The sequence below is a fragment of the Vulpes vulpes genome, chromosome 1 (genome assembly GCF_048418805.1).
Source record: "Vulpes vulpes isolate BD-2025 chromosome 1, VulVul3, whole genome shotgun sequence".
NCBI classification, from domain to species: Eukaryota; Metazoa; Chordata; class Mammalia; order Carnivora; family Canidae; genus Vulpes; species Vulpes vulpes.
In genome coordinates this window covers 65,318,646-65,389,444 of record NC_132780.1, presented here as the reverse complement: position 1 = coordinate 65,389,444, position 70,799 = coordinate 65,318,646, and the positions used below count along the sequence as shown (strand labels likewise).

General features: G+C 52.8%; 1 protein-coding gene across 1 annotated transcript; it reads right to left on the bottom strand.

Annotated features, from left to right (window-relative positions):
- Positions 1–41,593: 41,593 nt before the first annotated feature.
- On the bottom strand, positions 41,594–70,481 carry THBS2 (thrombospondin 2). Its single transcript, XM_072765881.1, has 22 exons — positions 69,937–70,481; positions 67,297–67,369; positions 65,175–65,728; positions 63,491–63,575; positions 60,046–60,242; positions 58,473–58,613; positions 57,832–57,928; positions 56,114–56,284; positions 55,444–55,620; positions 54,572–54,745; positions 53,903–54,030; positions 53,680–53,832; positions 52,970–53,188; positions 52,030–52,137; positions 51,503–51,662; positions 50,166–50,284; positions 49,422–49,656; positions 47,878–48,105; positions 47,167–47,438; positions 46,502–46,599; positions 45,142–45,281; positions 41,594–43,620 (listed from the first exon to the last, which is right to left on the bottom strand). Exons 2-22 carry the CDS (start codon positions 67,346–67,348, stop codon positions 43,613–43,615), a joined length of 3,516 nt encoding a protein of 1,171 aa, XP_072621982.1. The 5' UTR covers positions 67,349–67,369; positions 69,937–70,481; the 3' UTR covers positions 41,594–43,612.
- Between the last annotated feature and the right edge of the window lie 318 nt (positions 70,482–70,799).

The following is a 70,799-nucleotide window of genomic DNA, read 5'->3' as shown; positions in this document are numbered from 1 at the left end:
GGCCCACAGGAGGTAAAGCCAGAGTATGAGCCGAAGCCCAGGAGTGTGCGCTCTCACGACCACCTGGGACGGAGAGCCTTGCCTCACCCCACAATGGATGGGACACCCTCTGTGTAGTCACCTGACCAGCATTTGCTGTGTGTATGCAATCAGCCATGTGGCGGCTCCACCTCCAACAGGTTTGTGAGCAGACATGGGTTTAACCCTGCCTTCGTGGGGCATCTGCGGCCAAAGACATGCTCCACAGGCGTGAGGAACTGAGATTCCTCATAAACTTGGAAGAAGAGAATGTGGTAAGGGGGGCAGAGTCAACAGAGCATGATGATGCTGAGAAATACACTCTGTGAGGATGGAGAAACCTCGAGGGGCTGGTTATGCGGCCGTCGTTGTGTATGTTAGCTCGGGGACCTATAGGCAGAAGCCAGACAGGGCTGAGCGGGGCATCAGAAGGGGGTCAGGACACAAACATCGTCATTTTGCAGGAAGTGCAACATCCCAAGGGCATCGTCTGCTAAATTATGTGGAGATTTTCTCTCCTGCAACATGTAGTTACCTTTGGGGAATCGTCCATATGCACCTAGTGGGGTCTCTGCAAGCCACGCCCAGGACGGTCTTCCAGGTTGGCTTCGTAAGTCCCCTTGCTCATCTCTCCAATATCACCACTGGGTCTTTGCTTGCCCGTTTTACAGCTACTAACAAAGCTGTACTGAATTTTTACAATATGGCTGTAGATGTATCTATTCCTTCTTTTACATTTGTCCACTTTTTAAAAATATATTTTAAGGTAATTTTATTTGGGTGCATTACTATAATTATATTAGATAGAAATCTAAATTTTACTCAGATGCAGAATAAGTAAATCTTCCATGGATTCTCCACCTCCTTCCTCTGCGGGAACTTCTTTCCTTCTTTTTTTTTTAAGATTTTATTTATTTATTCATGAGAGACACAGAGAGAGACAGGCAGAGACACAGACAGAGGGAGAGGCAGGCTCCATGCAGAGAGCCTGATATGGGACTCGATTCTGGGACTCCTGGATCACACCCTGGGCTGAAGGCAGGCACTAAACCACTAAGCCACCCAGGGATCCTGCTCTGTGGGAACTTCTGCCTTGTTCAGTGTTGCTAGAATTTCCTTGTCTTTCTTTCCTCTATGTCTGTATATTTAAACAAGGTCCTATGTAAAAAACATATAATTAAGTTTTGCCATTTAAACCCAATCTAACATTTTTTTTATCAATTGACACATTAAATTGTCTAATCATGGCATTAAATAACTTTTACACATATACATGTGAAATAAATGAGAGAGAATCCCTACTTGGCTCATTTCCCATCAAATTTTACTACTATATTTAATATCTGATAAAATTTGTGCTATTTCATGTGGGTTCAACAAATTAGGTATTAAAAATAATAGGATTGATAATAATACCAGAAACTTTTTAAAAATATGCAACCACAATGGTGTGAGTTCTTTATAATATTTTTCAATTTACTTTCTTAAAGTAAATTATACTTTTTTAAAGAATATGATAGGCTATCCATAATTTCTATCCAAAAAGCTATTATATATGAATAAAAATTCATTAGAGAACTAATGTAAATTCCCTAGTGAAATTAAAGATCTGACTGTTAAAGATGAGCTTTTCCTTGTATTTTTGATGTGGATAATCATGGTATCGATTCGTGACACTAAGTGTGCTGGTCTGTATTTTTTAGTGATGTGCTCATTTTATTTTAAACCATCAGTGATATCATAACTATTTAAACACATGAGGAAAAATGTACCAACATACTTAAAAATGTGGCATCTTTTTTATCAATGGTCTCACAAAATTCTTCCAGGGGGTTTACAAGCAACGATTAGAAGACTGCTCCCTCAGTCACCCTGCTCCCTTGCCGCTGCCCTGCGAGACCATTCCACTGGTCAATTCTGGGCAATGGCTTGAGGAATTGTTCTTGGAAACCACAGACTTGGACTTGCGGTTTGGTTTGCACCATGGCACCTGCCACCCTCAAGCATGCTGCATATCCATGGGCTTTCTCTTTCTTGGTTTGCTTGTTTGTTTGTTTTATTTAAGCAATGATTTTTCTGGAACACACCCTACAGTAATCTTTTCAGAAAAGATCCATGGACTGGTGCTGTTTTGTTCTGTGTTCACTCAACAGATAGCTAGACTGGATGAAATCCTAAGTTAACATTACTTACCTCCTATTATGAAACTAGTTTTTACCCAAAGAAATCTCAACCATGTCAAAGTCTGGGGGAGAAATGCTTTGACCCTCTCATGGCATCTTTCCTCATTGGCCATTTTTAGGATACTCTCCATTTTCTTGTCACAAAAATTCACAAGGATGTGCCTCGTTCTTCCCATGTCTGTTTGCTCTCATGGCATGGACTGGGTCTCTTCCCTGTAAGCACCTGGGCCTTACCTCGTAAGCAGCTCTTCAGTCTGTGAATGGTCTGCTTTTCTCTACTGTTTGTTTTCTCCCATTACTCAGGCAATAAATCTCCTAAACAAATCCCCTTTAACTCTTCTTTGTCCAAAATTTCTCACTGGTTTTTCAATTTTTTCCTGTATCTTTGAAATCTTTCCTCTACTTTGTCTTCTGTTTCTTGCAGTTAATTTTCCATTTGACAATAATAGCCAAGGACTATTTTATCTTCTTAGAATATTATTTTTTGTCACCTTTAGTCTTTCTGCAAATGGCAACTACATGTACTTAAAATCACTGTTCCTTCAACATTCTGTGTTGTTTTGGTGGGTCATTACTTACCTTTGTTCATCTTGGTCTTTTTCTTTCATCCTATGTGTTTTCTCTTCAAGTCTAATTTTGGAGTGTTTGTATTTACAGATGGGACAGTGAGATGGTTTTTGCAGGTATTAACATGAGCTTCTCTGTTGCTTCAGGGCTGGTGTGTCCCCACACCTGCACAATTCCAAAGCTGGAAGAAACACATAACACCATAGAGATAAAGGGACTCACATAGATATGTGTACATAGCTGCTTCTCAGTGGTTCTGTTTCTCCGATTAAGCCCTGAGCTCTACAGCCTCTACATCACTCCCATTATTATCAAAAGGTACATTAAGAATTTATGCATGGGGCTGAGCAGATAGAAATCCATCCTTTGGCGCCGGACTCCACAGTCCCTAAAATAGGGTGCAAATGCCAGATTGCCTGAACTCTGCATGGAACAGGGGTGGGAAGAAGTGGGGGCACGGGGAGCAAGTGAGGTAGCCTCCTCACACACACCTGCTTCTTGTCCACATTCTACACCCACCTGGTACGAAGCCTGGAACCTCACTTGGATTTTATCCTGTCTTTGTCATTTTCCAAATATCCGAGGCCATTTCATGTGTCAGCAATGACACATTGCTGCCTTCATTCCCTCACCATCTTCTGAGTTTGCTGAAATTTCATTACATAATTCCCCTTCCTTCTCTTGGCTTCTGTGGGCACTCCTTTCACCAGCATGTTTACTCAGTTGGGGAGGGGGACAGATACTGTAGTTAGTGACTCTCCCATCCTGAACTCCATCTCTGTGAGCTCAGGTGGCCCACACCATCTGTTGCCAACAACCAAGGAGTGGGTGGGAGATGAGAACACGCAAGAGAGATCAGATGACCCAGACATTAAGAAAGATTCTTAAAAAAATTTATTGGTTCCCTTTTTAAGATCAAATGATTTTGGTGTTTTTGGTGGACAGGGTAGGGAGAAGCCCACTGCATTGCAGAGGCTATAATCCCACATCCACAGTGGGGGACCTGTGCCACCTCAGGGGTGCCTGGGGCTGAATGTGGTTCCACCGAGCAGGAGCTTATGGGTGTGTCCCGGCTCTTCCTCTGTGGGCATTGGTAACCGTGTCCCACTCGTGAGTCAGTTCTTTACCAGTTCTGCACAGAGATGACCCTTCCAGGGCAAGTTCCTGAGCAGGGAACCAATTTGTTGGTAGGCTTTTCTGATTTGTTCTTTCAACACCTTGAACTATTTCTGTACATTTGATGACATGTTTGATGATGACTCAGATCTGACCCATTCCTTATGGATTAGCATGTAATTACTGGACCCAAGACATCAAATTATGAAAAATTGATCTCCTTTCATTTGAAAATAAATATTATACTGACACCAAGATAGAAGTATAATGTAAGCATGATTTACATTTTGGCCAGAAAACAAGCACATTGTTTGTATTTATAAACATTTAAAGTTACTTTCAGAATGAACTGATGAATAAATGCATGCACTTCAGTAAGTCCAATTGCTACATGAAAACTTACCAGCTGAATGTAGCACTCAACAGTGTTCTTTGCATCTGTTTACAAGTCAAAAATCATAAATGCTCATTACTTCTACATAATGAGAAACATCAAGTGCCCACTGGGATGAGCACTGGGTGTTATTCTATATGTTGGCAAATTGAACACCAATAAAAAATAAATTTATAAAAAAATAAAATAAAATAATGAGAAACATCATGTCATACAATTGATGCAATTATATAAACAAAATATCGAGTGTACTTGAGTATTTAGCCACAGTGATCAGAGGTTACACTCTTCCGAAAACTTCTTGCCTTACTGTGTTTTCCATAGAAGATAGGCCAACTACTCTGCGTAGCGCCCGCCTCTCCCCTGTGGCTACACTGGCATCATCCCGGGAATAACCAGATGGCCTGAAGGTGGAGGCTGGCACCGTGGATGCGGGCACATTCCACTCTGTGGAGGCTGTGGGGTCGTGGTCCACTGGGCTGAGGGTCTGCTGAGGACGCAGGTACAGGCGGGTCGGCTGTGTCACCAGTGGGAGAAACTGGCCGTCAAAGGGGCGGATGCTGGTGAGGTTTCAGTATCCTGCTAGCTTCTCTTGAAAACATGTTTTTACAGAAAACAGTGTTAGCACTGAATGCTTGCAAAGCGAAAGCCACAGTGTTAATCCGTGTGCTCAGCACTCACTCTTCATGTCGATCTGCTCTGCTAGTGAAACATTTGCTCGTCACATTTCCAGACTGATGTCACAGGAAGGTGAGCATCTAGACAATTCAGTGAAATTTTTAAAGCATCTTTGTATGCAAACCTCATGCAAACAGGCTTTTGTTAGTGAAACGAACCCCTGTAGGCTTGTGGCTGTGCCTCCCGGATTACTCGGCTGCCCTCCGCCCAAGCTAATTCACTCACTGAATATTTACTGAGCATCTGCTATGTGCCAGGCTCTAACCCAGGCTCTGGGGAGACAAGTATGAAGCAAGAAAGAAAAACAAACAGGCCTGGGCCCCACGGAGACTCACACCCTCACGGTGGGAGGACAGTGATAGACTGGGGTGAGGACTGGGACGGTTGATCTGTGCAGGGAAGGGAAGAGTAGCAGCAGTGAGGGGGGGCTTCCAGAGGAGGGTGAGGGGCCAGAGAGATGAGTAGGGCAGGTGATAACTTCAAAATCACATCAGGTCTACTGAGAAGTGATCCACGTATGGACTCGGACACTGTCCAGGAGCTCTCGGAAGGAGAGAAGGCCCGAGTCGGGGATCCAGTGCAGCACCCTAGGTCAGGAGTACCTCTGATGTGTTCCAGAATGTTCAGAGCATGTGCAGGAGTGGGTGAGGAGGTCAGGGATGCAGTAGAGACAGGGCCTTGTGAACCTGAGACCAAAAACGGGTATTCACAGGCTCCCGTCAAGCCAGCAAGGCCACCGTCTCGGTGAGGAGCCTATGGACGGCACAGGGCCTGCCCAGAGTCCCACAGGGACCACGGGACCCCCAGGGCCAGGACTGACAGGACTCACTAATGCTGCTCACCTTCTGCCTGCGGGCGAGATGCGCAGGTGCCATCAGAGCCCAAGGACTCACCCCACCACCCACTAGCACTGCCTCCCTCGGGCCTGCTGCTGTCCACCCCCAACCCGACCCAACACCCGCAGTCAGAAGGGCTCCCTGAGCCTCCCCCCGGAGCCCCAGGAAGAGGACAAGGTGGGCAGCCGGGGCAAGGGGGAGCCCCTGACTCTCCTGTCACCCCCTTTCCTGCCAGCAGAAAAGCCAGGGAACTGACGACCCCGATCTGGGGCAGGTGATGGGGAAAAAACAGGCATTTGTGGTGCAAAGCGGAAAGTACTCTGTTCAGTCTGGTTTCTTGTACTTCGATTTCATTTTTATTTTTTTAGGAAGAAAATTAAAATCTCACATACTAAGTTCTTACACTGTAGTTCCTGGAAATCATTCTGGAGTCAAGGATTTTTTTGTCTGTTAGGAAACAAATGCACATTTAGAGACTTCCTGCCGGCCTGGGGCAGCGCCAGCAGACGAGGGTTTCCTGCTGCCAGAAGTTCTGAGCAACGTGGCAGCCGCAGAGGCCAGGCCTGGGAGAGCGGAGTGGCCTCCCCCGCGGGCTCACCGGCCCCCGCGAACGGGAGGACGGCCCGGCCCAGCCCCGGCCGTGAGAGCCTGAATACGCAGGGACCAGGGTGCGCAGTGAGCATCACAGGGAGCCTGCAGCTTGGTCTGCACACTGCAAACGCCACATCAGCCCAGGGTGACATTGGCTCCCTCCCGCTCAGCGGGCACCTGCACATTTCCTTTGTGGCCATTTCAAAGTGACAGGTTGTCCTGTTCGGGTGGAGAGTGTCCAGGGCGAGCCGGGTGGTGCCGGGGATTCTCTGCCGCAAGGGTGCAGGGCTCATGGATGCACACCGAAGTCGCAGGCCCCAGGCTCGTGACAGTGTCTGAGAGCCCGTGGAGGCCAGAGGTGCCTCCATCAGACACGGTTTTCTGTCTCCCCAGGACCATGCCACCCACGCGAGGCTCAGAGACAGAAGGCGGCCAGATGCCAACGATGGCCCCGGAAGTTCAGAGCAAATCTCACGACCAAGGTTGGGAAGTTGTTTAGCAATGGACACTCATGTTTCTCATTGAAAAAAATTCCAGCCATGCTGGTAGGTTTTCCAGAAGCTCATAGAAGTTCCCAGAGTCCTGCGCATGACCCCTAACAGAGCCTGGGCACCCCTCTGGTCCTGACCCTCCAGATTTTCCTATTGTTGCTTCATGCACAGGAGGCACCTTCTGCTTCCCCTTTTGTCACAACAAGAACAACCCCGGGGTGGGGGGCAGTACTGCATCTCCAAGGAGGGGACAGTGTCCTGCGTTGTTGGACACATCCCACTGAGTCACCTTAGAACAAGAGGTCTGGGGGATCCCTGGGTGGCCCAGTGGTTCAGCGCCTGCCTTTGGCCCAGGGCGTGATCCTGGAGACCCAGAATCGAGTCCCACGTCAGGCTTCCTGCATGGAGCCTGCTTCTCCCTCGGCCTGTGTCTCTGCCTTTCTCTCTCTCGTTAATAAATAAAATCTTAAAAAAAAAAAAAAAAAGAAAAGAACAAGAGGCCTGCACGTTCAATAAATACCTGTTAACACGATGAGTAACTGTCCCAGAACAGCTCTCCTTCTTGGTAGTAACGAGACCCTGGTTCTCAGCAGATGTGTCCACCCCTAGAGACCACCCAGAGCCCACCTTGTGGGGAAGCAGGTTGTAGATCGAGTCCTTCTGCACGAGGTCTGAGCAGATGCTGTGTCCCTGTGACCCCCTGAGAAGGAGTGTCCCTGCCCTGTGCCTTGGTGCTCTGCTTCTCTCCTCCTTCTGGGAGGGGATGGGGGTTTTTTTTGCACACGCTGCCAGTGAGCAGCTTGGAGGATCCTGTGCAGAAGGACGCCAGAGCAGCAGGGGACCTGGCTCTGCTGGTGAAGTGGGACCCTCCCCCCCAGGACCAGTGGTCACTCTCAGGAGCATGACGTGACAGAGAACTAATCCATCATTTTCTTTGCTCGGCACCTGCATTTCAGGGCCCGTGTTGAGCCAGCAGTTGAGTTTGGCTCCTGCTCAGCTGGGGTTTGCAGTGTCCTAGGCCCCGTGTGGGCCCAGCAGCTGCCCCTGCCACCCACCAGTCCTGACCACAGCTTCAAGCTTCATGAGGCAGCCACGTCTGCATCCCAGATGTTAAAACTGAGTGAGAGGAGTCATGTGGTCCGGAGTGACGAGGTGAGGAGAGGGCAAGGACATGGGTGCCTCTGTGCAGCGGGAACACGGCCCCCAGTGCAGCAGCCAGAGAGGATGCTGGTGCCGACGGAGCTGGATGTGACTCACTGGTGCTTCAGCTGAGGGTCTGAGGGTCTCTTTTCCAAACCCCAGGTCCCCCAAATACTGGCTGAACCACAGGCTTGGGGCCATCGCTGTCCAGATGGACGGTCACCCTGATGTCGGAAGAAGACGGCTGGTCTCTCAGTGAGCTCGGCCCCGCAATGAAGCACCAGGACCAGGGGCTGGACCACCAGCCCTGTCTGCCGGCGGCAGGGAGTCCCAGGTCAGGTGCCCAGGGCTGCTTCCCCCGAGGGCCCTCCTTGATTCAGTCCGCTGCCCTCCTGCCCTGTGCTCGCATGGCCTTCCTCTGCCTGTGGGAGTGGGGACAGGGCTCTGGCATCTTCGTCTTCTTGTGAGGACACCAGACCTATGGGATCAGGACCCATAAAGGGAACCTCACTGGACTCTAATAGTTTCCTAAGGGGCCCCATCCCCAAGTGTGATGGTGCTGGGCTCAGGGCTTCAACCCGTGAGCTCGGGGGGATGCACTTCAGTCCATGACAGGGACCAGCATCTCCTCTCTGTGACCCGAGGAGACTCACCCCGTGGGAACAGAGTCTCATTCCTGCGAAAGCAACAAGCTGGAAGGAGCAGCTCGTGTGGCCTTCCAGCCGACTCATGAACTTTCTTGGCAGACGCGCCAGGCATCTGCATCGTCTCCCCGTACCCGGGTTTGCAGATCCTCAACCTCGGCCTCTTGCCCTGCGACTGCTCGGTGACCGTCCCGTACAGCCATGGCCCACTGTCCCACTGCTGCACCCCCGTGCCCTCTGTGGTTAAACTCCAGTCCCTCCCAGTTCTGGTCGGTGGCTGTCCAGCTGGCCACGCTGGAGAGCATCCCATGACTGGGCGGCGTCACCAGGAGCCCAAGCCCAGCTCTCAGGGCCACGTGTCTGCCCGTCTGTCCATCCACCCTCTTCCCTTCTCGGCTGCCCACTGCCGCGTTCTCACTGTCCACTCACTGTCCCACAGGCCTCCCCCTCCTGCTCCCTGTTGATCTGTGGCCACGGGCCCATCCTCCCATCCTCCCACCCTCCCCGGTCCTCCTGTCCTTCATTCCTGACCACCATGAGGACAATCCTTGTCCAATCCAAAGGAAACCTCCTCGTGTGCCCTGGACCCGGCTCATCTCGCCTACGCCACAGCCTTCCTCCAGCAAATCTCTCCTTATTTCCCCTACTTCACTGTTTTTCCAGTGGATTCTTCCCATCAGCCGGCATGCACGCTGTTATCTGGCCCATTTTAACACACAATCAAAACAAGACGGAGCAGAAACCTTCCTTGAACCGCACTGTCTGCCAGCCCCTTGAACTGCTATGGGTGCTTCCAGACACAGCCCGCCCCCCGGCCTCTACCCGCCGCCCCCCAACCTGGCCCCAGGCTCCCACCCCCGGAACTCGCTCTTCTCGTGGCCGCGACACCCGGCATTGCGCGTCCAGCTGTGGCTCGGCCGGAGCCTCTCCCGGCCCGTGGGCAGCACTTCCTTGGCCTCTGTGTGCAGACAGCCCAAGCCACCTCTCGCATCCTCACACCAGCTTCTCAGTCAGGCAGCCCCCCGGCCCTCACAGAGTGTCCCCAACCCCTGGTCTCCCACGGCCCCTGACAAACCACGCTCATTGCTGACTTACACTCCGTCCTCGCGGGCTGGTTCTGCTCGTAGACTCTACTCCGCACGAAGCCTTCCACCAAGGACCTTTGTCTGTGTTTGACTGTGAATCCTAAGCACCTAGAACAGTGTGTTTGCTCAGCTGAGGTGGGCACCGAGGCTTGATGGAGAGACAGCAGCCATTGGCTGCCATTCATTCATGACGCCCCCCACCCGGTGCTGTGCTGAATCCTGACTTCAGCAGTGAGTGGGCTCCTGTATTTCCAGTCGTGAACGAGGATTCTGCTGCCCAGAGGGTGATTTCATTCCCTTGAACCAGCACAGACTGGTCGGACACGGTGGGCGCAGCTGCATCCGACTCTGTAGGCCATGCTCATGCCTACCATCTAGCTCATGCTCACCATCTAGCAATGCTAGCATGTTGACTTATGACCCGGGAGGAACCCCTTCAGCTGCTGCTGTGGCTGTCTCTCCATGAACACGACTCCGAATCGTCCTCACTGGCCCTTCCCACCAACCCACCAGCCGTACCCCCAACAGTGCCCTCATTCACGAGCACCTGCAGCGTTAAGCTTTGCCAACAAAGCCTTTCAGGGGTCCTCCCACATCTGCAAGGAATTTAAACATCTCTGGGAGGACATGTGGATCGGCTCTGATCGGGAGAATGGAAATGTCTGCAGATACTTCAGTCAGAGAAGGTGCGATGGAGAGAAGCGGTCACCCCAGGACTGAAGACATGAGGAGCCAACCAAGGACCAGGAGCCACCAGGAAGGCCTCCCTGGCAGAGGGACAGTGTGGGGGGGTGGCGTCCAGCGGGACAGGGACCCGGAGGTGGGGGCAGTGGGCCACAGAGGGGTTGCTGCCAGACCCCCAGTCAGACGGGGGCCTCACCGCTACGGCTGCTTGCTGACTGGGCATAGGGGACACATAGGTGCGGGGCCTGTGCATGAACCCACCTGCAGGTTCCAAGGCAAAACCCCACCGCCAGGGGAGTGTCTGACCAGGTGGACTCAGGTCTTGTCTCGTTGGGAGGGGTGGCGGGTGTTTGTTGTTTTTGGAGCATGATCGATGTGAACTTTGCCTTCCCACGAACCAGATCACCCACCCAGGGAGCACCAGGGCTCCTTCCAGGGAGCGGCCTATCCTGGGCCACGTGGCACTGCCACACGGGTGTCTTCTGTCTGCAGTGACACCTGCGGCATGTTTTTTAGGAAAAGGGGGAAACATTCACATGGTAAATGTGAGTCAGGCCAGAAAAGCCGATTGCCCTGAACGTACCAGAAGACATGGCATCATGTTTTCCAAGAAAGGAAATTGGATGGACTTTGGTTATTTAACTGATTTTCTTTGATCTTTGGCACGTTCACATCGGTGGTATGTTATTATGAGTCACAGAGAAAAGTGGGAGAAAGAAATGACCGAGTGGGGCCAAGGCCTGCTTTCCTCTGCATGATGATGACGGCGAGCTGGAGCACGTGTGGCCTCCTGGGCCCGTGTCCCCATCCACCAGCTGCCTCACTGACATGGCGCTGGTGGGAGGTCGGTGTAGCCCGTGTGCCGGATCTGTGCTCAGTGCATCTCCAGCACCCTCTCCAGGGGGCTCTGGAGCATGTCTTGCCATGGCTCTGCAGGTGGAATCCTTCCTGCTTGGGGGGAGGAGATGTGAAGACCCCCCTGCCCCGGTGTCAAGTGTAAAAGTCACTGATCTCACCATTCAGAGACCCTCACAAGGATGAGGGGACAAACAGAAACAGCATTTTTTTTCTGCTGTTTTCCAATTACGACATTCACAAAAGACCATTCACTCAGAAGTTAATGGGATTTGTGGTTTAGAGGTTGCTTTATTATTTTTGAAAAATGTTACTCATGTAGATGTCAGGTTGTTTGAAAAATACAACGCGTTGCATGTTTTTAAAGTCGTATATTTGTTTCTCGCATCCATTCTTAAATAATAAGCAGAGGAGCACGGATCCTGGGCCTGGTTCAGCGCCGCGTACACCACAAAATACCAAATATTAACACAGGAACCAGGGTGGTAAACAAGGAAGACGGGGCGTCGTCAGAGGTGTCAGGACAGGCCGACAGCGGGATGCAGACGGGTGGTCGCCAGCCCGAGAAACGGGGTCTGTTTTCCTAACATCCTGTCCTGTCATCCAGCTCACAGGGGGGTCTCAGCTTGCCTCTTTGTTTACTGAAAACCATAATAAAAATCAATTTCCTGCCTATGAAACCTCTATCATGCTCAAATTTTGTAAATAACCCTTCTAAATTATTGGTTTTCTTTGTAGTGTTATGTATGCACCAGGAGATATGAATCAGAAGGTCACTTACATATCGACATAGGTGTGTTGGCTTTGCAGGATCCTACAGTTTGTGCTCTTACAGATGAGAAACACCTTGTCAAACCCTCATTACATGAATAGTTGGTCAGCACTCATTTAAGAGTTAGACTCTCCTTCAGTCTATTCAGGCCAGTCCCGCGTCTCTTCCCATGGCTCTGACGTGGACCAGGGCTCTGGAAGCTTGTAGGGTCAGAGGGGATTAGACTTCCTCATTTTTGATTTACTCTTTCTCACCAAATCCCCTCCCCGAGGTTTATTCTGTTAGGTTCTTTTGGACATTCATGCTTTCTTAGGTCACTACTTAAAAGTCAGAGGTCTACTCAGTGCAGATCTGGTGGAATTTTCTTCATTGCGTGATTGTACCCAAAGTTCACAAAAATAATGTCTGAAGTGATTCCAGTTTTCCTGGTATATTTACAATTTTGTAACGGAATTTAGGTGGTTGACAAGTCAGAGTGTATCATTTTACTGTGTCTTCAGATATAAGCCTAAAAAAAAAAAAAAGAAAAATCCTAATTGTGTGTTGTTTCTTCTCCTCAACTTAAAAACTTGAAAAATATAACCTGTGGGAGGCTTATTTGTGCTGAAACCAAGTTGTTCTGATATGACGTGGGTTGGTGAAAACGGACTCCCCTCCTGAGGCCATGTAAAGGTGAGTAGTGTAGATGCAGACAACCATGTTTCCATGAGCTAATCACCCCTATGGCACAGGGGTTCTCAAGGCTCCTTCCTTTCCAGGCACTGGTGGTGGTGGCTCAGGGAGCTGATAAGATGTTACCTCTGGGTGTTTCTCTGAGGGTAATTCCAGAAAAGGTGAGCATTCGAGTCAGTAGACCACAGAATGAACAAAAAGGGTCATGACCCACGTGGGCAGGGGTCCCCAAGACCCTACAGAGAGGTAGAGCAAGATCAAATTGGAGCTGTCTCTTCCTGCACTGGGCTGCCTGTCCTGTCCTGCCCTCAGACATCCACACTCTTGGTTCACAGGCTTTCCACCTCCACCTAAATCCCATCACTGGTGTCCCTGGCTCTCCAGCTTATAGGGCGGACTATGGGACCTCCCAGCTTCCACAATCACGTGAGCCAATTCCTATTTTTTTTAAAGATTTTATTTATTCATGACAGAGAGAGTGAGAGAGAGAAAGGCAGAGACACAGGCAGAGGGAGAAGCAGGCTCCAAGCAGGAAGCCCGACGTGGGACTTGATCCTGGATCTCCAGGATCACACCCTGGGCCACTGGGGCTGCCCACGTGAGTCAATTTCTGTAACAAATCTCTCCTTACACATATCTATGTGCATCCTGTTGGTTCTGTGTCTCTGGAGAACCTGACCAACACCTCATATCGCCATGTGGGCCTACAGCAATGGTCTCCATATTGTAGACAGTGCTTCATATCCAGCTTGAGGTGGGAACCAATGAGAAAATAAACATAAATCTTCTCATCACCCATTTCCTGAAAAATAATACAGAAACCATGTGAAATGCAAACCAAAGTACTGCTCCCTACTAAAGAGCAGAAGAAAAAATATTCACCAATCTATCATCTCTCCATATCTATTTTTATCCATCCATCCACCCTCCCATCCATTTAACTATCTCTCCAAATCTATTTATATCTATCCATCCATCCATCCATCCATCCACATATCCATCCATCCATCCATTTATCTATCCATTTATCTATCCATCCATCCAGCCATCCAGCCAGCCATCCATCCATCCAGCCAGCCAGGCAGTCAGCCATTCTCTGTCATCGATCTATCCATCTATCTACCTATCTCTATGGAATAACCACATTTAGGCATGCCAAGGAGGGTTTAGCAAGAAACGGAGCAGCCAGGAAAGGCTTTAGGAAGCCAGTAGGACTCACTAGCTTCGAATAGCATGTACACACAGACTACAGGGAAGCCCCATGCATCTGAACACAGGTGCAGTGCCACCCCATGTAGCACATCCCATTGACTTCTTGGCTACTTGGTAGGTAGATCGGCTGGTTGAAGTCAAAACAGTGTTAACATCCTATCTGTGTTCTGGTCCCTCCAGTAAGAAAGAAAGTCTGTCCATTAAAATGGGTTAATGAAAAGGATGTGGATTTACTACAACAACTGAATGGTGCAGCTGTGCCTTTGGAGGCCATCGGATAGTCTCAGACGCAAGCAGGCCCTAGGAAACGAGGAGACTGAGGCTGTTTCTGGTGGCTCCTCACACCTTCCACACATGGAGGCCCTGCTGCTTTGACCAGGTCACCCATGGGAGTATGTGCGGCCATGTCTTCTCTGTCAGCTCCCTTCTGAAGATGATGCCTCCCAAGCGGTGTCCAACCCAAACGGCAACTCTAGGGACAGGTGGGAGAAGGGTGGCCCCTGTGGGGAGATGTTCTAACATCCACAGAACTTGTGCCCTCCTTCAGCTCAAACATGACACCTACTAGTGACTTCCTGGCCTTCCCACTGGGTAACCAGTAAAACGTTGAGTCAGACATGGCTAATAAAGACATCGTCTAGTCTGTCTGGCTTGAAGAGGCTTGTGTGCTAGAACGTCCTACTTGGACTCCTAACACCATTTATCTGGTCTTCTCAGTGGACTGCTCCACTGTAATAACTCCAAATTTTTCCACACAGAACTGTCAAAGACCCCATGGCTCTGTGTCCAGTGTATGAATTGAGAATAGGGTGACACATACAGGTTAGCTCGCGAAGGATAAGCTCATGAAAACAAAGTTGACCCTGCAGAGCACCTCTGTGTTCCCAGCTGCCTGCAGGTCTCTCATAGTGGCTGCTGTCAGGGTCCAAGAAGCCCATGGATCCATACTCTGGATGAGACTAGGCAGGGCCTGAGTCACACAGACTTCATGTCCCACGAGTCAAGGAGTGAAGCCAGAGGCCTTCCTGGAATAACTTAGACTCAATTTTCCCACAAAATCAAGGCCAAAAGCAAAGGAAACATAACAGAAGGACACAGAAAAGGGGCCACACCCCAACACCTCAAGTCAAAGCTTGGCTGTCACCACTTTGTGCCACTCCCAGCACACACCCTCCTCCTCCCCGTCCCTCACTGAGCACCGTGTGTGCCAATCTCCACCTTCAGACAGGACACCTGCCCCGGCCCTGGCAAGGGCTGCACTGACAGGCCTTCCCAAGGGTTATGGTTTTATACCCTGAAGCCTCACCAACACATGGTGTGGGCAGAGCCTGTGGGCCCTCTCTGGATGCTTGCTTGAGATCTGCCTGTGAAAGCCCTGGTCCCCTGATCCGCTGTGCTTTGTTACCAGGGGAGGGCACAAGTGATGGAGGTGAACCCTCACCAACACGGAGACAAATGTTTCTGGACTCTGGTTAATGTGCCAACTTTCACAGCGTGAGCCTGAGCAACGGGCATGACCAGCCTCCCGCAGATTTTAAGAAGGGTGTTTGGCTGTTTGTGTAGCTCTCAGGGATCGGCCACTGGGGCTCGTTGGAACCACACACAGGACTGGGGTGGCCCTGGGATGGCCATGGGGCAAGAAGCAGCCTGTGCTCTGCACGACTCAGAGCCTGGCCTGGAGGCTGGGTCCAGGGATGACCAACAGTGACCCTGTCACACCTAGGTCATGGAGGGCATCTTATAGACAGCACTTCAGACCGTGAATGACTATCTCTTGAGAGCTACCAGGTGCCAGTTCTGCGGGAACCATATGGCACCATCCCTGTTCCCCAGTCCTGGACGATGGACCTGGAGGGACTTGAAATGAGTGAATCAGTCAGCAAGTTACATATCCTTGAAGTAAAGCACAATGGTGGCCCCATAAGAGGTGAGGGCACACACCCACACCATGTTGGGGTGGGCCCCCAACCGCTGAGGGTAGGTCTCTGCAGTCTCTCAGTGAGGTGGAGGGACCCTCCAGCAGGGCGAGCTGACCTGGGGCACGCTGACAAGAGAGCCACCAGGACGCCGAGGCTCCTGACCAGAGAACACACCAGCCGGGCCCTCCAGGGGCCAGTGGGCCTTCTGAGCGGCCTCCTGCTCAAGCCACAAGCCTGCCGAGAACGCCGGAATCATGAGCAAGGTCAGGGTCAGGGGTCTCGTCCACCCACACGGCCACCATGGGGCACGTGGGTTCCAGTGGCTGTGGAGATCTCAGGGCACGCAGCCACCTCCCTGAGCAGTGCCCCCAGGGCCAAGTCCCCAGAGTAGCCCTTCCGAGGCTCTTAGGCCAGCCCAGCCTGGTGGCTCCACTGTCTCTTTATTTGCAAACTTGGGGAAGAAGTGTGCATTTTTATTACTCTCCAGCTGTCTAACAAACATTTCCCCCTCTGGCTCAAACACTGAGGAAACCCTTGATGGGGCACCACGGCTGCTTCACAATGGCTTTTTCTTGGTCTCAAGACGCCTAGACTCCCAGGAGCCCGGCGTGTGTCTGGGGACATGGCAGCTGCTCCTTCATCCCCAAATGCACCGTTAGGTCATTCTCACTAGTGCCACAAGAATTTCGGGAAACTGGGAATCATAAGGTGGTAAGTAATGACATGCTATCACAGGCAAATAGGAAATTGAAAGCTTAAGCAAAAATGAAGTCCAAAGTCACAGCCCAGACCCAGAAGGCCCACAGGGGAGTCACTGTGTGCGGCCGCAGCGGCCGTCCGGGAGGCGCCAGGGCTGTGGGTGACTTGCCTGGTGACACTTGGCATGAGGAAGCTTGTGCTCATCGGAAGAATATTTTAAAGCATGAAGAGCATATTTCAAGCATAAAATATTTAAAGAATATTTTAAATATTTTAAATAAGTTAATGATGTATCAAAGAGTGAGAAAGGAAATGGAGAACCCAAGGAGTCTCATTTGTTTTAAAGGGTTGATTAAGTAGCTGGCAGTCAAAGGATGCAGAAGTACAATTTTGTTTGCACCATTTGCAAAGCAGGTCTTGAATCTACAGGACTTTGTTGAGAGGAAGGACAGCAAAGAACTGTACAGGAGTCTGGTGTCTGGGCCACGCTCCCAGGACAGCCCAGGACCCCCTTGCCAGATCCTCTCTCCATGTGGTGCGCTGCAGTCTCTCTACATGGGGCCCTTACATTTGTCTCCAGAGATAGTGAAAATGTGGAGAAATCCTGGCCTGCGACCCCATGGCCCCCTGGCCTGAAGCAGGGGACTCACTCACTTGGATCTCCCATGGGCTCCCGGGGTAGATTCTGGGGGAGGGAGTCATGGAAGACATTTCTTTCCCTTTAGGAAAAGGAAAAATATTCAATAATTTTGTTCTGCAATTAAAAAGCTGCATCCTCCCCCCAAAATAAAAATTAAAAGCTGCATCCTCAGCCCTTGTTGAAAACTACAGGGACATCCGAGTGGCTCAGCAGTTGAGCATCTGCCTTTGACTCAGTCGTGATCCCGGGGTCCCAGGATGGAGTCCCACGTAGGGCTCCCTGCACGTAGCCTGCTTCTCCCTCTGCCTGTGTCTCTGCTTCTCTCTCTTTGTGTCTCTCATGAATAAATAAATAAAATCTAAAAGAAGAAAGAAAAAAAAGAAAGAAGAAAGAAAGAAAGAAAGAAAGAAAGAAAGAAAGAAAGAGAAAGAAGGAAGAAGGAAGAAAGAAGAAGGAAGGAAGGAAGGAAGGAAGGAGAAAAAAGAAGAAAGAAAGAAAGAAAGAAAGAAAGAAAGAAAGAAAGAAAGAAAGAAAGAAGAAAGAAAGAAAGAAAGAAAGAAAGAAAGAAAGAAAGAAAAACGAAAGAAAGAAGAAAGAAAGAAAGAAAGAAAGAAAGAAAGAAAGAAAGAAAGAAGAAAGAAAGAAAGAAAGAAAGAAAGAAAGAAAGAAAGAAAGAGAAAGAAGGAAGAAGGAAGAAAGAAGAAGGAAGGAAGGAAGGAAGGAAGGAGAAAAAAGAAGAAAGAAAGAAAGAAAGAAAGAAAGAAAGAAAGAAAGAAGAAAGAAAGAAGAAAGAAAGAAAGAAAGAAAGAAAGAAAGAAAAACGAAAGAAAGAAGAAAGAAAGAAAGAAAGAAAGAAAGAAAGAAAGAAGAAAGAAAGAAAGAAAGAAAGAAAGAAAGAAAGAAAGAAAGAAAGAAAGAAAGAAAGAAAAAAAGACTACAGGGAACGGCACTCTGGGACTCCGTACAGGCTGGACGAGGTCTGGGTGCACCGGCCGTCTGTGGGGTCGGAGGGCCTCAGCCTCTGCCTCCTGCCACCCTGGAAAGCCAGTGTCTGGTCCACCCCATGTCCGTCCTCCCTGCCCTGCAAGTGTGCAGTGGACAGGCTAAGTGTCAGTCTCGGGGCCAAGAGCAAGGGTGCGGAGCCCCTGCACCCCCACCCAGGTGAGCACACATCCCTAGGAAGGCTGGGTGCCCTCCGAGGAAGGCTGGTCTCCATCCCACAGCTCCGCTCCTGGGATGGACGTGCTCACCCCACCCCGCACCTCTGTCCCCGCTCCTCCTCATTCCTGCCTGCCCTCCCTTGGCTGTCTGCGCCAGCACCCTGTCTGTGCACTGTGCCTGCCATATGCCCCTTGACACCCCACAGGCCTCACCATGCCCTCACCATGCTTAATGCCCTTCGCAGACAGGGTCACTCGTAGGTGCTCCCTGGTGGGTGCATGCGTGCAAGCACCTGACACCCCTCAGCTCTTTACTACCCCAGAGTCACGGGAACAGGGAGCCGGGCTGCCTTGCTCCTGGTAGGTGCTGGCAGGTAGCCACTGGATGAAGGCATCGAAGATGCCCTGTGATGAGAACCATAGGTCAGGTGTTGAGAGAGGGCCCTGGCCTCACCCTGGAGACCCAGTGCGACAAAAGGAATGACCGCTCTACACAGCCTTGTGCTTCGGGGTCACCAGGAGCCGCCTGCAGAGGCCTCAGGGGTGGAAAGCACTTGATGAGGCTCCAGGCACACTTCGGGCCCTCGAGTCCAGCAGAAGAGCACACGCCTACTTCACAGGTGCTGCTGCCGAATTCCACACAGTCACGGAAATGCGAGGAGGACACCCATCCACCCAACCCCCAGGCGCTGTGGGGAAGGAGCCTGAGGGACCCCGGGAGCAGGAGGCCCTTCTGGGGGGGTCCCAGCTGCAGCCAGCCAGAGAGAGGATGCTGGGGCAGGAGCCAAGACTGCGGTTTAGGGTGGGGAGAAAGGATGATCCTTGCAGGAAACGCTGAGCATGGTTGCCGCCCAGCGTCCAGGCTGAGGTCCCTGTGGCAGTCTGGTGGACGGTGTCCGTGGGCAGTCGAGGCCTCCATGCAGACGCGGTGACTAAGTGAGTGTGCCATTCTGGAGTGGACTGCAGGCACTGACAGCAGGTGCTCCAGGAGGAAACTGGTCAGGGACACAGCGAGCGGTCCTGGTTCACACGAAGGAGCGAGTGGGGCTTGTTCACCAGATGACAGGTTGGTGAGCATTTCGAGTCGTCTGCTGGGTTTCTGAAGGCTGTGCCCGGGGTCCTCTCACACCACCCAGGGCCCTTCTCCTGTCCTGGAGGCAGCACCGGGCCACCTGTGCTGGCCACCAGCCACACCGAAGTGGAGAGAGAAGTCACTTTATGTTGCAAAATGAGTTAAGAATAGGCAAATCCCCAGCAATTTTGTCTGGCAAAACTATACTTTCAGGCTTATGCCTACACCTTATATTTTATTTTATTTTATTTTATTTTATTTTATTTTATTTTATTTTATTTTATTTTATTTTATTCTATTCTATTCTATTTTATTTTATTTTATTTTATTTTATTTTTAAGATTTTATTTATTTATTCATGAGAGACACAGAGAGAGAGAGAGATGCAGAGACACAGGCAGAGGCAGAGGCAGAAGCAGGCTCCATGCAGGGAGCCCGACGTGGGACTCGATCCTGTGTCTCCAGGATCACACCCTGAGCCGAAGGCAGACGCTCAACTGCTGAGCCACCTGGGTGTCCCTATACTTTATATTTTAAAAGCTCAAATTATTTTATGACCTAAAAATAAATCATCTTCTATTTGTTTTCAAAACTACATCTGTAATTTCTCATATTATTAAAAAAACAAAAAAAGGTTCTCTCCTTGGGATAAATGAAGAAATAAATATTACTCCGTTAAGACCAGTTCCTGAATGATTCGTATGTAACCCCCTGAGGAATGGTTTGTGGTGGAGAGGACGTGGGTGCTGCTCCTGTCCAGGGAGCCCCGAGCACCATGTGCAGGTGGTGGTGGCACCTGACCCTGAGAGGTGGGGTGTCCAGAAGCCCAGGAGGGAGCTGAGGATGGTACGATCGTGAGTGACCAAGTTCGCATCCAAACCGCAGTCTCTTACATCCAGACCACGTGGTATCCGCCCGAGGGAGACGCAGGCTCTCTGGGCCCCTGTCATTTCCAGCGTTCCTGGAGGCAGGGGAGGGGCGACTGCCTGGCACTTGGCGTCCAACCCATGACCAAGCACGATCCCCAGCAAGTAGTCCTGTTTGGTAGAAACCCCCAACCTCTCACAGAAGGAACCATCTGGAATCCCGGCCTCCTTTTCTCTTGGGTGCTTAGGTGGGTCTTAGGTGATGCTGAGAAACATGATCGCTGGTTAGAGAGCTCCCCCCCCCCCCCCCCCCCCGCCGCCGGGGTGCTCTGGAGAGTGACACGGAGCGCATCTGTACCCTGGGCCTGGTCCGCAGAGGAGCTTCGTGGTTTTCACAGCCAGCGGTCCTCCCTCCTCTGCCCACACACCCCTTCACGGCCCCGGGGTCACCGCCCCCCCCCCCTCCCCGGGCCCTTGCAGGACGCAGCTGCTGGCCCCTCCAGATGCACCGTATTCCCTCTTCCCCTCCCCTGAAGCTTCTTGACCAAAAGCCCTGGATCCTATCCTTCTTTTGGGTTAGAATCGCATCCCTGCCGTTCCTCTGAAGGTTAGCGAGTCTGCAGCCACGCTTCCCCCGCACTGTGGACGGAGGCACGATGCGCATGAGCTCGTGGGAGTTTGCAGTAACAAGTGGGTTTGGATCTGAACTGCAACGTTCAGCAAAGTGAGTACGGAATGCTCATGGGGTCGGCTCTGCATTGCGTGCTCGTCGTGAGGTCCCCCTGGACCTGCTCCGTGGCCCACAAACCTGGCCAGTGCTCTGGGGAAATACCGTAGCCACAGCACGAACCCCCGGGACCAGCGCAAGGAAGGCCCGCAGACCCGCTTCTCCATGCAGCCCCTGCGGACGCTCGAGGCCGCTCAGCTGGGAGGTGCCCCCTGGGCTCCCTGAGGGCCCGGGGCAGAAAGTTTCCTTCAATACTTTGGTTTCATCGGTGACCGGTGACAAAAATAGTCCATTTATTTTCTTCTTGTGGGAACATCTACGCTGTTCCAGCCAGGATGGGCACAGCAGATGGTGAGGACCACAGCCTGGATTCACGAGCCACGGGGTCAGGGCCAGGCTGGGCCATTAACCTCGCCTCCCGCTCATGACCCAGCCGGCTGGTCTGTGACACGCAGGCACCGGGTGTTCTGGGCAGTTTGAGTGACATTATCGTTGCTCAGAGCTGAGTGTCGGGAGGTTGCCCGTAAATGTCGCCGCGTGCACTTCGTGTTTCAGATTCTGAGCTTTGAGGGTGTGCACGCTCTGCCCGCGGCGCACTGTCTGTTGCTGCAGACGCACAAGAGGATGCTGCCTTGAGTGGTATTGATGGTGCTCGGCTAGTAAGTCTTCCTCCTTCAGTTAAAAGCTACTATATAAATGATCGAAGCTTCCATGACACTGGCCCCTGCTAATCATTCCAATGGCAAGAACGCCACAGCTGCCTCCATGGCCCGGTCCACTCTGCTCGAGCAGTGGGTCTCCCTGGGGTCTTTGCTGCCCAAACTTCTCCACACATACCCCCACTGGACATTCCAGAGAAGAAAGGACAGCAGAAAAACCAGAAAGGAGAGAGTGCTCTATGACGTCAGACTTTCATAACATAAAGAATTGACAAAATGATAGACTTTGTTCCATATGAAGACACATTCTGAGGAATGTACTGGATTTCCAGAAAGGAGAAAGAACACGGCAGATTTCCAGGTGCTTTTCCCATTCCGCCACCCCCATCCCGCTGCTCCCACCCACACCCCACCCCTCCGGCCGCCCTCTCCCCCTGGCCTGTCCACCCCTGAGAGTGCTGCGGTGGGAGCAGCAATCCAGTAGGAAGGACAGAATGAAATCAAATTTCCAACTGTTGTGAAAGTGCAGGCAGACAGGCCGTAACTGATATAAACGAGTGAGTGAAAGAACAAAGACATGGACGGACAGATAGAAAATAGGAGTAGGTCTCTTTCTTTATTAGTGGATGCTACAATCTGTGTTCTATGATTTCATCTTTCCTGATTCTAATTATTTTCATATTTAATAGCCATTGGGCCGTACTGCATAAAACAGTTACTGGACATGGTCTCCCCACAGGAAAAAAGAAAACACCGAAGCCAATATACCAACACACATCAATAAGCAGCACAGACACGGAGGCCTGGCTCCACGGCCGGCCCATTTCCCACGGAGCCCGAGACCCTCCTCCTGGCTCTGAGGTTGAACGACTGCTTACTTACTGGATTCTTCTCTTCCTGGCCAACAGGAAGGTGAACATAAACAGGATGCCATAATTAGGAGCAGCCTCGTGAGCTAAGGTCATGTGAGTTTCAGAGACCCTGGCTCCATTTTCATTTAATTAATGCAGAAATGAAAGCTTGAACATTTGAGAATCCTTAAGGTCATATTTTAGCCAAAAGATTTATCTCACCAGAGATAATTTCCAACGCAGCCAAAGGCAGCAAAGCCTTGCTCATTCAGACAAAAATGTGCTGTGTGTGGAGAGATGGCATCCCGCGTATTTCCAGCACACGCTTGCTGTGCAGTCCCAGGGTGTCAGCCACATGACCCAAGGCCTGGTGGGTGGGACGTTCAGGAGTCTAAGTGACAGCCCCACACGAGAACGCTTACACTGAGTGAGCAACAGGCAGCTTTCCTCACGTTGTAGGAAGTCTCGGGCAATCCCTCCTGCAGATGGAAGGTCTCCTTCACTGACTTTTGCCCCTCCTGCCAAGTCGTAGACCATGCCTCAGCAAAGTGCGCCACGTCACCTCCACGGACAGGGAGGGTGTCATGCTTGCATGATGCACACTTGCCTATAGGCGTGAGTGTGAACGCTGTGCCCGGAGTCGCAGGTGTCCCTCCTGCCGACACAACAATGCAGGTCACTCAATAACACACCCCTCATCACACATTTATTAATCACCACTATATGTCAGGCTCCTTGACAGAGACGGCAGCATACACGGGCCCACTGCGCACACAGCACGCTCTGGGTGAGCACTTCTGCAGGTAACCGTTTAAAATTCTCTTAAAGCTGAGAAACAAGAAACAGACCACTGTAATTTGAGATTTGGTAGTCATGGTAAATTTTTGGCCCCTTGCTAAGAATAAATCCATATGACCCTTACCTACACCAGCAGTAAAAGTTTCGTCAGAATCCTGAAATTGTGACCTTTTTATTGTTGATGGAAAGCATGGATGCCAGGTTTCTACCTCTCAGATGGAAAGACATGATGCAACTCTCTGGTTTTGGAAGAGGAGGCTGTGGGTTGCTTCCTGGCCAACAGCAGAAGGTTCTGAAGTACACCTGCCACCGTTGTCAGGTGGTGTCCAGCTCCCTGCCGTGCTGTGTAGGTGTCGAGTGATGAGGACAGGCTTCCACCTGCTCTGACTCCTGTGTCAGCCTGACTTCACTGAGACCCAGCAGAGGCGGGAGGGAGGATGTGTCCGTTTCAACGTGAAGCCGTGTGGCTACAGGCGCCCCAGAGCCGGGGTTCGGGCTCAGCTCCTCCAGGGAGGGGGTCAGTCCTGGCCTGGGGAGAGAGGGTGAGTGTCCCCAGGGTCATCAGCCAAGACTTTTAACAAACAAACAGCACAAGGGTCCCAGTATTCAGGCCCTTGAAATGCTCCTGGACCCCCCTTTGCTCACCAGCTGGACAAAACCTTTGTTCTGTAGGAGCAAAAATATTTTAAGATCTCTTGTTTGTTGTCAGTCTTCTCCAGTGGCTTCTTATTGTCTGTGCAAACATTATGATAGTATTTTGAATTTTATTTGAAAGGGATTGGTAGTGATTTGCAACTACCAACTTCGTGTTTGCAAAATGAGAAAGGTTGTATGTAGCTAATCTTGCAAATCGGGAGAAACAAGGCCAGCAGATCATGGGCTCCAAGGTCTCCCCACCTAGCCTTGGGGGTTTGGGAGTTTCCGTCAGGGTTATTCCATCAGATGAAAGTAAATAGCCTGATATTCCCACCCAGAATGGGACCAGGGTCCGCGGGTAATTCCATAAATGGGTAGTTGTGGAAGGGGCTTTCTTTCTTTTCTTTCTTTCTTTCTTTCTTCTTTCTTTCTTTCTTTCTTTTTCTTTCTTCTTTCTTCTTTCTTTTCTTTCTTTCTTTTTCTTTCTTTCCTTGTATTTTGTCAGTGAGAATGACCACAATGGCATTTTTATTGGACCAATATCAGAATTTGCAAGTCTGTAAGCTGACATCTCATGCTGAGTCACTTCAGTTAGGTGTTTGGTGGAAAACACTGTAAAGAAACAAAGATCTAAGGCAGGAGACCCATCTGTCCCACTCTGGCTCCTCATGAAGGAGCGAATCTGAGTGAGTCTCTCAGCTCACCCCTGAGCATCCATTTGTGAGACCATAAAATACAATTTCTTACAGGATAAAATTAACAAAACTGTATCACAAAGTTTTGACGAAGTACAATAGTGTATGTGAAGATAGTTAAAATCATCCCTGCGTGACTAATTATAAGGATTTTATTATCAATATTCTGATATTGATGTTCTTGCTCGTGGTGCTTACACTTAAGAACTGCCTTGGGGCTCCCAGAGGGCATAGTCGGTTGAGCATCAGACTCTTGGTTTCAACTCAGGTCGTGATCTTAGGGTCATGGGATTGAGCCCTGTGTCAGGCTCTGTGCTGAGCCAGGGTGTGCTTGAGCATTCTCCTTCCCTCTCTCTCGGCCCCTCCTGCTCACACTCTGTCTCTCTCTCTGAAATAAATAGATTTTTAAAAAGAAGAAGAAGAACTACCTCATCCCAGCAGCCCAGCCCAAATCAGTCGGGAGGAAATGTGGGTGAGCTTGTCCTTGCCTGCCCACAATGAAATCTGTGTGGTGACAGTGGAGTGACAATGGCTGTGACCACTATGCCAGGCCAAGGAATGAGGGAACCCTCCTCCTCCAAGCTCCTCCAAGGCTCCTGGTGCCTGAGGACACCAAAACAGCAGTGTTGATCTTATATGTTATCCCATAAGAATAAGAGTCGCAAATACTAAATGTAATATCAGTTTATAATCAATAACTTCCTACAAAAGAATCACAGGATTCACTTGAAAGGGTCCATCTTTGGAAATGCTGGTGATAACATTTTATTTGCACCAATCTTTTTATTTCTTCTAATGCTAAACCTTCTGATGAGCAGTTCTGGGAGTTCATTCGACAGAAACCACATCTCGTGAAGGAGCAGGACAGCAAAGCTCCTGCCAGGAACTGGGGCCCCACAAGGGGAATCTCTCCAAGTCCTATAGGGGCCCAGGAATGGAAACTCATCCCTCATGGCTCAGCCAGCATCTGACCCGTAAGTCACTTTGTTGCGCCTCTGCCCCCTTGTCAAACACGAGGGTTAGATACTCCATGACAACCAGCCCCATCCTGAAGTCCTGCTCCCCACTGCTTTTGTGCTGAGCCTTCTCTGTGCCCGTTGGGGTCCTTTTGGGGTCCCTGCTGGGGTCCTTGTGGGGTCCTTGTGGGGATCCTCATATAGTCCCCACTGGGGTCCTCATGTGGTCCCTGCGGGGGTCCTCTGTGCTTGCTGAGGTCCTTGTGGGGCCCCTCCTGGAGTCCTTGAGGGGTCCCCATTGGGGTCCTTATGGGGTCCCCACTGGGGTCCTTGTTCCTTCCCTGTAGGGGTCCTCGTGGGATACCCACTGGAGCCCATGTGGGGTCCCCTCTGGTGTTCTCGTGTGGTCCCTGCTGCTGTTTGGGTGCCTCTTGGGCATGGCTTCCCCAGACGCCTCACCCTGTAAACCAGAGCCACCCGCTTCTCTCCTCAACACAATTTTCATTTCACCAACCTGGTGACCTGCCCTGCTGATGCTGGTAAGGCTCCTGTGGGGTGTGAGGCCTCTGGAAGTGTGGCCACAGTGTTCTCAGCAGACGGGGAGCTGGCCACCTGGGACAACCCCCGACGGACAGGACCCAGCGCCTGGTCTCAGCAGTCGTGCCAGGGTGGCCTCAGATACCAGAGAGCCAGTCTGAGGTCAGAGGGGTGTGGAGGTCGTCACTTCAGCAGGTGGTCACTTCTAGTCCTAACTGGAATCAGAAAGTGTGTCCCACGGATGGTGACTTTCAGGCTGGCTTGGTGGTAGAGCTGGTAACCATGAGGGGTTAGCTCCTCAGCAGCCACTTCTACTAGGCTGATGGTCCACTGGGCTAGACAGCGTCGTGCTGGCCCCAGGGCTGTGCAAGCTATGCCTGCCTTGGCAGCTGGGCCTGCTGGGCTGGGCCTCAGGGGCTCCAAGGGCAGAGCCGGGGCAGGAAAGAGGACACTCTTTCTCCCGGGCAGCTCCGGGTCCCACCATGACCTGCACCCCGCCCCCCAGGGGAGTTTCTTCTGGAAGGTCCCTGCCTCAGAGACACCTGCCCAGGAAGCCCACCCTGCCCAGAGATGCCAGCGCCAAGGGACCTGTGCCTCCCCCAGGACTGAGCTCGGCACTGCGCCACCTCCAGGCCTCCCCACTTTAGCAGACCTGACCCCATCCCACAGCATCTTCAGATTTTTCTCACATCAGAGCTAGGACTTGAGCAACAACAGTCACCGAAGGGTTGTGAGAGAGTGAGAAACAACCTCCCCGTTCTGCTTTCCAAAGGGCGTCCAGCTGTTTAAGTGGGGGATGGAGGGAAGCCAGCTGACAGTGGGTCGGGGGCCCGGGGAGGGAACCACTGGGTTTACAGGGGAGGCCCAACTCCAGCCGCGTGGTGGGTGGACCTGGGAGCTGAGGCACGAGGGGCAGTGGGCATGGCGGGGGAGGTTTGCAGAAGGCCATGCCGGTGCCACCTGCAGGTGTCCTCAACTATGAGACATGGCACCAAGGGAGGCCACCGATTGAGATTTTTCCTTGTAAAAACTGAGTCTGGCATAAACAGCCTTGGCTTTGAAAGAGGCTTAGGTGATTCAGGTAAGCATTCATTCACTGTCAACAATTATCTGTTAAATTCACTTGGGATCAGGGATCCCTGGGTGGCTCAGCGGTTTAGCACCGCCTTCGGCCCAGGGCCTGATCCTGAAGTCCTGGGATCAAGTCCCACGTCAGGCTCCCTGCATGGAGCCTGCTTCTCCCTCTGCCTGTGTCTCTGCCTCTCTGTGTGTGTGTGTGTGCGTGTGTGTGTGTGTGTGTGTGATAATAAATAAATAAAATCTTATTTAAAAATTCACCTAGGATGAAGAAGGGAGGGCACCCACATCTACTGAGCACCTGCTCCCATGCTCCCGTGCAGATGCCGTTCTGCAGCCGGACAGAACACGTGCCCCGCAGCTGGACGAAGGGAAGTTGTTTCCTGGTGTGTTTGGCCCTTGGAAATATCACACGAGACACACTTCACCACAACTAAGGAGACATAGAAACTCTGTAAGCTCCTGGAGCAAGGATCTGTTTTCCATCCTAGATGGTCAGGAGCAGATATTTATGGGGTTTTACACATTGACTTCCACCAGAAGGTCTGATTTTTGTGCTCTAGCATCACTTAGACAGAAAGGCAGACACCTTGCTTTTATCATTGAGGACAAGGAGACACGAATTACGCCAGATTAACAGCCGGGCTGTGACGTGTGGCACACAAGTGGGCCAGTCCAGAATCTCTCAAACCTGCGCTGCCTGCAAGTGATTACCGCACGTCCCGGCGGAGACCGCGGGGGGTGGCAGCTGAGCGTGCTGGACCATCCTGTGGCTTGTTGACTGTTTGCAGAGCTCGTGTTTTATTGCTCTGTTTACAGCTTTCTTACTCAGCAGAGTGTATGTTACATGACCCACTGCAGTGGGGTAGGGTTTGCGGGCATTCCAGAAGCGACGGCTGACGTCAGGGTGTCTGCACGACGCAGCGCGGGATGGACAGTGTCTGGCCTTCCCCGACCAGGGCGTCTCTGGGTTTCCCCGGCCTCTGTACCTTCTGAAGGTGGGGTGTGAATATGGCACAGAACCTTCAGACCCTTTCAAGTCACTGCAGTCAAGTCAGGTATCTTGCCTTAAGATACAAAATCTGTGGAATTTGATAAATTTGTTGCTACCTCTTGATGCCTTTCCTTATTCAACATGTGTCAGCATCATACTTCCACTGAGGACACAGCATTGAGCGTAGTTGACTGTCAAAATATTTCACTCTTCGTAACCAGATTTTGCCTGTGCAGGTGCCAGGGAAGCTCTAGATAGTGTGTTCAGCTCAAGCCCAGGTCAGTAAGTGCACTGAGCACAATTGTCAGCCCCTGGGAGCACTTCCAGCTTCTCCGAGATATTTCCCAAGCACAACCCCAAAGGACAGGTGTACGTACCCCACAAGCCTGCCCTTCAGACAAGGCTCAGTGTGGAAGGGCAGCCGACCCTGGTGATAGGCTCCTGCTCTCTCTCCTGGCCTCCCCTGCCCCCGCCACCCACCTTCTCGTCTCCCCCGGGATGTTTTGGGCTCATAACTAGGAAAAAGCACCCATATGTGCAGGATCTGCATTTTAACATCAATGATTTCCATCAGGCATCTAATGATCTGAATAAAAAATCAAGGTTTAGTCTTTCCCCCTGCTTTATGGAAGACATTGGCACACACGGCATGGTTCAGCCTTTTAAAGCTTCTCCTGGGAAGGATATTCTATTCAGGGCAGACTGAGAAGGCCCAGCTGACCCGTGGGTCCCCTCCTGGAACACAGGACACTTTACAGCCAAACTTGTGTCCTCAAGGGCACTAGAACAGTTTTCATTTCTGGTGTCACATGTACAAATACCTGAAGCAAGGTCCTATTCCCGATGAATTTCTGTCTAGTGAAAGACAGGTTCACAAACAGATGATTGTGGTGCAATGTAGCAAATATTCCCATTTGTTGGAGCAAAATAGCCTTGAAATTATAACACAGGTTTTGCTTGGAGAAAATTGAAAGTCCATGTCAGTGGGCCTCGCATTGGTGGAACCCATCATGGTGACAGCCATTATGGTCCAGTCCGTCAGCAGAATGGCAAGTGGTGTAGACAGACGAATATACATGGTTCTTCCTGCTGATGAAACCTGGAGTGACAGCGTTGCATCACTGTAGCAGTAAGAAAACATGGCTCATAAATGCAGATCCGCTACTTTTGCACACAAATGCCTTCGGTACCACGTTCCAACTCTGTTCCACAACCTTTTATCTATGTTTGTCATTTGGTATAATTTAGCTCTAGGAGAAATTGGAGAGGAAATGGGGAAGGTGTTTTTCAAGTTTTCAAAATCCAAGTATTAGCAGTCGCATTTATTTTACACAAAACGTTCTGTGCCTAAGAACTCAGCCCCCAGGAGAACCCATGAGAAGGATGTGCCCCAGGTCCATGCTCGGCTTTGTAACACTCTTAGGGACCAAGGAACCTAGTGAGTCCTTTTGGTTCTTACTTTCAGCAGCTAGAGAATATAATCCCTTTCCATGTAGAGTTAGCAATTCTGCACCCTTGGAAATGCTCGGCTCATTTCCCGCTTCTCCGTGTCTCTCCCACTACAATGTGGTCACATCTGGGAGCTGCTGTGTTTATAAAGGTGCACAGGTGATTTGGTGGATTCTGTGTCACGGCGGTTTTCTCTCAGTGTGTGTGTGTGTGTCTGCATGTTGTGTGCATGTGGAGTAAGGAAACAATTTATATCTGGAAATATTGCACCCATATCCAGAAAACGTTAACCTACAGATAGTTTATAAAGACAATGTCCTCTATCCCAAGGCATATGTTTGAAAAGTAAACCGAATTTACTTAAGTCTCCAATGACATAAAAACTTCTATATGTGGCATTAAATCTATAGTTATCTGAAAGAAAGCACGACATGGTTGGAATCATAAGTAGACAAAACTGTTTTGCTGCTTAAAACTTGGTTTGTTTTCAGGAAAATAATGATGAATGCAGTTTCATGTAATAACATAACGAGAATTTGCACATATTTAGGAAATGTAATAGATATGAAAAAACACACATGGGTCCGAGGAGAAGTCTTGATCATGAGGAAATCAGATTTTGTTTAATACTTACTTAATTTTGTGTTGTGTGCTTATGTTGGTCCACTTCATCATCAGAAGGATGATGCCACCTTATGTTTGCTGTTGCGGGAAGAACACTAGGCTGCAGAGCACTGGTGCGGGCCAGAAGACCCCGTGTCCTCTTCAGCTCAGGGTCCCAGCAGTGAAATGAAGGAAATTGTCCCTAAGCTTCCGGTCACGTGGGTGTGCCTTCTCCACCTACAGAGTTGTGAGCCGCAGGGTCTGGGCAGGGGTCTGTAGGGGCAGGATGGAAGGACCCCCAGGTCCAGGAGCACAGAGTCTGGGGCACAGGGTGAGAGCCCCCAAGTCACCAGCAGAGAGACTGGGGTTCGGACAGGGGATGATGTTCAGGACAAGCTCTCAACAAGGAGCCAGTGAGTTGGCCTCTGGGGAAGCTTAAGGACAGGCAGAGGCAGACCCGATTAGACACAGGCCAGCATTCACACCCCGGGAGCCGATCTGGTGAGGTCGGGCCCTGGGAGCCCGTCCAGGCTGAGGAGAGCAGGCATGTGGGGTCTGATTGAGGATCGTGCAATGGGACTTGACGTATTCGGTAAACTATTTCTTTTCAATATCCAAATTTTTACGTAAGATCAAACTATGTGTTTAACATCCAGCACGTGAGACCTCACTCTGGTTGCCAAGGACAAAGACCGAGGCATGACCGTGTCCACTGGTATAACAGCAGCAAGTTTGCAGGATGGCCTGTGTATCCGAGCCCTTTCAGGACATCGTCCCGAAGCTTTTCCCTGTAGCTCCCCAAAACAGCTTGCCGACTGTTGGGATCCAGTTCCTGAACGAGTCTCTGGAGTGTCCGCTCTGCTAGGGCCTCTTCTCTTTGTTCTGAGGAGTATAAGACCCAGGATGGCCGGGGCCTGGTGTGTGTTGTCACCACCACGGCGCAGGGGCTCCGGCGCCGCAGGACCAGATGCACCGCTGCTGAATGGTGGACTGAATGAATGACGCATGTCCCTTAGAAGGTGATCCTGCTCTGTTGGATCCACTTGCCTTCCTAATTCTGTGCCCCTCTACGCTGCCTTCCTCAGAGCAAACCGGGCGTTGAGCCCTGGGTCACCCTCTGCCCCGCGCGGCAAGCCCTGGAGTGCAGTCGCATACGTTGTTTCTAGGGAGCAACGTAAACCTTGGCCCCGACAGTCCCCAGGCCCTGAGTCTGCAGTTGAGTCTGGCCACAGGCACGCATGTCTGCCGGCTGGGCCCTGATGGGTCGGGTGTCCCACACCCCCAATCCCGAAGAGACGAGTGTCTGGGTATGTGTGTGGGGAGCTCTGTGTGCGGCCAGAGGCCAGCCGCCCCAGGAATCCGGGTTCTTCCTATCTTGGGTCATCCTAATTGCTCTTTTCTGGGAAACTTGGAATCTTAGTGTTTGATGAAATCCATGTTACTTATTTAATGTAAATGTTGAAACTTTCCATTTCATAATAAAGTAAAAACTAGATGTAGTCTCACTAGCCATTAAGGGAACCGCAAATGCCTTGCTGCAGAGATGTTTTTTAAGTCATGTTTTGGCAAGTAATGTAATAGCTATTTCTGGGTTTTCAGCTTTCCTTGACTGAGATGTCTGGACTTAAAATGTTGAAGACTACTTCAGTTTAAAAATAAGAAAATACATGAAACACCGTGATAAGATTAACACTCCATAATTTAGTGTTATTAAAACATGCAAAACTTATAGTTTATTTAACTATTAGCAGACCCTGAACACAAAATAAACACAAAACAGTGTCTGTAATAACCGAAGTGGGTCTCACACAGAAAAACAGACAGACAGAGAGAAGGACTTAAAACTTCCAAATGCTGGTGGAAGAAAGATAGGTGTGGGGGGGGATCCCTGGGTGGCTCAGCAGTTTAGTGCCTGCCTTTGGCCCAGGGCACGATCCTGGAGTCCCGGGATCGAGTCCCACGTCAGGCTCCTGGCATGGAGCCTGCTTCTCCCTCCTCCTGTGTCTCTGCCTCTCTCTCTATGTCTATCATAAATAAATAAATAAATAAATAAATAAATAAATAAATAAATCTTAAAAAAAAAAAGAAAGATAGGTGGGGTCTCTGGACCCCAGGATGGACCTGATAAAAGCGATGTGACTGACTATGGGATTTGGTGATGGGGAGAGAAAGTGGAGTGCTGACAGACCCTATGGGTCCCAGGAGACTCTCGGGGGTCTCTGTGCACCTGCAGGGCTCCGATTCCTGGTGTGCTTGGTGGTTTAGGTGGATCAGAAACGACAGGCCTAGAGTTGGTGCCTGAGACCTGTGCCTCTCGTTACAAAGCAGTGCCTGCCTTCTCCAAAAGTTAACTTGTGTTCATTCCAGGATAAAATCATATCCCACGAGTCCCAGGATCAAAATTAGGGACCCTAGTCCCTCACATTTTGCATTAAGATTGTGCGAAGATGCCTAGCACCTCCACTGCTTTCCTGGACCAGCCCATCTGTTATTAAAGCTAAGTGAGAGAATAAGGTATCAACAGATCTAGTTTTCCTCTTTATAATTGAATCATGTTTTAAGTATAATTTTACTGCATCCAAAATGTATTTTGGCAGCAACTTCTTTTTCATCGTCTTGCCACTAAGCACCTTCCCAGAGGGCGGCAGGAGGAACGGGCAGGGAACTCACGGAGACCGTGGAGTCCCCCTCACCGGGTGTGGGTCCAACCCCTGGTGTCATCGTCTCACTCGGCTGAAGACACACCTGGAACCTGCTCCGTCCTCCAGCCCCCGTCACTAATCCTACAGCGAGATGGGGAAGATGGTCCCCAGGGTTGCCCTCTACCTGGGGGAGGTGGCACGGATGGTGTGCGTCCTTTTGCTTGGGGACAGCATGTCAGGGAATGGCTCCTGCTCCCCTCCTCAGCCTCAGCACGTTTCCCCCCATGGGCACATATGCCGGGAAGAATTGTCCATCTCCACCAAATAACCTGGACCCCACCTTCTGAATCCCAGGAGGTTCCTCCCTCCTCCCCATTTCCTGCTCCTTCAGCCCCGCAGAAGTGCCATCAGTTCCAGCCGCTGGCATTGCCACCTCCAGACCAGGGCTCTGCGAGAGAGGTGCGGGGCCAGAAGGCCTCCTCTGCTCTGGCTCATGGAGGGATCGGCCACGGGGCCCAGTGAGGGGTGCTGGACAGCAGGACAGAGGGGCGCGTGCAGTGGGGACAGTGGCCCGAGCGGCGGGACTCCAGCCCCGGGAGCTGTACCGACTCCCACTCGCTCCTGAAGAAGTCTTGAGCTCTTTCAATTAGTAGAATCTGTTGAGGCGAAATCCTCATATTCCGGTGCTACAAAGGCAGCGGTGCCCATGGAGGGGTTCCTGTCGGTGTTGGCCCAAGATGGGGAAGGAAGACGGTGAGGGGACAGCATCAGCATACGCCCGGCGCTTGTGATGCCCCTTCTGGCACCTGTAGGCCACCCCTCTTCCTCTGCTGCCAGCATCCCACAGAGGACAGGGGCCGCTCCGGGAACAGGAATCCCTCCCAGACACAGATTGTGCCCCCGCACTCCCAGGGCACAATGCAAAATGCTGTTTTGAACTCAGGCCGGTGAGTCCCCAGGAGAGGCCTCGAGGCTGGGCTGTGGGATGGATGTGACAGGAGCCCAGCCTGGATACGGTGCACGCTGGCGGGGCTGGGCACGCTTCTCGGGTGGAGGCTGAGTGCATTCGGAGGACAGCTGCTCTACTGGGATGTAAATGGCCGGGAGGAACGGTCCAGGGCAGAACTGCCTCCCCTGCAGGAACCCCTGAGCTCCAGCCATGCCCTCAGACCTGCTGTGCGTGAGCTGCTGTGCCCCCACAGCTCCTGCCTCCTGTGCACATGGAGGGCCTCTGGCGCCACTGCCCTGCAGCCGCCCTCCTCTTGCTGCTCAGCCCACGAGTGTCTGCCGCCCAGGGCCGGGGGACTGGGGTGCAGAGAGCCCCGGCCGGGTTAGGGGTGGACAAACACCCGACTCCTTTCTTTCACAGGGACCATCCAGTTCTTCCAACATCCCCGGGAGTTGCTGAGCGGGGTGGCTCACAGGGATTTGCACTCTGCGGTGTGCGTGTTAATCCTCTCTCACATCCCGGCTCCTGGTCCGGCTTCCCAGAACCACCTCCAAAATGAATGACCTGATCCCACGCCCGTGGCCATGCTTTGCTTTAAGGGAAGCCAGCTAAGACAAAGCCCAATTATAAAGTTCCCTTGGTTATTAGAGAACTGACTCAAGGAAATTAATCTTTTGTTATCATAAAAGCTGTAACCACCAAACTCTGATAAGCATCGCAGCATGACTGGCTGGCCCTCTGAGGATGGAGCCGGCTGGCCATTTGCACGCCTCCTGGGAAGGCGGCTGGCTGGCCCTCCCTCCCCGCCGCCCCTTTGTCTGGGCTCTGCGGCTCAGGATCCTTTTTCCAACAGCACAATCTTCTCTTAGCAAATCAACCTACAGAGAAACACATTTCAGCTTTAACAAATGCATTCCTGGGGAAGGTTACACCCAGGACGTTCTGATTAGGATTTGGGTGTTTCTGAGATGCTTCTGGTCTCCTTCGCAGGCTGCTGCTTGGGGAAGTCACCCTCTGGGCCAGCTGCCTCACCCATCCCAGGCTGGCTGCTCCCAGCCTCACTCTGCAGCCGTTTGCCTCAGGCTCCCAGGCCGGGGGGCCCACAGCTGGCTCTCATTTCTCGTTCCTGCCCAGGTCTGGCAGGGGGAGCGGGGAGGGTGGTAACTGATCATCCATAAGGTGCGAGGAGGAGTCCTGAGCCCTACCCAGGTGCACCTGTCCCTCATCTTTCATGGGCGGCTTCGGGGAGTTCGGAGTCTGTGTCTGAGCAAGCCCCGTGGTGGGCATCCCACAGCCAGGGGCTGCGGAAGAGGCTGCAGGGGTGGGGGTGGGAGGCCAGGTCACAGCGACTTCTCCAAATGCCAACTCTGAGGGCGTTCCCCTCACTGCCTGCCCAGAGATCCCTCCAGATGTGGAGTTAAACCTCCATGACCTCCTCACCCTAGATCCACTCCCTGCCCCTGACACCCCAGCTTGTTTGCCCTTCTGGAAGGGCAGAGGCCACGTTGAGTTCCCCAACCCACCACATCTCACCTCCCTTCCTCTCGGGGAGGCCCAGGGAGGACACGACTGTCCTGCCTCACCAACAGGAAGCACGAGGCTCCGAGGTCTAAGTCGTGGTCTACAGTCAGCTCCCGAGTCTGTTCTTTTTTTTTTTTTTTTAAGATTTTATTTATTTATTCATGAGACACACACAGAGAGAGAGAGAGAGAGAGAGAGAGAGGCAGAGACACAGGCAGAGGGAGAAGCAGGCTCCATGCAGGGAGCCCGACAGGGGACTTGATCCCAGGATCCCAGGATCGCGCCCTGGGCTGAAGGCAGGTGCCAAACCACTGAGCCACCCAGGGGTCCCCCGAGTCTGCTCTCACTTCTCTTTCTTCCCAGGACAGAATCTCACCAAGATCAGCAGGAACGAGGAGGCCTGGCAGGAGCACAGACCCCAGAGAAAAAGCAGAACCACCAGAGAGGGGGCGGTTGGAGGCGTCCTCACAGCCCTGCACTGACGTGTTGTCCACACTCACCTGAAACCTCTGCATGAAGCAAATGTCCTGAGCTCAGTTGCAGTATGTGTCTGAGGGACTCATTCCCTGGGTCTGTACTGCAGTTAGACCATGTGCTCCTCAACATCCCATTTCCTCACCAACGTGAAACTCACGTAAACATAAAATTAGCTATTTTAATGTGTACATCCTGGTGGGGCTTAGTGCATTCACGACATGGCCAAACCATCATTCCGTCTAGCTCCAAAGAAACTTCACCCCAAGAACATATCACCCCAAAGAAACTTCTGTGCCCACTGAGCAATCACCCTGCTGCCCCGCTGCCCAGGCCCCAATAACCACCCTGCTGCTGTCTCCATAGACTTGACTGTTCTGAATATTTCAAGTACAAGATGTAACCTTCTGTGCCTGGCTTGTTTCTCTCCATACAATCCGATCTAGGTTGGCACAGGTTTAGCTTCCTGGGGCCTTCTGAGCTCCCTCCTGTTATGGCTGGATAATACTGCACTGCGGGGATAGGCCACATTTGGTCTACTGTCCACCTGCTGCAAGAATGTGTAAGCTGCTCTGCATTCTGACTGTGGATAACGTGTTCAGAACCTTCAGGGACATGTATTTGAGTTTATTTCCAGGTCTTGGGGGTGTGTGACTAGGAGAGGGCTTGCGGGGTCACATGGTAACTCTGGGTTTAACTTTTTGAAGAACTACCATCCTGTCTCCCACAGCAACTGATCTGTTTCGTGTCCTACCACCACCTGATGCTGATATCTCCACATCCTCACTAGCTGACACTTGTCTGTCCTTATCATCATCGTTCTCCTGGGTGTGATGTTGTTTCCACTTCATGTCGCTGATGGCTAGTGATGTTGAGCACCTCTTTTTTTTTCCTAAAATTTTATTTATTTATTCATGGGAGACACACAGAGAGAGGCAGAGACATAGGCAGAGGAAGAAGCAGGCTCCCTGCAGGGAGCCGGAAGCGGGGGCTCAAACCCAGGACCCCGGGATCACAACCTGAGCTGAAGGCAGACGCTCAACCACTGAGCCACCCAGGCGTCCAATGTTGAGCACCTCCCATTTGTTTATTTATCTTCTTTGGAGAAACGTCTATCCAAATGCACGGCCCATTTTTTCAATTGAGGTTTTTGCCTTCTTTGTTGTTGGGTTGTAAGAGTTCTTTATACACTCTTAAGACCCTGCCAGATCTCTGGGTTGTCAATACATTCTTTCATTTAAGTGATTTGTCTTTTTACTTCCTTGATAATGTTCTTTGGTACACAAATGCTTTTCATTTCGAAAAAGTAGTTTATCTAGTTTGTTGTGTTACTCATGCTTTTTGTGCCAGATTTAAGAATCCATTGTCAAATTCTCGGTTGTAAAGATTTAACTGTTTCTACCTGAGAGTTCTGTACTTTTAGCTCTTAGACTTAGGTTGCCAACTCATCCTAAGCTGATTTTTGTGTAGAGTGTGAGATGAGGGTCAACTTTCTTCTTTTACATGTGGAAATCCAATTTCCCTGCATCATTTTGTTGGAGATGATTCCTTCCTCCTTGGGTGGTCCTGGAGCCCCTTTTGAAAACCAACCAGCCAAAAGGACATAGGTTTGTTTCTGAACTCTGGTCTATCCCATTGGTCTATAGGTCTGTCCTTATGACAGTTTTAAATTCTGTAAATACAGGCAGCCCCGGTGGCCCAGCAGTTTGGAACCACCTCCGGCCTGGGGTGTGATCCTGGAGACCTGGGGTCAAGTCCCGTGTCGGGCTCCCTGCGTGGAGCCTGCTTCTCCCTCTGCCTGTGTCTCTGCCTCTCTCTCTCTCTCTCTCTCTCTCTCAGTCTCTGTGACTGTCATGAATAAATAAATAAAATTTTTAAAAATTCTGTAAGTACTGTAGCTTTGTGACAAGTTTTAATACCAAACGGTGTGAGTTCTCCAGCTTTTTTGCCCTACCTCTCAGCATTGTTTTGGCTCCTCAGAGCACTTGGATCCCATAAAAGTTTGAGAATCACCTTTTCCATTTCTGCAAATGAGGCCATGTGAATTTTAACGAGAACCCTACTGACCCCTTGACCACAGGGCGTACCGGTACTGTCCTCACAATATTGACACCTTCCTTCTGTAAACATGGTAGGTCTTTTGGTTTAGGTTTGAGCTCATTTCTTTCAGCAATGCTTTCCATTTTTATTCCACACGTCTTTCACCTCCTTGGTTGAATCTATTTCTAGGTATTTTATTGTTTGGGATGCTTTTGTAAATGGGATTGTTTCTTCACTTCACTTTCCTATCACATGTTGCAAGTGGACAGAAACACAACTGATGCTACACTGTGAGCTTCCTGCATTTCCCACGCTTCCCACCTTGTTGCTCTAAGATTGACGTACAACATTGTCATTACATTTCAGGTGTACTCAGCGGTGCCTCGGGGGCTCAGTCAGTGAGGTGTCTACCTTTGGTTCAGGGGGATCGAGTCCTGCATCAGGATCCCTGCTTGGTAGGGCTGCTTCTGCCTCCCCCTCTGCCTCTCACCCTGCTCATGCTCTCTCTCTTTCTCTCTCTCTCTCTCATAAATAAATAAATAAATAAATAAATAAATAAATAAATATTCAAAGTGTACTCCCATTTTTTTCAGATCTCTGAAAATTATGGCACCAGAAAAGAAAGATTTTGGAAAATAAATAAATAAATAAATAAATAAATAAATAAATAAAATAAAGAAATTATCTAAAAAGTTCTTTCAATGAGACATTTTGGCATTTTAGCTATAGATTTCAGAATGGGCAGATATCATATTCTTTTGCAAATGACATGCAATAGCCCGAAGGCAGTCGGCTGTACAGATGCTGCAGGACTGGCCATTGGAAGCGCATCTTCCACTTATACAGGAAGAGCCTCAGGCAGACAGAAGTTTCCAAGAGGCTGTGAGATGCATACAAGGTGTGTGAATAATAGTGAATATTCCATGTTAACATACAGCAACATATTTAATATATATGTCTAGATATACTAGATAAACTGCTTTTTCGAAATGAAAAGCATTTGTGTACCAAAGAACATTATCAAGGAAGTAAAAAGACAAATCACTTAAATGAAAGAATGTATTGACAACCCAGAGATCTGGCAGGGTCTTAAGAGTGTATAAAGACATAATATATATGGGCTCCATGCAGGGAGCCCGATGTGGGACTTGATCCCAAGACTCCAGGACTAAGCCCTGAGTTGATGGCAGGTGCTCAACTGCTGAGCCACCCAGGTGCCCCTTATACATGTGTCTTGTTCAACAATGGAATTTGTCCCAGCAACCGTATTAAAAAGAAAAATAATTCCATTGTAGAGTGGGGAAAATTACACACATTCTGTCCCAATCTAGAATAACTAAACAAGTTTCACAAATAGCAAAATAAATCAGTGGAACAACAAACTAAATTTATATAAATAATAAACAGTAATTTGAAAGTAAATAAATACCATATAAAATAAAGTGTCACCAAGTATACGAACACTTTTTCTTCTTTCTATTCCATTTTTTTTTTCCCCAAAGCCCTTTGGATGCTCACAGTTAATTTGCAGTCAGACTATCCTTTTAACATGAAGTTATAGCCAAGAGCAAACTCCCTGGGGCAGAGCAAGGCTGAGTCCCCGTGTGTCCTGGGCCCGTGGGGATCAGGGGGGTGGGCCCGGCTGGTGGCTGTGGGAACCTGGTCCTCCGGCCTCCTGGGCAGCTGGTCCCAACACTGCCATCCCGTGTGCACCCGCATCCACCCACACGGGGCACTCGACCTAACTCTGCTCCGGGCGATGTCCTGACCAGAGCCAGGGTGTCCGGGTTGTGTGCCGAGGGCATCTGCTGGACGCTGTGATGTCAAAATACCACTTCTCACAATGCATTTGATGTGTTTGGGCTGAAACAGCCACTCTAAGGAGAATGCAGTGTCCGGACAGTGCTGGGTGTTTTCAGGCGCTAATGCTCCAGGACCGTGAGCTGGAAGCCGGTCTGCGAGGCCAGCCTGCAGCTACAGCCCCGGCTCCGCCAAGGGGCTGGGCCGCCCACGCTCCACAAGGACAGCCGTGGGCCAACACTTGGCGGCTCGGGGCCCAGACTTCTTGGCAGGAGTGCCCACCGGCTTCCCCAAAGCTGAGGGCCCTTGGCGGTGCTGGCAGTGGCTCCTCTCGTCCCTGGACCTCAGGTCCCCCGCCAAGTCACTCCCCTGGGACCAGCGGCTTGGCCAGGGCAGGCTCATCCCCAGAAGTCCTGGGTTGTTCCCTCCCCCACGGGGATTCCAGCCTGTGGCCGATCAGATCTATTTGAGGGTCTTTCTGTCCTTCACAGAACATGGCAAGTGCCGGGTTTCTACTTTACCATGGGCTGCTGGACCAGGGCCTTGGGGGTGTTGGGTGGCAGTGTCTGGGCTGCTCTGCAAGCCATGTCCCACTCTGCAGCCATGGCTGCATCACTTTGTGAAACTCAGAGCAAAACCTGTCTGAGATGTCGAAACCCACAGAAACCCCGAGAGGGACCCCTGTTAACCTATAGTGGAAGCTGCTGGCTGCCAGTGTCCTGGAACCACCTCCCCTCCAGTGGTTACAGCCCCATTCTGGATCCCTGTGAATCAGGATGCTCCACTGCCCCATGAACCAGCTGTTGTGCAGCAGGGGAGGATGCACATGGCGTGCACTGAGCAACTGCAGCTTCTCCTGAACCAAACCTCCCATTGGAGGCGTCCAGATGACGTTGTGTCGGAACCTTGCCCATAAGGAAGAGAGAGGCCTGCAGAGCAGTGTCTCCATGTCCTGGGTCTCCATCCAGGGATGCTCGTTCCTGTTGGGGCACAGACACCATCCCGGGAGGGGACGGTCCCGAGGGCCCTGGACTGCATTTGGAGCAGCCCTCACAGACTTGTGCTCTAAGTCACTAGACAATGAGAATGTGGAGAAATGCGTCTCACCCTCCTGCCTGCCTCCCGAGCAGCGGCAAGAAACGTAGTGTGTTTTATTTCATTAGATTCCCTCTACAGTCACCTCCAGGCCACAAAGATCACTCTCCTCATTGATTTCTTTCTAGATTCCTCAGAGGCTTCCTGTTCCATGTACATAGAGCTGGTCTGTCCTTGGCATTTATGTCACAACATCCACCATTTCACCTCCCAGATCAAAGCAGGGCCTTGACTCATCCTATCACCCCAGGCGGTCTGTCCTGCATCTTGTGGCTCCAGCGCTTGACTCCCCTCTGGCTTTACTGCCAATCGCACTTATTTCCCCATCTTCCCCCACATCTGACTGCACCATAATCCTCAGAAACCCCACGAAGCAGCTGGGAACCAGAGACACCCCACAGCTCCTACAAAGGGCGGGCTTGTTTGTGTTACTGCCACAGAATCCGTCTCTGGTTTGGAACAAGAACAGGTGCATCTGGGAGGGGGGCTCCTGTGTTCAGGGACACCTGCTGAAAGTCACCGCCTGGCTCTGCTCTCGCGTCAGGAGGAAGAGCAGCCGGCGGGAAGGGGCACCTAGTGACCGTCGGGTGCAGTGCTGATAGCTGACGGAACCTGAGGCCTGTCCTTACTGGACCCCAAATCTACACCTGAACGTCAGGAAGGCAGAGGGGAGCCCTGTGACCAGACGTGCTCATGCAGAGGGAAGCAAGACGTCAGCTCTCCCCAGCTGGGGTTGGTCTCCCTTCCCCCCAATAGAAACTCTGCTAATTCTTTTTAAAAAAGGGAGAGAGATTCATTTATAGAAAACCTTTTTACAATTTATTTCCTGTTATTAATCTTTAAAGTATAAAAAATGAGGCTCTAGCTAAATGCAGGGTTTCAGTGGTGAAATTTTGACCATGTGAACAAATAAATAAATATTTACAGTCTTTGGCAAAACAAATGAAGTTTCATCAATCTGGAAGAGAAGTTTGTTCAAAAAAAAAACATAAATAATTTACCAAAAAAACTATGGTACATTCTAAATATTCACATCATCATCCCACAGCACTGTGTTGTTCGGCCAAGGGACACCAACAGAGAAACCTGCACGGCCTCCACGACCGTTACATTTAGTCCAGTCCCCAAACCCCGCTGTTCTGGGGACACGGCTCTGCAGAACAAGGTCAAAAGTGCAGCAAAACAAAAAAATCAACCTCAAAGGAAGCAACAAACGTAATTTTATCGAATGAAATGTGGAAGTTGAGACAAAAGTCGTGAATCCTCTCTATTTTGCATAGAAACGAGATCGCTGTTGACAGAAAGGGGAGAAAGATTCGCCTGCATTAGACAAAACCAACTCCTCTCAATAAACCCCTTCTGTGGAGTGAGATTAATATTTCCTGTAGAAAGATCATGCAATTTAAGGCAAAAAAAAAAAAAAAAGAAACGAAAACGTGTGTATATTATGATATGACTGGTTATCGGGTGTGCCCAGCAGGCTGGATGCTGACTCTTCGTCAGCATTAAAGTCTCAAATCCTATGTACAGCAGGTCGGCAACAGTAACAGACCGAAGGACAGTCGCTGGCGACAGTATAGATAAAGGTTCCATTATAAACTCTTCACAATCATTTATTGATCCTCCTCCGTTTTAAGCATGCTTTATCGTGACAACATAATACTGCAGAGCTTGGGTCTTGACAGGAAGGTATTTTGTTGTAACTTCATCTTTGTATTATCATGCGTGTGGTATGTTTTCATCCCTAGGAATCACACTACGTGTGTTACTTGACATGTTTAAAATAAGTTATTAGTGAATGGAGCTGCATTCTGTAGTCATTTAATAAATATTAACAAAACGTTTATAAGTGGAACCTTGGGGGAAAGTTTGGCCAGATCAGGTAAGCAGCTCTTGCATAGTGTCGAAGCCTAGGAGTTAGACGCTAAAGTGCATTTGCTGGTGTGTTTGCCCGCTTATCTGATCTCCAGCAGCAGAGACTGAGAAAGAAGCTCAAGCAGAAACTCTGGCAATCAGAAAATCAAGGGACAACAGGCCGGGAGCTCCCCCAAGTCTGCAGGGCAGGAGCGGCCTGCTCGGCTCTGCTAACTTCTCTAACGGGGGCTCTGAGGGGCCCTGCCTGGACCCATGTGGGCACTGCCTTGCAGGGTGTCCCTTCTCAGATGAAGCTGCACCCCTGCCCTGTCGAGGCCACGGACTCGGGCAGTGGGCAGGGGAGCGGGGTTCTTGTAATTCCCGTGCGTGTTCCCACTATGGAGCTGGCCCCCCGAGGTGTGACGTCCCTGACCTCTCGGCTACACGGCACCACTTCATACTCCAGTGGACCCGTCCCCGTGGCCACCTGCCTGCGGCTGTGGAACAGCTCTAACCCAGGATTGGAAATGGCTCTAAGCACTGAAAGTCGTGTAGCAATATTTTTCCTGCTTAATTTATGACAAAGGCTTGCACACAATATTCCCTTCAACTCCATATACACATAAATACAATAAGTAATTACATTTTATATGTAAACGTCGTTCTTTTTAAACAAACAAGAGAAAACGATGTAATGCCATGTTCAATTTTCACTGCACGTAGAGTCTGGTGCATCATCAGGCTGTCTTCCGGCGGCGGGTGGGATGTTCCCCGTCGGGTTCCACGAACACGCACCCTCTGGAGGCACGTGGGCTTGGGGTCGGCGACGGTGAGCGACCCTCAAAGTCAAGGTCAAGGACAGGAGCTGCTGCTAAAGAGAGAGAAGCTGGAAGCACCAGCAGAGACTGGGGCCTAGGTAACAGCGTCTACAGTACATTTCCGGAGATGCGGCAAGTCTTGCTTAGACATCTGCAAAATAAAAATACAATAAACAGAATTAGCATGGGTGGACCACAGGTTTGGTTTGGTTTTATTTTCTTCTACCCGTAACCTAAAATATCATCTTAATTTTTAAAACCTCCACACTTTGGATGGATGTGTGAATGGTTGGATGTGTGTGTGGAAGGGGTGGGGGGGGGGGGAACACATCAACCCAACAGAGGGAAAAAGAAATAACGATCTTGATCTTGTGTCCTCGTTCTCTCTTTATGTGTAATTTTCAACATGTGGTTGTTGAGAAGTACCTCTGGGCCTCACCGACCCCGTCAGTGGGAGGGAATATGTTCACGTCCCCACGAAGGTGTGGGGTCACATTAGATGGGGCAGGTTCGCTTCTGGGTCTGCAAAACGGTGATCCAAGTATGCTCCAGAGAGAGAACGGCAGAGAACCCTCTTCCTTCTTCCTTCCTCCTTCCTTCCTTCCTTCCTTCCTTCCTTCCCTCCCTTTTTCCTTCCTTCCCTCCCTCCCTTCTTTGCTCCTTTCTTCCTTCCCTCCTTCCTTCCTTCTCTTCTTCCTTCTCTTCTTCCCTCCTTCCTTCCTTCTTTTCCTCCTTCCTTTCCTTCTTCCTTCCTTTCCTCTTTACTTTCCTTCTTCCTTCCTTCCTTCTCTTCTTCCCTCCTTCCTTTCCTCTTTCCTTCTCCCGTCCATCTTTTCTTCCTTCCTTCCTCCCTTCCTCCTTCCTCCTCTCCTTTTCTCCTTCCTTCCCCCTCCTTCTTTCTGTCCTCCTTCCGTCTCTTCTTCCCTCCTTGCTTTCCTTCTTCCTTTCCTCTCTTCCATATTTTCCTCCTTCCTTCCTCCCTCCTTCCTTTCCTCTTTCCTCCTTCCTCCTTCCTTCCATCATTTCTTACTTCCTTTCTTCCTTCCTTCCCTCCTTCTTTCTTTCCTCCTTTTGTCCTTTCTTCCCTCCTTTCCTCCTTCCTTCCTCCCTCCTTCCTTTCCTCTTTCCTCCTTCCTCCCTCCCTCCTTCCATCTTTTCTTCCTTTCTTCCTTTCTTCCTTCCCTCCTTCCATCCTTCCCTCCTTTCCCTCTTCCTTTTGTCCCTTCTTCCCTCCTTTCCTCCTTCCTTCCCTCTTCCATATTTTCCTCTTTCCTCCCTCCCTCCTTCCTTTCCTCTTTCTTCCTTCCTCCCTCCCTCATTCCATCTTTCCTTCCTTCCTTCCTTCCTTCCTTCCTTCCTTCCTTCCTCCTTCCTTCCTTCCTTCCTTCCTTCCTTCCTTCCTTCCTTCCTTCCGTCTTTCCTTCCTCCTTCCCTCCTTCCCTTTCTAAGCAAGGGTAGCAATCTAAAATGCTGCCAGAGGTCCAGAACGTGTACAAAATGTACACAGCCCCAGGACCAAGCACAGTGTAGACAAGCAGAGCCAGTGAATAACTGGAAAGTGGCTCTGGACGGGGCCCCCGCTCACCACCCTAATGTGCCACTTTTATAAAACGTGTGTCCCTTCCCTGTTCTCTGTGCCATGAGCCGCCCGCACAGTGACAATGTCACCCACCTCTGCATTCATATTTGAGGTCCGAGAAATAGACCATCTCTTGAGAGAAGACAAACAGACCCAGTCGACCACCGGCGTAGGTTTGGTCATAGATGGGTCCCGAGTCGGCCATGACCTGTTTTCCTTCATGCACCAAGACCCTGAAAACAGGAGAAAGAACAAGGTGTGAATGCCGGAGATGAGAGGCCAGCTCTCTCCTTACAGCTGGCAGCAATAAACAGGCCAGCGTTCCAAGACCCAGCCGACCTGTAAGTGGACCCCCAGCTTCAGGCAGAGTGCCCTCCAGTCCCCAGCTGCCTGGTGGACAGACAGATAGCCACCATTTCCAGACTCTCTGCCTGGCATTAGGTCCTCACCACCGAGGCCACCCTCCTCATGGCCTTCACATGGCGTCACCCACTGACATCCACCCACTAGGCCAGAGCTGCACGCCAAGAAGGACAGGGCTCGATCCTCATGCCCAGAGCAAGACTGTGTGCATCACTGCCTCCCTGACCAGGTCACAGCTCGTGGGCAAGGGAACATCATGCCCAGACAGCGAGGCCATGCTTCTCTGCCCTGGTCTGTTTATTCACGCTGGGGACACACACGCTCCTGGCCTTTGTGGAGAATCCAACCTGCCCTGCCCTTATTACTCAAGTTTAAATCATTCATGTTTGTTGCAATCAAGATCAATGAGAAACACTGTCAATGCTAAAAGAGCAAAATACTGTTAGTCTGATATTCGTGAAAGCTTTATTGGAAAATGTTTTAGGTTCAGCCATCCACAATATCAGAAACAAATATGAATGTCTTCTCTGAAGGAATCACATGTTAATTTTGCAAAGACATGGTTCATTTGCACTTTCTGTCCCCTGCCTGGGATATTCACAAGGATGAGAGTTGCTCATCATCCTCCAAGTTACATTAACAAGACAAGTTGGTGGGGATCCCTGGGTGGCTCAGAGGTTTAGCACCTGCCTTCAGCCCAGGATGTGATCCTGGAGTCCCAGGATCGAGTCCCACATCGGGCTCCCTGTATGGAGCCTGCTTCTCCCTCTGCCTGTGTCTCTGCACACCCCCGCCCCCCGTGTCTCTCATGAATAAATAAATAAAGTCTTTAAAAAAAACAAAACAAGACAAGCTGGATTTTCTCCTCTTCCATAGTTGTTTTTTTGTTGTTGTTGCTGTTTTTTTTTTTTATAAGTGATGTGCAGTAAAAGATGCAGTATAGAAAAAAGATACACAAAAGTGGAAGAGTGAAGAGGACAGCAAAGAAGTGAGCGTTCATGTCAGCTCATTTGTCTGTTATTGTTCAGACGCGTCATCTGACAGAAGGACACTCTTGCAGTAGGAGCCAGTTGGGGGAAGCCACCCTCACCTTATGTAGCCTGTCTTCGGTTTGTGGGTCAGGTGCCACCTGTAAGCAGTGTAGTCCTTCCAGCCGATATTTTTGGGGTCGTGCCACAATGTGCGCACCTGAGAAAACACATCTGTCCTGAGTCCCGTTGGCACCTGAGTCTTGACCACAGTCTCACTACCAAATGGGAAGCAAAGACGTTACTCTGCACATTCACGCCTGAGGCTCATGCTGCTACATCACCCTCGGCTGGATTTCGTAGCGTGAATCTCTCGTGTGGATCAAAACCCACTGACAGGGAGCAATGTGGTCCTGAGCTCAGGGCAGAGGTGTTTGAGCCGGAGCCGTGGATTCAGATTCTGGATCCTCTGCTTCCTCAACATGGGACTTTGGGTAAAACACTTAAACTTTTAAAACCCATTTCCCCCTACCTCTAGAAGAAGGTAGAAATATGTTCAGTTTATAAGAGGATCATCATTGGCGTTTACAAAAGAACCAGACATGGCATCTTTAGTAAGGTTCATACTCAATAAAAGAGTGTTAAAACCAGTGTACATTCAGCCAAAATTAATGACAACATGGAGATGAGCCGTCTTTGCATTGGATGAAGGCTGCTCTCTTGAAAAGCCATGGCGGCTGCAAGGCCACGTCAAAGGGCACTGGCTCAGTGTGCCCTGTCGTCCTACCTGACCTTCGGTGTTCCCTGTATGCCACAGAGCATTCCTCAGGTGCTCGCCCGTCCCCGTGGTGGAGTTCACCACCTTGAGGGACACGCCGGAGTAGCCGTACGCCCGGGTGGGCTGGTCTTCCCAGTAGGTCTGTGTGACCTGCTTCCACATCACCACGTAGAAGCGGCTACTGGACTGGTAGCCAAAGACGAAGCCGGCGTAGTCATCGTCCCGGTCGGTGTTGACATAAAATGTGCCACTGAAGTCCACGGACCCAAACTCATCAAACCCTGGATGTCAAAGGGAACACGCATCATAGGATTTGGTCAGAATGGCTTTTGAGGGAAAAGCCTGGATTAGCCCCTGGGCCAGTGGACGTGGATATTAGGAGGTGGGTCTTGGCTCTTCTCTGCCATCCACCCCGGGTTCTGTGACTCTGGCATTAATGAAACGTGTGGGGTTTCATACGCTCAGATCCCACATACCATGTTTTGGCAGAGCTCTACTGTATCGTGTAACATCTCACAGACCAAATCCATAAAATAAAAAGGCTTATTGAATCTCAATGTGTGATGCTCCAGTCCTTCCATTGAGACCACATGGGCAGACCTGGGAGCACAGGGCCTCCCGAGAGACCTCCCTAATCCTCCCACCCCACTAGCCTCCAGCATGCCCATGGGTGCCTTGCCCCCCGGAACCCACAACGGCTGGCACGTGTCCGAGGCTCACCAACAGCAATGCCGGGGTCGGAGTTGGCCGTCTGCACCAGCTCCTTGCCTTGATGGCGAATGACCCAGTTGGGGTCGATTTGGGTGGTGCCCTTGGGGTCCAAGTGGACCATCTGAAAGTTTCTGAAGTCTGTTTCGCTGATGGCACTGTTTTCGGGACACACGTCATCAATGTCTGGGATGCTGTCATTGTCAAAGTCGTCCTTGCAGGCGTCCCCACGCCCATCACCTACCACCAGGACAAGCAGAAGAACGAGGAAACTAAGTAGAGGGTTTGCCATTTGCCTCTCAGGAGGTTCCTCACACGTGTAGACGTGACACCCCAAGAGCCACAACCGTGTGTTGTAGCCGCAACAGCTGGCAAGTCCCCAAGGGCTCCCCTCAACACTGGGCTGCAGGGCAAGGGGCTGACACATGGAAGACTGAACTGAACTGCCAGCTGTTTCCAGAACTTCTGTTATGACCTTTCTTCATCATCCTGCCCCAAATCTATCTGGATGGTAAAGCAGAGCTCTTTCTACAAATGGCTTTCCTTGGTGAGACATGACCTTGGTTTTTCTAGAAGCTTCTTTCTACTTGTCCAGTGAGGTGCTGGAAGGGATGGAGGGAGATCCAGGGGACTCAGACCACGGGCTGCACACGGGGGGACCCACGGCCCCCACAGCTGCCAGTCTGCGGTGAGTGAGACCATCCCCAGGCCGATGGCAGCTTCCTAAACTAGCTCCTGCTTCAGAAGGAGAAAATGGTACTGAGTTCAGCTAATTTCCCATCACATTCTGAAAACCACTTCTTGGTTCCACCCAGTAGCACATGTCCCACCGATAGGGATGCAGGCACGCACGCCCTTGTGCATGAGCCTGGATGACACTGAATGCTCCGAGCCAGCCGGCCTCTTCCCATCCTGGCCTGTACCTGGACTCCCACAGGATGGCCTGAGCGGAGTGCTGTGGTCCAGACAGGCTCCCTATGTCTTCCTGGAACCATCTGCATGGTGCGGGGACCCCCTGGAGCCACCCTCAGATCCCGAATCCCCCACCTGCCCGTGAGCCAAGTCAGCTCAGATGTCCACATCCCACCTACACTCCTGAAGGTCAACCAGCCCCACAGGCACTTGCAGCCCTAAAGGCACTTTCTCATGGGGCCCCCAGAGCCCCCAGCACAGCATGCACCTCACTGTCTACTGGAGACCCTCCTGAGAACCCCAATTCCTGAGGCCAGACCCTGCTGCCTCACACTGCATGGACTCAGCTGCGGGAAAACCAAGTCCTCTTCCTGATATTTCACACCCAGCATGTTTTGCTTGCTTTGCTCCTGAAAGACTAAATCCCAACCTTCCCTGTCATGACCCCAGGTCCCCACCTCATCTCGTGCATGATTGGCACCTCTCCACGGAGACCACTAACAGCTTTCACACTAAGATGCTTCTGCCCCGAGATGCAAAGAGCTTGCCCTGGCCCCGTGGGCTAGTGGGCACGTGCTGCAGGGGAGGCTCGGCACCCCCACCCCCCGCAGACGGGCCCCTGGGCTCCCAGGCTCAGCACCTACCATCCGAGTCCTCCTGGCCAGGGTTGAACACAAGCCGGCAGTTGTCCCTGTCGTCGGGGACACCATCATTGTCATCGTCCGAGTCACAGGCATCACCCTGGCCATCATGGTCGTGGTCGGCCTGGTTGGCATTGGAGATGTAGGGGCAGTTGTCCTGGTTGTTCTGGTGTCCGTCCTCATCGATGTCCTCATTGTTGTCACACTGGTCTCCCACGAGGTCATTATCCACGTCAGTCTGGGGGACAGAACAGGGACCCACGTGAGCCCCCAGGGATGGGCTGTGCCCTCCACCTTCCATGCCCAGTCTCCGTGGGCTCGTGACATGGAAAGAGGACTGGAAAGAATTAACGCCACGGAATCAAGCGCCTTTGTGACATCGTTTGCAGCCGTACACCCCACGCACGGCAGCAGGACGTTACGATCGCTGCGTCTTCCAGAGCAAAATCTGGAAGAGGGAAGCAGCTCCCACGTTTGCTGCAGGGAAATGGGAAGATAAATGGAGGAGGCACGGCTCCCTCCAGCAGGGGAGGCGAAGGCACCCACGCATTTGGCCCGGGGCCACCGAGATATGAGAGTGGAGTGCCGGGTTCAGTAAATGTTTTCAATTAAAATTATTGAAAAGCCTATGCTGTCACTTGTTGGCAGCGCTAACAGAAAGCCACAAGGCACGTCCACCGACTACTGACGAGGCCCTCAGGCCCCTTGTGTCCCTGAACACACCCGGTCCATCGCACCATCAATCACCTGGTCGGGGTTGTGCACCAGGGGGCAGTTGTCGCAGTGGTCACCCACACCGTCCCCGTCGGTGTCTCTCTGGTCGGTGTTGTAGACGTACGGACAGTTGTCCCTCTCGTTGAACACATCTGCAGGTTTTCCAGAGGAAACACGGAAGCGGGCTGAGTTTAGAAAAAGCCCAGAGCCTTCCTACTGCATTTAGAGTAACTTATAGCCACGCTTTTATTTAATAAAAAAGGATCTAAGATTATGGTGAAGTGTAAATATTATTGGGTTTGTGGAAGACCATATGTCAGATTTCCCATTAAAGTTTAGATCCCCTTAGTTTAAACCAGAGGCGCTCTCGGCGTTTCGGGAAAACGCTGCACGCTGAGCTGTGTTCTCACGGTGTGAGCTCTGAGTTCACCGTGTGGACTGTTTCCCTCCCATCACCCTGAAAATATGGCCTGAGCCCCAGAAGTGGCTCCTGGGGTTCGACTGCCTCCTCGTCACCCGTTTGCTACGTGGAGGGAAGTGATGGCAGCAGAGACCGACAGGGCTTCCAGGTGTGATGAATCCCATCAATGTTGGAGTCTTGGAATGTGACTTAACCCCGTGCACAACCGGCAACCCCAAATATCACAACCACCGAGTCAGAAGGAGCGCGTGGGACAGGCTGAGGCACCTCCTGCCCAGCCAGCTGGGACCCCGGGGATGGCACAGGGAGGCCAGTGAGGACGGGTCCCCAGGAGGGCTGGCATGAGCACCAGCTGCCATGGGGAGAGAGGTGCCCGTCAGCCCTGGGCCCAGCCCACAGACGCCCATAGGCAAGGCCGACCACCATGGGGACAAGGGCTGCTCTCGAGGGCGCCAGCCTCTGCGGCGGAACACAACCTGGACTTGTCGGACGTTCCTGACACTGGGGGGTCCCCCAAGGGCAGCTTCGCTGTGGCTGACTCGTGAATGGTTGGAACCAAGGGTGCGGGAGGAGAATATTCCAGGACAGGAAGGCAGCCACTACCATCAGACGCGTCTCAGAGGCGCGGCGTGGCGAGGACACAGGATAGCGCTCCTGGGGTTCGGATGGGGGTAAGCACGAAGGACACGGGGCACAGGACCAGGGGCTCGTGTCACAGGAAGGAAGATGCCACACCTGCCATCTTAGGAAGGGAGGACCCGAGGCTGGAAACATCCCCCACTGGCCTCAGGAAGGGACGGGCCAGCGAGGTCGGGCTCCTGCGAGTACAGCGGAGGTGCCCTTGAACCTCGCGCCAGCCCGTGGATGCTGCGAGCTTACATCAGGCCCATGGGAGGACGCCGACGCGCGAGGCCGCAAACCCGCGTCCTGGGCAAGGAGCAGGACTGACCGTCTCCGTCAATGTCCACGGAGCACGCGTCCCCCTCGCCGTTGTTGTCCGTGTCGATCTGCGCGGGGTTGTGCACGTACGGGCAGTTGTCACAGCGGTCTCCAACCTCATCCTTGTCATAGTCAAATTGCCGGGGGTTGAAGAGAAGCTGGCAGTTGTCCTACAGAAAGGGAAGGGAAGAAGCCAGGATACCGAGTGGGGTTGTGCAGGGCTGCAGGTCACGGCCGCCACGCGGACACCCTCGCACCCAGAGCCGGCCAGCCCCCGCCATGCTTTCTTGCCACCTAACCATTTTGTGATTATTTATACATTAAATATGCCTCCTGCTCAAATGTTGAGAATTTCTTATGGCAAAGATGTCATGGTGCGTGCATCATGGTGAGAACAGATACGTCCGCGTCACAGGCGTGAGTGAAGTGAGTGATGGATGCAGGAAGGGAGATCACGGACGCGTACGGCGGCCTGAGTCGGAGCTCTCCTCCCCGGCCACTCGCTCCCTAGGCCGACAGCAGACCCGCTGGCCCCACCTTCTCATCGTCCACGCCGTCGTTGTCGTCATCATCGTCACAGGCGTCCCCAGTGCCGTCCTTGTCAAAGTCTTCCTGCCCAGAGTTAGGCAGCAGGGGGCAGTTGTCCTGCAAGCAGAGGACGTGCCCGAGTTATACAACACGCAGGGGGGCAGGGAGTGACCCTGTGGGCTCAGAACTGAGGTGTAAAGGTCAGGAGCTGTCCTCAGGGAGGCGAGGCCGCGCTTGGAGACGCCGTACCGCTGCCGTGGGTCCAGAGCAGGGTCACTCGTGGCGCTTGCCCAGGACCCCCCGTGACGCCGTCACACAAGAGCAGAAGCCATGGGAGTGAGGGCCCCGCTCTGGAAGCCTGGAGGAGGGCAAAGCCCGGGGGTCCCCTTCCTCCCGCAGCGCCAGCTCACACGCCCTCCGCCCTCCTCGGCCAACGGCGCCAGAAGTCAGGTGTGGACATCTGCTCGGAAACTGAGACATAGAGTCCAAACCATCTCCGCAACCAGCTCTTCACACGGTGGGTAACCGGGCGTAATTAGGAAGGACATTTCGTTTCACTCCAACTCCGACTATGCTATAATTCAAACCCAACTGGCTGGTGAAGCACGCATTTCAGTCCTGTTCCCTGGCTGCCACAGAATCCCAGAGTCCACATACAGCAGCGGGGACCCCAGGTCCCACACAGGTCCCACCTGGGGCCAGGTCTACAGCCCGCTGCCATCACACCCAGGCTCCCCCAGACTCGCAAATGTACCAAAACGGGAGCCCTGCCCAGCAAGTTACCACCTGGAGACAAGAAGCCACAGGGAGCAAAGGGAACCCCCCAGAGCTCCCAGATGTTCAGACCCCAGAATTATCTCCAGTGGCCACAGCCGTCCCATGTGGGAATCCCTGGATGGCGGGAGGTGGTGGACAGGAGCACCTGCGGGTCCCCCGCCCCGGCCCTCACCTTGATGCAGTGGTAGGTGGCGTTGGTGGCGCAGACCAGGTTCTTGTTGGGCCAGCCGTCCAGGTCCGAGTCCTCCCCACAGATGAGCCCGTCGCCCGCGTAGCCCGTCTGGCACTCACACTTGTACATGGGGTCGCTGAAATGCCCCAGGTAGATGCACTCCGCGTGCCTGTGGCAGGCGTGAGTCTTGTCCTTGCACGGGTTCTCAGGTTCACACACCTGTGGGGAGAGGGCCGCGTGGTTAGGACACGGCAAGACCCTGTCCTCAGGTGCAGGGGTGGAGGCAGGCACTTGGGGACAGGCGCAGGGGTGCAGGGTTGCCCGGGGGTGCTGCAGGGACAACAGGTGCTGGGCAGGCCTCCAGGACTCGGAGCTGGGCTCCCTCTGGAGGCAATTCCCCGGGGGGGCTCTGGAGCAGCACCTGCAGGGCGTCCGAGCCCACAGGTGACCGTGTGGTCAGCAGCGTGCAGTGGCCCCTGCGTCCTCTCGGGCTCCTCTCAGGCTCAGCTGTGTCTCCACCAGGGTGGTCCGGTCAGGATGGTGGACAGGCTCCAACAGCCCTCCACCTGCGTCCTTGCAGTCAGCACCTCCTGCCGCCTCCTCCAGGGAGTCTGCCCTGTTCTTCTCTACAACCCCTCTGCCCAGGGCTCTGGGTTCTGCCCAACTGATTTACAGCCTTTCCCCAGAACACAGAAGGCCCAGTTGCTCACCTGCTTCTCGGTCCTGGCTGCCTCCAGGCCGACGCCGAAGGGCTGGCTCCCTTTGTATCGAGGGGGGCACGGCAGGCAGTGGAAGCCTGGATTTGTGTTGACGCAGCGGTGGGCCTTGCTCGTGGTGAAGCAGACGTCCGTGACCACGGCGCACTGTGGGATAAGCCGGCGTGAGCCCCGACCCTGTGTCCACGGGCACCCCATCCCCGGGGCGGGCACCCACCTCATCCAGGTCCTCACAGTGCGTGCCGTTGCCCAGGAAGCCCACGGGGCAGGAGCCGCAGGACCAGGACCCGTCGGGGAAGCTGCTGCACTGGGCGCCGGGGAAGCAGGGGTTGGATAAGCAGCCGTCTGCGGGGAGGACGCGGAGCCAGGTGAGCTCGGGCGAGCACCGCCAAGCAACTCACAGAGGGACGGAAGTGCCGCCTGCACCCCAAGAGGCTACGCATCTGCCCACGACTCTGGCTCAGCCACAGGGAGACTGAGTTACTCAGAGGGAGCCAGCGGCCGGCGATGTGCCACCGCGATCCCGGGCCCCCCAAAGTCACCACCTCCCAGAATAGGTCCTTGGTGGTAAACATATGGAGGCTACGCAGGCACATGGACAGTGGTTGTCACACCAAACATTCTGCACTGTGCGTTTCCTGTTTTTACAAAAAAACACTGAGGAGCGGGATGATGAAAGCAGCCGTCATCACGTGTGCAGAACTGCGCTTTCTTTTCTGTTTTCTATGTTCTGCTTTTAATTTTACACTTTCTATTTTTCTGTTTGCAATCAGAATAAAAACCCGGTGGCTTGTTCGAAGAGCCCTCTGGCTGCAGGGTCCAGACCACAGGGACGGATGTGAGCAAGCGGCGGGGCCAGGGTGTGCCCCTCTCCCCGCACACCTACCTATGGGGCAGCTCCTCTTATTGCACATCTGTTGCTCCTTGACATCACCCACGCAGTCCTTGCCGCCGTGCTGGGGCTCGGGGCTGTTGCAGACGCGTGTCCGCTCCCGGATCCCCCCGGCACAGGTGACAGTGCAGGCGGACCACGGGGACCAGGGGCTCCACCGGCCATCGACTGTGGACAGAGAGCACAGACAGTCGAGGGGAAGGTGACCCACACAGGGGCTCCTAAGGGAAGAGCCAGGTTGGAATGGGGTCTCCACCCATGGCGGGGAGGTGTCTTTTCAGAGCCCTAAGCTCAGGGGTAATGTAGATGACAGATTGCACTTGGCTTGGTTTTCAGCTCTGGGAAGAGAGATCACGCGGGTGCGCCTGCGGGCATGGTGCGTGGAGACGGGGTGGTCAGCCAGGGCCGGCGGGCGCAGAGAGGAGCTCAGGTGCATTCTAGGGGACCCCAGAGAAGGCACCTGCACTCTCCTTTCCCTGGCTGCCAGCGTGTAGGCATCGGGCATCAGAAAGCTCTCCCGGTGCCCTGGGTCCCAGGTCTGGCTTGTCCCCGGTGGCAGGGGAAGCTGTGCCCCCCCAGCATCCCACACCATCTACACGTCCCCCAGGAACGGGCACACAGCAACTGTTCCCATGGTCTGGCTGGTGTTTCCCTGATTCGTGGCTGGGCTGTCCTTTAACCAAGCTAACCAGATGAGGTCAGAGCTCCCAGGTAATTGAGGTCACCCCAGGCCACCTTCCAGCACGGTGCCAGTGAGGGATGGCAATGCCCCTTCTGCGCCATCCTGGACAGGAGTGGGCCTGGCCCTGGGGCCCCGGTCCAGCTGTCTGCAGTGCCCTCTCCCCCCTGGCCTTCACCCCACTCACTCGGACAGGGGACACCCTGGCAGCCTTTCGTCTCACGGCCGCTCCCTTTGCAATTCTTGCCCCCCATCTGGGGGACAGGCGAGTTGCAGAGCCGGATGCGCGTGATGTTGCCGACACCGCAGGTCACAGAGCAGGAAGACCATGGCGACCAGTGGCTCCAGCCCCCGTCCTGCCGGACTAGCACATGGGGGCAGGAGGTCATCAGGGGAGACTGTGGCCTGGGCGTCTGCTCACACACAGTGGTGGACAGGAGGACGCGCAGAAGGAGAAGGACAGGAGGACGCACAGCAGGAGAAGGACAGGAGGATGCACAGCAGAAGGACAGGAGGACGCACAGCAGAAGCACAGGAGGATGTGCAGCAGGAGAAGGACAGGAGGACCCGCAGTAGGATGACAGGAGGATGCACAGCAGGAGAACATGAGGACGCGCAGCAGGAGAAGGGCAGGAGGATGTGCCACAGGAGGACAGGAGGACACGCAGCAGGAGGACAGGAGGACATGGAGCAGGAGAAGGACAGGAGGATGCACAGCAAGAGAGAGTGCATCCCCTAGCAGCAACCCCCAGACAAGGTCCCGGGTCCCCTGACAGCAGCCCGCCCCCACTGGCCCCAGAACCCCACTGCTGGTGACACTGACCCCGACCCCGACGCAGCACAGCCCCGACACTCACTGCGATTGTCGCACTTGCCCAGGCTGCAGGCCCGCGTCTGGATGGACGGCCCCAAGCAGGTGTTGCTGGTGACGTCACAGGACCGCCCTCTCTGCTGAGTGCCGGAGCCGCAGGTGGTGGAGCACTCGGTCCACTCGGCCCACGGGGACCAGCCTTCCTCGCCGTCCAGCGCTGGGTGGGAAGCACAGGAGCCCGTCAAGCCTCCGCCCGGTGCAGCCCGTGAGGCAGCCCACGAGGTGGACCCCACGTGCTTTGGGAGGCAGGTGTGTGTGTGTACACCTGCCCGAGCACGCTGCCCGGCAGGGCCACCACCAGAGTCACCCGACGTCCACACCTGGTCGGGGAGCAGGGGCTGCTCTCCAGGCAGGACAGACGGCACATGGGGATGCGGACAGAGCGCCACAGAGGCCACGGTGTCCACCGTCTGCACACGGAGCCGCTCTAATCCCCCGCGTCAGGGAAGGGGCCTACGGATTCCTTAAGGTGGCTCAGGAGAGAGAGTCCGGAATCACGTCTACACGGGGTCTCACTGGACTAACAAGGTTTCAACAGCTTCCCTTCTCACCTCCACGGCTGCGTTACGTACGATAATGAAGTTGTTCAACTTTTGGTTGAGATTACAGGTCACCAAATTTAGTACCAAATAATTTAAATCAGGGAAAGTTAAATAAAAAGGGAATTTCCCTTAAAGAAAGTCTTCAGAGCGAATGGCAATCTCTGAGTAAGAGAAAAGACGGGGTCTCCAGGGGAGGGATCTTTCCTGGGAGCCACAAACGGCACTGCTTTCCGGCCCTCATATCCGGGTCGTGTGCCGAGCGAGGATTAAGTGTTCCCAAAAGCAGGAAACAAGACAGTACGGTCATGGAAAGGGCTCTCGGTGGCGCGGGGCACCTCCCTGTAGCCCGAATCGGGCCCCTGCCTGTCGGGGTCCTATTCTCATCTCACGCCACGCGTCCCAACGGGAGGCACATCTACCTCCTAATGTGCACGTCAGACACAGACAAGTCTACTTGAATATTGTCTGTTTTAACCATAAAACTAACCCTATGTGTGGGGATAACCATCCCGTATTTTACAGGTAATGAATCTGAGACCCGTAAAGTCATATTTTGCTCCACATCATAGTGGCGGAGTCTGAGCACATCTGCACCTGCCCCCCGAGGGCGCATGAGAAGGGGAAGGGGGCCGCAGGCAAAGCCTGCAGGGCGTCCCCAGCCTGTGACCTCGGGCTCACAGCCCCCAGACCAGGCCACCGAGGATGGAAACCAGTGAGAGGTGAATCAGGGCATTTCAGAATAAACGTCCCAGGGGGCAGGGATGCCAGCGGGGTGGCGGGCACGCTCACACAGGGAAGGAGGGGAAAGGGCCCACGTGGGTCACAGAGGGGCAAACGCAGTGGAGCCCAGTGGCAGGAGAGCAGGGTGGCAGCGAGCGGCTGGAGGGTGGGACCCGAGCCGGGACAGGGAGCCTGCTGAGGGCTGTAAGCCAGTGCCCTGTCCTTGCACCGGGGCCACCGAGCCCAGCTTCCCCACCGAGAGGCGACAGGACAGGACACTGACTGCAAGGACGTTCTGGCTCCTGGTCCCTGTGGCCATGCATGTGGACAGCTCGGGGTCCTCCCCGCCATCCGCTCTCAGGTGCAGGCCCCTCCATGGGCTGCGGGTCGCAGGCACTAAGGGGTGAAGCGGCGGGCGCCCCGAGCTCCGCGGCGCACTTACAGTGGAAGCAGGACGGACAGCATTCTCCTTCCACGAAGGACGGGTTGGCGCAGGTTGCCGGTGGGCAGGTGATTTGGTGGCAAACGGTCTTAAATTTCTGCAAGCAGAGAAAGGTCCGTGTAATGGTCATTTAACAGAACAAGCTTTGGTGCAAGGGCTGGACTGGAAAGGCCGGGAGGATGCTGGGCCCACCCCAGCGACCTTGTGGGCACCACGGGCAGTAGGGCCAGGGCAGCGTCGCCCACTGACCCCCAAGACCACCCGCAGGGGAAGCCGGTGAGCTCATGGAGGGGAAGAGGCCAGGCTACCTACCGACCCCCGCGTGGGCAGTGACCTCACCTCCAGGCCCCCAGACCCACCTGGAGTTACTCACACTGGCTGCCTCCCCCCGGCCGTCTCCCGCCCCCTGCATGACCCGGGACAAGCCAGTCACCTCCCGGAGCTCGGTTTCTTCTGTGTGAAGCAGCGAGGCGGTCGGAGCCTGACGTAGGGTCAACACCACTTGCACAGCCCCACACTCGGCCTCCTGACACTCCTGCACACGGCCTGCCTGCCGCCGCGCCCCTGGGGAGCCTGGGGGCCCGGCCACCCCGCACTGGGCCTCTCTGCCCACCCCGCGGGGAGGGCTCCCCGCGTCTCACCTTGCACGTACACTTCGTGCAGCTGTCCACCACCCAGGTCTCGTTTTCCGCGAAGAACCGGCCGTCCTGCCAGCACGCGGACATGTTCCTCGTCTTGGGCGGGCCACCGATGAGCTCCCAGAGAAACTGGTTATCATTGGACTGGAAGATTGGGGGGAATCGTTGAAGTGTAGACAAGTACAACGTACCCACTCTCTGTGCTCCTGCACCTTCTTAACCGCAGCGCGCCCGCGGCCTGTGCAGAAGGCTCTGCGTGGGGCGACAGGACCCCATCGGGGACACGGGATCAGATCTAGGTGGAAGGGTCATGTCATCTCGGTCGTGGGGGGCAGGCCAGCCGCCGTCGCCCTCCAGGGCTCTGCTCGTGCGTCAGCACCCAGCTGACACGGTGGGAGCTGCCCCTGCACGTCTGTCCAGCAGCTCCAGCCCTGGGGCGCCTACACCTCGGGGTCCAGCGGCGGCGACTGGTGTTGGATGGAGACGGGGCCTCCTCGCCCAGTGCCGCTAAAAACTAACGCCCCACTCGTGAATTCACGCGTGCCTCCAAAAACAACCGACCTGGCCTGATGACACAACAGCAAGGACACGTGTGAACCTAATTCTTACTGTCACAGACCAGAGGGAAAGTTACTGGGTTTTAAACAAAATCAAACAAGTGAAAGGGCCGTGGACTGCCAGCAGCAGGTGTTTCCAGAGCCCCCTCCCTGTAATGCTTTGTGGGTTCGTCTCCCCACCCGGGGCTGCTGAGTGGGGGCCACAGGCCCCGTGAAAATCACAAGAAAGTTAGGGTCCTCTCTGCCCTAAATGCACAGAAACACACTGCTGGTGAGGTTCCGGGAGGTCACTCATGTCCCTGCCCGCCAGTCAGGCAGACTCTTCCCAAGCCCTTCTTATCCCCTGCTGCCCCCATGAGAATCCAGCCTGCAGGGGTCCGAGGCTGTGATGCCCGCAACGCACCCAGGAAGACCCCTTGTCCTGCCTCCGAATTCCTAACTTCCTCCCCGCAAACCGTGGGCAGTGCTGGGGGTGCCGTTGGAAGTCCTGCCCCGTTCCTGCCCAGGGCCAAACCCCAGAAGGTGCACAGCCTCCTGTGGGGGCCTCCCAAGCAGCGCCCTGGCCTCTGCACGAGCTGCCCTTGGCTGTGCCCTCTGCAGAGCGGCTCTGCGACGCCTCCAAGGCAGGAGGAGACCCCAGACCTGCAGACCTCCCCGCCCTGCGCTCCCCCTGCTGCCTGTCTGGCTCTTCATAGGCACCACCTGCCCCCGTCCCCTGAGCCCAGCTGGGGGTGCGTCCCAGGGGGGCCTGGCTCTGTCAGCCCCTCTCCTAGGCTGGCACACCTCTGAGACCCTGGCTGCTCCTGTGCGGCCGCACCCTCACCCCCACCTCCCACCCTCCCTCTCGCTGGGGACACGAGCATCCCTGGCTTGGAACCGTCCTGAGGATGCAAAGCCCCAGGGCATCTGTCGTTCAGAGTCCTCCGTGCCCCCAGCCCTCCCTCATCGCCCTGTTCCCACCCGACGCCCCATGAGTGCAGGGGTGCATCCCCACAAGGTGCTGCCAGCCTGGGACCCACCACTTTCCGCAGGTTCTCATGCAGCTGGTTCACGATGACGTGCAGCCCGGACAGCTCGGTGATCATGGTGCTCAGCTCCTCGCAGGAGCGCTCGCACACCTCCGGCCTCCGTTGGGCGCCCGGGCCCCCGTACTCGGGGCCCCCCTGGGGGCTCAGGTGAAGCGTCTCCGTGTTCTCACTGATGGCGTTGGCTTCGGCTGCGGGAAGCACAGGGCGGGGTGAGTGCGGCCTGGACGCATGGAGGCGGCGCCCAGACAAGGCCGGGCCCACGCCACGCCCGAGGTCCACCCCAGACGGGCGGGATGAGGAGTGGCACCGTGTCCGTCACGGCCCCCGCTGGCAAAGCAGGGCTCTGCCCACAGCGACACCCTGCCAACAGGGCTTGCCGGCAGCCGGACACGCGGGGGTGGTGCCCAGGACAGGACCCAACAGACGGCAGAAGCCCTGGAGACTGTCTGTCTGCACACGGGCTGGAGCTCTGCCCCCACCAGTGACTCAGCCAGATGACAGGTGGCGGTCTCCCTCTCCGACGGCCCTCACGTCTTTCCCCACCGGAGTCGGCCTCCACCCACATGTTCTCGGTGAATCCCGTGGCCCCAGCAGCTCCTCTCTTGCCTATTTCTCTATCCCAAACATCCTTTATTTAGGCCCCTCACTCCGCATCAAGGCGGACTCAGGTCGTTTGGCAGACCTTGCACTCACGGCCCGTCTGTGGGCCTTGCAGCATCCCCGGGAGGGAAGGACAGACCCCTCAGAAGTGCCACTGGGGGATTCGCTGCCCCTGGAGCCGCACAGACTCTCTGGGGTCCTCCCCACGGAGTGGCTGACACAAGCTGGAAACTACCTTGGGCCCATCCAGAGACGGGGTCATCTCCCGTGGGAGCCGGGCCGGCCTCGACATGGCCGTGACCCCCAGCACGTGAGTGTCACGGGGGTTAGATGCCCCACGTCTTGGTGGCTCCATGCTGAGTCACGCCTTGCAAATGCCCTCATTCTGCTGGGGTTTTATTCTCAGTCATAAATCCTCGCTGCTGTCCAGTGACCTTGGGAGCTCCCCTGCCCTGCTGGGCAGCCAGGGGCATGCACCACACCAATGTAAGCACGTCCGTCCCTGCACAAGGGTGTCAGATTGAAAACAAGACCACACGCACGCACGCACCCTGCGGCCCACGGCCGCCTGATTCTAGACTGACTCCAGAGCACCTCCTCAGGACTCAGGATGGGTACTCCATCATCACGGAGTCCGTCCCCCTGTGACAAGAGGTGAGGCAGGGTCACCGGCGGTCAGGGCTGGGACCGGGACTGAAGTCCCCTTGTCCTGCCATGGAGGGTGAAGGGTCTCTGCACCCTGCGGAGCTCAGCCCCAATAGTGACACTCAGCTTTCCCGTAAACACCAGCACAGCCCCCTCGGGTCAGAGCACCTGAGGGCCACCGTCCTCTTTCTCTGTGTCTGTGGAACCTTCCTGGTGCAGTTACTGTCAGATGTCTATTTACTATCCTAGCCTTTTCTGAACTTTCTGCTTTGTGATGGCCACATTCTCCCTAAAATAAGGCAGTGGCTTAAATCACAGGGACAAGCAGTTGGCCTATTAGATGGGCTGCACCCCACTAGCTCCTACAAACCAGAGGTTTGTGACGGGAGCCTGTGCAACGGGGCAGGTGCTGCGGACCTCTCTCCATTCCACGGTCTGGCCAAATATCGCTATCCAGATCCCCTTCCTGCCCCATAGTTCAACTGACAGACAGTGGAAGATGGACAGATGGACAGGTGCACAGCCTCAGCGGTGACTCCCGGCCCACGCGGCTCGCCCAGCACCAGCATGGTGGACACCCAGGGGGTCCAGCATCTACTCAGGGCTGGGTACAGCTTGCAGCTCTGGGGAGTGCGGGTCTCGGAGCTGCCATCAAACATTACAGATAGCACATCCTGCATGCTCTGGACACATCGATCCATCACAAGGGAATGATTTACACGTGTCAGAATGTACGGTTGACACAAAGGATGTCAATGAACATAAATCCTGCCCTGGGAGACCAGGGTGGGGACATGGGGCAGCCACCCACAGGGAGTCACACCTGGTCACTGTGGGACCTCCCCCGCCCGGCGCCGCAGCTTCTTTACTGAAAAACTAACAAGCCCGTCTCAAAGGCATTTGAAGATTCACTGACATTGCGTGTAAAGAGCCCAGCAGAGTGGAACTTCGTCAAGTAAATGCTCAAGAACGTGTTGTCAAATTACGGCTGCAGGTAAATGCAGAAGGCAAGGAACAGACGCCGTGAGATCATCGGCCAGTGGTTCAAGCAGCGTCGATGTTTTCAGGATGGGATCTGTGGACAACTCTGAGGAGCATGAGGAAACCTCCCTAAACCTAATGGGGCCAATATCTGTGGTTTTAGCTTACAGAGATGATGTTCACACATTAATTCATGGGGAAATTTGCAAGTGTGCATGTTCAAATGCAGGGATTGGTTTTTTGGCTTGTAAAACTGATTATTTTTGATTATTAAAATATATTCAAAGTTAATCTTTCAAGCACTTTATCATTTTCAGATGTCAATATGTCTAAGTTAACCAGCAAACTCACTCAAACACAATAATAGCACTTTATTAAAATATTTTTTCTTAAGTCCCCACTAGGGTGCCCCCATATACACACACACACACGTACATACATGCACACATATACATGCACACAGGCACACATACATATAAGACACATATGCACATATATGGATACACATGCGCACATATGCACATGCACATACAGAGACACACACATAGGCAGATACACACATATACAGACACACATGCACATGTACGGATATATGCACGCATACATGCACACAAAGACACACAGGCACACACAGATGTACAGACACACAGGCCTATAGAGACAGAGACGTACATGCATGTATACAGATACACACATGCACATAGATACACACATGTACAGGATCACAGAGACACACCACACCCACACACATGCACATATACAGATACACATGTGCACATATGTGCATGCACAGAGACGCACATAGGCAGATACACATATGTAGAGACACATGTACTGATACACATATGCACACAAAGACACACAGGCACACACACGTATGGACACACAGTCCCATAGAGAGATGCACACACAATGCACATGTACATTTACAAGCACACATGCATATATATACATGCACATGGAAACATGTGTGCATACATGTACAGGCACACATGTACAGACACACATGTGTACAGGCACACAGCATACATGCATACATGTGTATAGACATGCACAGACACACTGAGTCACACACAGGCATACACATACAGACACATACTCACACATACATGCACACATGGATATATACACACCAAGCTCACACCTCATAGTAGAAATCCATCCAAGACAAGAAAGGAAACACGAAGTAGGTTGTTCAAAACACACCTACCTCCCTGACTTTGCTGACAACCTTTCTTGCTCAGGACATCTTCCACTGAGTTTTCAAACACTAGGTGGACATTCTGCAGCAGACCCTAGAAATGCATGTGAGGAGAGAAAGAGATCAGTGGACACGCATCAGATGTCTGAGACTAAGTGACATTTAAAAAATACAAGATAGGATCTTAAAGTAGACAGAGTATTTCCTGCTGTGCTTTTACACCCAGCAGGTTTGAGCTCTTTACCACAGGTTTTCCTGTGTCTGGTACTTCTGATGCTTTGCTCTCAGCATGGCAGAGATGAGGGACCTTATGTAGGAAGACAGTGAGGGTGGCCCTGAGACAGGTGTGCTAAATTCTGTCTTCCCAACACATCCAGTCTGACACTCTAGGCTGCACTTCCTTTGCAGGGGCCTCTGATGGCTCCTGGTGTCTGGCTGATGGTCTAATCACAGACGTGGACAATAGGTCCCATAGGTGATAGTGCCTTCCACACCACCAGCGGTCAGCGGCTCATGCAGCAGAGGCCACAGGAGCTTACTGACAGTCACCAGATGTGAGTTCAATGACCGGTGAGAATTCTCACTTTCTACTCAAATAACTGTATTTAAATGCGCATTTATTTGCAAGGAAGCCACACATGGCGGGGGGAGGGGGACAGTGCAATGACACTTGTTTGCAGGCTCTGAATGCTTGTGATTTTAGAATAATCTTCCAAAAAATATTTAGCATGAATGTATTTTAAGATGAGCATGGTGGCACCTGGGTGGCTCAGTGGCTGAGCATCTGCCTTTGGCTCAGGTCATGATCTTGGGGCCCTGGGATTGAGTCCCAAGGATCCCCTCGGGGGCCCTGCTTTTCCCTCTGCCTATGTCTCTGCCTCTCTTTGTGTCTCTCATGAATAAATAAAAATCTTTTTTAAAAAAGATGAACATGATACTATCCTCTTATAAATCAACACTTGTTTTCTTAAAAAGCATGGCTGCTAACCTGCTCTCCTAGCGTCTCAGGGCTAAACGGGGAGAGGACAGTGGGTTCCACATACAGAGCCTGCGGTTCCAGAACATCTGAAGGAGGCTGATGCCTTGGTCACCAAATCAGTCTTTAAACTGGAAACCAATGACTGTTTGCGCAAGTAAGAAAGCACCTGGGACTATTTGCTCTGTGTATTTGTGGCTGAGAAAGGTGTGTGTGTGTGTGTGTGTGTGTGTGCCTATGTACGTGTGTGGTGGTGTGAGTGTGAGAGTGTTCACACACATGCATGTGCATAGTGTTTGTACACTCACACGTGTGTGTTTGGATGTACATGTGTGCATATGTCTGCATACACACATGACATTTTGCATGTGTGCCCATGTGTGTGCCCACAGGTGCGTGTGCCTATGTACGTGTGTGGTGATGTGTGTGAGTGTGCACACATGTGCATATGCAATTTGTATGCATGCATGTGTGATCTGGTGTGTGGGCATGTGCATGTGTACGTGTGTGCACATGCACATGTGTGGTTATGTGCATGTGAGAGTGTGACACATACAACACATGGTATGTGTCCCCTGACCTGCTCCGAAATGGGCATCAGGTGAAGAGGCCCCCGCCGGTCAGCTCCCAGCCAAACCAGCTCCCCGGCTCCGAGCCTCTACCGAGGGCCTGCTGCACGTCCCCCAGAGTCCTCTACCGCGGGCCTGCCGTACGTACCCTGAAGTGACTGTCCCGAGCAGAGCCCTTGGCCACATACATCCTGGTCTTTTCTGTCCGCAGCTGCTCGTAGAAAGGCTCGTCCAGTGTGAAGCTATCGATCAGGTCACAGCCCACGTACAGGCTGTAGGTGTCCCCTGTCACCTGCACAGTGACATTCTTCCACTGCGAGTCAGCCAGGCCCACGTCCTCCAGGGAGATGACGTGCTGGGTGCCGTCTATCCAGTAGGTGAGGTCCAGCGTGTCTGCCGGGCCGTTGGAGACAATCTCGAATTGCCGCTGGGCACCGGGGCCCTCCAGCGCCAGGAGCGTGCCCCGGGACTTGGGGTCCTGCTTCAGGCTGGCCGTGAGAAAGAACCCCTCCTTCTGCCGCATGATCTTGGCGATCCTGCTGAGGTAATCTGTGCTCACCGGCGGGATGTAGTCAAACCGGACGAAACGGTACGCTGGCACGCTGGGGTCGGGCCCCCGGAACTGCTTGGCCCCGATGGTCTTTCGGTTTATGTTGCTGATCCTGAAAAGGTCGAAGGCCATGTCCTCGTCCTGGTCACCAGCTGCCGGGGGCACAGAGCAAGGAGGTTACGAGCAGGCGGGGCAGCAGACCGGGATCTCGGGTGCGAGGGCACTAATGAGGCGCCGGTGTCCCTCTGGTCCCCTCCCTTCTCACCAGGGTGCTCATGGACTCTGTTATGCAAAACCGTGATCCTCTCTTTCTGGTGCTGCTTCCCCACGTGGGGCCCCCGAGACAGCTACTGGTTCACGGAGCTCGCTTCGTGGGGGACCGTGTGGGGAGCGAGCGCCGGGAGGCGAACTGAGCACTCTGTCTAGATTGCCTGGCACTTTCTGCAGCCGGACTTTCTCAAGAGAGGAGGCGCCGCCCTGAGCGAGGCTCTTGCACACCTTCCCAGTACACCCCACTGTCCTCCCACCCACATCGGGGCTAAGCTATGGCCCTGTCCCTAGAACACATCCTGTCAAAGAAGTGGGTCTCTAGGGCAGCCCTGGTGACCCAGCGGTTTAGCGCTGCCTTCAGCCCAGGGCTTGATCCTGGAGGCCCGGGATCAAATCCCACGTCAGGCTCCCTGCGTGGAATCTGCTTCTCCCTCTGCCTGTGTCTCTGCCTCTCTGTGTGTGTGTGTGTGTGTGTGTGTGTGTGTGTGTCTCATGAACGAATAAATAAAATCTTAAAAAAAAAAAAAAAGAAGTGGGTCTCCGCCCTTGCTATCACAGGCTGCTTTCTCATGGAGATCGTCTGACTTACACAAGCTACATGGGTGTCTCTTTATTTTGCAGAAGGTGTATTCCTCAACTCTTACTGAATGCTCCAGGTAAAGCCCCGAGGCAGTGCTGGGGCTCAAGGCCACAAATATGTGGTTTTAAGTCACCCTCTGAAGGACTAACAGAAAAGTGAGCAGACCGTCCCAAGACATGACGGTTAAAATAACTCAAAATAATTTACTCAACAGAATGTTTAAAGGAAGCACAGCTTTCTGCCTTCTAGGGGGTGCATTAAAATGTCATATCCATGGAGTTGCTGATCAAAGTGAGAACTCTACCACCTTTAATAGAGCCACTTGGTAATCCAGCAGAAATCCTTAAAATAAAGCCTTCGACTCAGCAATTTTATTTTAGGAACTTATTCTCGGGACATAATCACAAGTACTAGTAGAAATTAATCACAACAGGATTCCTGGTGGCATCGTTTACACTAATGATGATAAAGTAATGATGGAGATGGAGATTGGTCTAAAAAATGCCAGGGTTATCTCTTGATGGAATATTACATGGTCGTTAAAAACCATTTGTACGAAAATAAGCACACGGGGAAATAGTTGTATTTTCAAGTAGGAAAAAACGTGGAAGAAAAAAGTTCTAAAACATCAAGCACTTCCACGGTTATAAATTCAGCATGTAAAAAAAAATAGGCTCAATGTGCACAGCGAAAGTTGCATCTCTAATCTAATGCCTAGATTTCCCCAAAATAAGTCATTTCCTATTATATAGACTTGAAAGTAAGTAAATACTACTTTAATGGAAGTTCCAGATGTTCTGAGGAGCACCGGCCACGTTACCTGCTGGGGCCCGAGCAGCCCCGATGACCGGGAGTGCGGCCCACACTCACCTTGAGCGCTGGAGGAGGCCCAGAGGGCAAGCAGCACGAGCGCCCCGAGCATCCTGCCGTCCGCAGCCGAACCCTGCGGGGGAATCAGACTCCTGTTACGTGGGCGCACATGGTGGCAACTTTCCGTGGCACCTGGAATTTCCACTCAGTGAACAGTTTGTGCATCGGAATCAAAACTAGTGCATTTGTGGGAAGTAAAAGCTAGATAAGGATTTAGCTTTTCAAAGAGGGCTCTTGTAACTGTAGCTGATTTTTATTGGACCAGCACGTGTTGACAAAGCTCTGTGCTAATCACCATCTCAATATTCACATGATTTGATCCTCATAATGACCTAGGGGCCAAGTGCTATCACTATCACGCCCATTTTACAGATGAGAAAATGAAGAACCAGCAATGTTCAGTGCTGGCCCAGAGCCACCAGTCCTGGTGAGACGTGTGACCAGGACTTAAACCCAGGACGCATGAATTCAGGAAAATGTCAGCATTGTTTAGAAAATCAACTGCGAAGACATTTCTGAGCAAATAACCAAGAAAAAAAAAAAAGTTGTGCATAAGTTAAATAGAATAAATATTAGCTGTATGCAGGAAAAATAAATTTAATTTGGTGTATCATAACCACAAAAAAACATAGCATTCCACTTAGCAATCACTTTTACTCGGCTGTTCTGTTTTCCTGCAGGCCTGTTTTTCCATTCTTGAGGATTTTCAGTTGGCGTGGTTCAGGCCAGCAGACGCAGGGCCAGAACTCAGGAGACCTGGACAGAAGCCCGTCCGCTCTTAACCCCTGCTCCGCCTGGGCTCTCCCGCGCCAGCACCCGCCGCGGGCACGTGGGGCACGGAGGTCCCCCAGCAGGAGCTGCTTCCTGCTCTGGACCAAAGCCACGCGGAGACCCTGACCGCTCCCCCAGGACGGCAGCAGAGCTCGCGAGCGTCGCAGGGTCGGGGAAACCCAGGGAGTGTCCCTCTCTGGGAGGCTCTGGTAAATGGGACCCTGTCAGCTTCCTGGGATGCAGGAATGTGCCCCAGGAGCAGAGGCCGCTCTGAAGGGCCCCCGGCCCCTCTCAGGTCTGCGCAGCCTCAACACAGACAGGTCCCTGTGCCTGGGTGCTCTCGAGTGCCGCACAGTGACACGGCGGGCTCCACGCCGGGCCGGGACGGCGGCCTCCTCAACCTCCCCGCCTCAGTCCCGTCACCTGTACGATGAGGAGTAGTCGCCTGAAACATCCCCTGATGGGCGCGGTGAGAAGGGAGCTGAGTGGGTTCAAACCATGAAGGGCGCATCGCACGGCGTTGCAGGCGCCTGCTGGACACGTGGCTGCCCCCAGACCGCGTTCCCTGGGCTTTCCAGCACAGAAGGGACATGATCGTTCTGGTTCTCAAAGGACTGAGGTCACCCGTAAGCCTCCAAAGTCAGAATAACACCTGGCGCTCAGGGAGCTGCACATAAGTGCTGTCAGTGTAAACCGGGGTGAGCACATCGGGAGCCCTGCCCAGATGTGTGCGGTCCGTCCCCCGCAGACGGGGGTGACAGCCGCTCCAGCAGAGGGTGGCTCCATCCAACACGCACTTTCTCAAGCGCTGGAGGCCCAGCTTCAACAGAGCAAACTGAACTCTCCTGCTCCCCAAATCCAGCCTCTGACCCCTCAAAGAGGAGTGTCCCCGGGTATCAGGGGGACAAATGAGTGAGGGGCGGTCCCCTCGTGTCTCACGGGGTCACCACAGCAGAACCATGAGCCACGGGGACTGCCACTCTGTGTCCAAGGCTGCTCCAGGGCAGTGCTGCCTGCACGCCGTGTCACCCACCGCACGCGGGACAGACACACGGACATACGCTGCCCTCGCCGTGCGCTTTGCTTCCACGCACTCAGGGTGTAATGTCGGCTCTGTTTCCCCAAGAAAGGTTTTCAAAGCCTCTCTGCAGCGGAATGTAATTAGAACTCACGAGGGGCTTCTAAAGTTCTTTTATATCCTCAAGCAAAGCGACAATGAGTTTGCTGAGCCACATGTAGTCCCCTCCCTCAGGACCCCCGCCCTCACCGTCCTGTCCCCCCCACCCCCACCCCCCCGCCAGACAGCAGCCTCCTGCTGCGCGACCCCAGCCCATGCGTCTGTGCAGAGCATCCCCCTCCCCTGCAGCCCCCCCGCCAGGCTCCCCAGTCCTCGCACACTTCCCTGGACCTGCGGCAAGTACTGTCCATGAACAACGTTCAGGACGCTCCTGGGCTGTTAGTAACATTTAGAATTGGAGTCTATGATGTCCCAGACCGTGTCCTCACTTTCTCAGGAGGATTTTTCCAGGACGACCCCCTCCTGGCCCCCATCAACGACAGACATCCCTGCGGGAGCTTCCTACTCCGCAGCCGAAAGCAGGCTCGCAGGCAGGTATGCTCTGGAGAGCCACAGGGACCTTGCGACCGCACGACAGCCAGGAAAGCTGCCAGCACGACCAGGAGGTTCCCCAGGGCTTCCTGGCATCCGCTCTTCGCGCCGCATGAACCCGAGTTAACAGTCAAGCCCCCACCTTACATTAGGAATCTGTTTGGCACTTTTCCCTCCTCCCTCTTTAGAAATCAAAACAGCCTCTTCTGAAAACTAAAGTACAATGTCCCAATTCTGTAGTGATTTCATCAAGTGCTTACCGGTGCGGGAGCCAGGGGTGGCGAGGGCCGGTGCGGCGCAGGGACCAGGACCGAGGCCGGAGGAGGCTCAGCCCTCCCTGCAGGCGAGCTGGGGTCGGCCCCACACTGGCCGCCGGGCAGCAGCCGCTGCTTTATATGCTCCGGTCTCCGGGGTGGTGCTGTCAATCAGACACGGAAGGAAGCACGTTTAATTCATCCTTCGAAGGAGTGACATAATCCCCCTCCGATCTTGCATTCGCTCTGAGCACCTGGCACAGGGGCGCTGGTGCCGCCCCGCTCCCCCCAGCCCTCCAGCTGGGGGACAGCAGAGGAGGAGCCACATGAGAGGGGAAGGCAAGCGCTCGCTTTTCCTGTCTTCTCTGAGGAAATAAAATGCTATAAATACAACCAGCAAGATTGGCTGGAACTCCCCTTTTTGCTTAAGACAAAAATTGCAAGTTCTAGAGTTTTAAGTAAGTTTCACATCAGCCAGACGGAGAAGGGATTTCTAACCCAGACGAGTCACAATCACGGCGATGCAAACTGATGCGTCCCTGGAAGGAGTCAATATACGGATGAGGCTATTGCATGGCTGGATTCATTTATCACGTGCAGAATAAATATTGGATCAAAAAAAGAAGTTGGAAAATGTTATTTTTGCACTTAGATGACTGAGAAATAGGAGAGGGAGGATTTACTCCATCCAAGTCCTCACTGTGCTGTCGAGACTGCATAGGAGGCCTCCCCGCAGGTGCCAAGAATGGGACCACATCCATCTGGGACTTTGTCCCCAGGGCCACGGACACCATCATCAGCTCCATGGGCTCACCTGGCCAGGCACCTTGAAGGATAAGGACTCGAGAATAATAATAGTGGCAGCAGTC

What these genes read in the sequence shown, in the direction of transcription:
- THBS2 (XM_072765881.1), bottom strand. Translation starts at nt 67,348, where the DNA reads ATGCTCGGGGCGCTCGTGCTGCTTGCCCTCTGGGCCTCCTCCAGCGCT. An exon ending in CCACCTACCACTGCATCAAG is followed by an intron (nt 52,138 to 52,969) that starts GTGAGGGCCGGG and finishes CTCTGCTTGCAG; the next exon opens with GACAACTGCCCCCTGCTGCC. An exon ending in TGGTGCACAACCCCGACCAG is followed by an intron (nt 49,657 to 50,165) that starts GTGATTGATGGT and finishes TCTGTCCCCCAG; the next exon opens with ACTGACGTGGATAATGACCT.